General features: G+C 33.8%; 2 protein-coding genes and 1 long non-coding RNA gene across 9 annotated transcripts; 2 read left to right on the plus strand and 1 right to left on the minus strand.

The window, feature by feature from the left end:
- The first annotated feature begins 16,948 nt into the window (after nt 1-16,948).
- LOC142640846 (protein argonaute PNH1-like) lies at nt 16,949-31,886 on the plus strand. 5 transcript variants are annotated; one of them, XM_075815157.1, is made up of 24 exons: nt 16,949-17,318; nt 18,242-18,370; nt 24,657-24,985; nt 25,076-25,284; nt 25,429-25,575; nt 25,687-25,820; nt 25,936-26,045; nt 26,883-26,989; nt 27,098-27,236; nt 27,316-27,432; nt 27,784-27,891; nt 27,980-28,051; nt 28,162-28,284; nt 28,443-28,602; nt 28,897-29,018; nt 29,158-29,295; nt 29,383-29,525; nt 30,210-30,272; nt 30,369-30,432; nt 30,508-30,643; nt 30,874-30,947; nt 31,130-31,224; nt 31,309-31,340; nt 31,574-31,886. In XM_075815157.1, exons 3-24 carry the CDS (start codon nt 24,668-24,670, stop codon nt 31,741-31,743), a joined length of 2,781 nt encoding a protein of 926 aa, XP_075671272.1. In that variant the 5' UTR covers nt 16,949-17,318; nt 18,242-18,370; nt 24,657-24,667; the 3' UTR covers nt 31,744-31,886. The 5 variants fall into 5 exon arrangements, with proteins under 5 accessions (XP_075671272.1, XP_075671264.1, XP_075671280.1 ...); XM_075815149.1 differs by lacking the exon at nt 16,949-17,318 and adding an exon at nt 17,365-17,711; XM_075815165.1 differs by lacking the exon at nt 16,949-17,318 and adding an exon at nt 17,365-17,711 and having other exon boundaries at nt 18,247-18,370.
- Nucleotides 31,887-39,730: 7,844 nt separating this feature from the next.
- On the plus strand, nt 39,731-44,828 carry LOC142609459 (uncharacterized). 3 transcript variants are annotated; one of them, XR_012839613.1, is made up of 5 exons: nt 39,731-39,980; nt 42,112-42,177; nt 43,022-43,090; nt 43,783-43,941; nt 44,607-44,828. It is a non-coding gene; the product is annotated as an uncharacterized LOC142609459 (long non-coding RNA). The 3 variants fall into 3 exon arrangements; XR_012839614.1 differs by having other exon boundaries at nt 42,112-42,166; XR_012839612.1 differs by lacking the exon at nt 42,112-42,177.
- Nucleotides 44,829-61,471: 16,643 nt separating this feature from the next.
- On the minus strand, nt 61,472-63,416 carry LOC142622929 (protein SLENDER RICE1-LIKE 1-like). Its single transcript, XM_075796494.1, has one exon. The coding sequence runs from the start codon at nt 63,222-63,224 to the stop codon at nt 61,572-61,574; it is 1,653 nt and encodes a 550-aa protein (XP_075652609.1). The 5' UTR covers nt 63,225-63,416; the 3' UTR covers nt 61,472-61,571.
- Between the last annotated feature and the right edge of the window lie 8,673 nt (nt 63,417-72,089).

Genomic DNA, 72,089 nt, shown 5'->3' on the forward strand with positions numbered 1-72,089 from the left:
AGCCTTACCATAATACGGTTCAAGGATCTAATTTTATAATGAACTAGTTCTAGTTGAAGGCTTTGCGTTGCATGGTTTTATCATAAACTTATAGAATATATATTTTCTTATATAGGAATTGTGTTTCTTTTGTTTTTAGTTAAATGCTAATTTCTCAAGATTTGGGGGAAGGGGTAGCTAATATCTTTAGGGTAGGGTGCACTCGTTGGAACTTCAATCATAAAACACGGGGTCCTTGTAATATAAGTATGCAATCCGTAACAATTCTCAAAGCTAAAAAAAGTACAACTATTAAATTTAATGATATACAAAATAATATAAAATTTAATGATTGATAAAGAAAAAACATCAAATTTTTACAAACAACTTATCATCAAATTTATATCAAGACATGCTTAATAATAAGTGTAGGGATGAAGGACCCAGATAAGGATATTGGGCCGTGGGCCACGCCCAAGGACGTCAGATAACTCGATGACAGAAAAGTACTAGCGAAAATAGATTATTGAGCCAAGGAAAAGGTTGAGTCACAGTGAATAAGTGATGTTGTCCGAGGAGCGACCCCTCCTTAGATGGTAGAGTAGAGGCTTGAAATCTGACCACCCATCAAGCACTAGGCAGTAGGCAGCCGTGCTTGGGAGGATAACTGGATAAGCATTAGAAAGAGATGAGTCAACAGGGAATTGAGAAATATCTAGGAAGAAAGTTGCTACCACCGCATTGAATGCTCTGCATCTAACCTCTTGGCCGCATTAATGTGGAAGTGATACTTGAACAATAGTTTCCAGCCTTACAGCTACTCACAGAGATTTTTAGAATGTGCTGATGGGACAAGTATTAAGAAGATTAACAATCTGATCTACATGTGGAAGGCTGGGATGAAAGAAGAGAATGACATATAAAAGGGAAGGACTCCATGACAGAAAAGAGGGCATCTGAGATTGAGAGAGAGAAAAGCACTGTGTAACTAAGAGCTTGAACATTTGTATAAGTCCAAGAAAAATATATAAAAACATACCTTCCTCGGACTTGACCAAGGAGCATTTTTCTTTGTCCAAACTATTTATCTTGTTTATTCTAACACTAACTAGCCTATTACGTAACTTATTGAACGTTCAGTATCAGGCCCACTCTTTAATAAATTTATTTTTTGGGCTTATTGGATCATTGCCTAAATCGCTTGGGTTGTGGACTGAATCTGGTCCTTAAAATAAGCTTAAAAAAACATTGTTCTTTAAATCAAAATTGAGAGGATGAAAGTAATGTTTCACAGTTGAACCCATGTTATAACACAAAAAATAATAATTAAAAAAAATCATGTCTATTCAATTTGATGGAAAAAAAAAATTAAAGTAAACAAATACATATCTACAAGGTTGTAGGTAAAAGAAGAGAAGAATAGAGAAAAAGAACCATATATGAATTATTTGATATATACACATACACACACACACACACATTCCACATTAAAGAAGTTGATATGAACAAAAAGTCTAAAAAAAATAATGAAAATTAAAACTTCATGTATTTGTGTATTTGTGTGTGTGTGTGTGTGTGTTTATATATATATATATATATATATATATATATATATATATGTTAATATATTCAAGTTCTCTTTTTATTAAATTTTGTATAATTCAAGTTTTTTAATGACCATCCTAGAAATTTTTTTTCTAAAACTACCACTGAAAGGTCGAACATAAAATAGAATAAAAAATGTGCAACAGATAATTTGTATTCCAAAGAATATTTGGTTGGTCAAACCAAAAGATAGTAACAAAGAATACCTGGTTGGTCAAACCAAAAGATAGTAAAAAAAGCGTATTAAATATTTTTTAAAATAGATAATAAATGGATAAATCTTAATACAAAAAATAGAACCACTTGTTTACATGTTGCCAAGGTTTTTATTTTTTTGGCAATATCTGCTAGGTGTTTGATAAATCTTAAACTAAGCTTGATCTTGTTGTTCAATGTGTCATTAAGTTGTCTATTTCTGTTATGTAACTTCTATTCTATGAATATCTTAGGCATTATTACTTGGGGTGTGGATTTTTACTATATTCAAAATGGGGTATGTTGACTTGACTTTTTTGAATACTAAGGTTGTGTTTGGCATTAGCTTAAAATGTCAGCTTTTTTATTTATTATTTAGCTTATTTTTGCTACTATTCAGCTTATTTTTGTTACAATTCATAGGTCCTATTGCACTTTTTGGTACTATTCATGGGTCTCACTGTATTATTTCAATTACTTTTTAGTTTTTTCTACATTACTTTTAGCAAAAAATTTTCACCATGTTGATATTGGTTTTATCAAGTAAAAGTGAAAAAAAAAAGAGATAGAAAAAGAGAATATTCGACAAGCTTATTCAAATGATTATGCATGAAAAATTAATTTGATCCAACCCGCAATTAGTTTCAATCTATCCAAAGAAGTTTGGCCAAAGTAACATACAAAGTGTTGGTAAGTAAATGAAGTTTAGTTGATATTGCAATATACACGAAAATTAAGGGCCCGTTTGGTTTAGACATGACTCAGTTTTCACTTATTTTTTAGTTTTTTCTACATTACTTTTAGTAAAAAAAATTTCACCATGTTGATATTGGTTTTATCAAGTAATAGTGAAAAAAAAAAAAAAGAGATAGAAAAAGAGAATATTTGACAAGCTTATTCAAATGATTATGCATGAAAAATTAATTTGATCCAACCCACAATTAGTTTTCAATCTATCCAAAGAAGTTTGGCCAAAGTAACACACAAAGCATTGGTAAGTAAATGAAGTTTAGTTGATATTGCAATATACACAAAAATTAAGGGCTCGTTTGGTTTAGACATGACTCAGTTTTCATAACTCAATACTCATAACTCATAACTCATAACTTTAACTCAGATCTCATCACTCATAACCCAAACTCCACTATCACTCAAAAACTCCAAAATTGTTGTTTGGTTACAAAACTCAGTCACATATCTTAACTTTTAAATTCACTTTTTGCCAAAATGGTGGAGCCCACCACACTGACACTACATAGGGTTATGGTTGCTACCCGAGTCAATTTTCTTTTCCCCTCTTTCATATTCTCCTAAGTCCATCACCACCATGGCAAACTCGGAACCCACCACTGTCAACATCACCAACGGCCACAAAACCAAAAAAAAAAAAAAAAATCTCAACCAAAAGAAAATCCAACCATCAACTACAGCCACAAAAAGAAAAAAAATTCCAATTATCAATACCACCACCAACCACACAAACCCACCTCCATCACAGCCCAAGCTTCAAACCACAACTACAAACACAAAAAACCCAAAGACACCAACACAAAATCTTCAGATTAATGATCCAAAATTGCCATCTCAAACCCACAAACACAGAAAATCCAAATCCAAACTCAAGAATCCTTAGATTGAAGTCCAAAATCATGAAAGTGAGGAGTGGGTTTCTGTTTCTGGGTATATATGTATGCGTGGATGAACATGGTGAGTGGGTTTGAAAAAAAAAAAAAGAAAGAAAGACAAAATCAGGAAGAAGAGGAGGGGAAAAAAAAAAAAAAAAACTCAGTTGGTGGTGGAGTGGGTTTGATGAAGAAGAAGAAGAGAAAAATGTTGTTGGTGGTGGAGTGGGTATGAAGAAGAAAGAAAGAAGAAGTAGAGAAAAAGCAAAAAGAAAAAAAAAAAGAAAAAACAAGGAAGCCGTTGGAACTCAGTAGAAGAAGAAAGAAAGAAAGAAAAAGAAAAAATGGAGAAGAAGAAGACAAAAATGTTGTTGATGGTGTAGTGGGTTTGAAGAAGAAAGAAAGAAGTAGAGAAAAGCAACAAAAAAAAAAGAAAAAGAAAAAGAAAAGAGGAAGTCGGTAGATTTGACAACACACAAGCCACGGGTCCTACAGAGTCAGAAAATTTACATTGGTGTCACTAAGTTACGTATCTTAGTTTTTAAAAACACCAGTTTCTTGTTTTCTATTTCCATCACTCTAACTCAAATTTTTGAGTTTTGAGTGATGGAAACAAGGGTTGAAAATCAAGCCAAACAAAAAAAATTTTGTGGGTCCTACGTGTTTTGAGAACTCAGTTATGATTTTTGAGTGATATGATCCAAAAACACCCTCATCCAAACAGGCTCTAAATTACCAAGGGATTCTTGTCTCACACTTCAAGAGCGCTGCAACTTCTTGATAAAGGATCTCTCATACAACAATTTGAAGGTTTGTAAAAAAGGGCTGTGTTGACGGGCAATGTAAGGTATCCAGTAACACCCGATTTTAGGTCAGAATTTTTGTCAACCATCTAGCTTTATGTTAATATTTTGTCAGCTTTATAGACTTTAGGACTAGCTTTATATAATTGCTTCCATTTATTCAATTTTTTTATTAAATCGAACCTACATTATTTTAATCTTAACACGCACCATACGGTGGTTAACATTTGCCTCAAAAAAATATCAACAATTTGAAATTTTGAGATTTTTATTTTTATAGAAATAGTGGGTTTTATTTATTATAAAATAAAAAGCAACTGCATCAGTTGATACAAAAATTTTGTAAATTTTGCAAAAAAAACCTACTTTTTTTATTTTACACACCTATTTTTATAAAACACCCACATCAGTTTGTCTATTCTACATATTTTTTCAATAAAATATTCATTCGTTTACAATTTTTTATTATTTCCTTCACCCTTCACACTTCTCTCTTCTCTTGAAATCCTTTCACACACAAGCCAAGCAACCATCAACGATCAAGCCACCATCAACGATCAATCCACCATCATCAAGCACAACCACTGCAGACCGTGCACCATCATCAGCCACTAATCAAAACCCAAATCATCAAGCACCATCATCACCCACTGATCAAACAAAGAATAAAAACCATCAAAACTCCAAAAATCATCAAAACCTTCAAAAATCATCAAGCTTTCCCTTCACACTTCTCTCTTCTCTCGGAAATCCTCTCACACACAACCCAAGCCAACAATTTCAACGATCAATCCACCATCATCAAGTATGGCCACTCCGCCACAATTTTTTATTATTCCCTCCCTCACTGCCCCCTCTCTCATAGACCAAATCACATTCATCAACGATCACTCCACACCTATTCAATCCGAAACCCAGTCAATCCGATCACTCCACACCAACGATCACCAAATCACATTCCCTCCCTTAGTGGCAGCATGATTTGACTGGGTTTGATGATCGGCAACAGTGGTTTGATGATCAGTGGAGGCAGTGGTTTGATGATCGGTGGTAGTGGAGGCATGATTTGATCAAATGAGGAAAAGGGAGAGTAAGGTGAGAGTGAGAGTAACAGAGACAAGGAGAGAAAAAAAATTAAAATATTAAATGCAAGTGCTATAGTAACCGTGCATATATGCACGGTTACTGTAACAATTGTACATTTATACACAATTTTACACCCACTGATGTGGATGTTTTTTGAGTCAAAATGTATAAAATGAAGGGATTTTTATATTTTGGAAGACTTTGCATCCACTGATGTGGATGCTCTAAGACTAGTACAACATGGTTTGTTCATAGGCCATCTAGGATGGCTAGCCTCATAATGGGCCATATGGCACTCCTTAGGAGTACCTATTTGCAAAATCTGTCAAACATATTCACATTCTAAAAATTTGGATAATGGTCATGTTCTTCAAGTCGGTTCCCTTGCTCTCATCCCCTCTTGGCGAGTCCATTTGCAACTTCATTTACCATATCACATACATAACATAAATAGAGGACGAAATTGAGGATCAAATCACTGATAAAAAGTATAATTTGACCTCACGCATAGTTAGTTACTTTACGATGATTAAACTCCTAGTTCTCCTACACTTCATCACAAGTTGAAAAATACCATCATTTGACATTGCAGGTCTCCTAGGATAACTCTGTACTCTGTTATTTACCTCTGAGAGAGAGAGAGAAAGAGAGAGTGATTACTTCCACACCCAAACACACATGATCTCAAAGTTACCCATAAATAAATTCTCAATGCTATATCATAAATTTAGCTTGGAGAATCATCAATCATTGCAACGCATGAATACTTCCAAAGGATCGTAGTGTAGTACTCAAATGATTGACAAAAAGAGCAAATGAAGTGAATCAAAGTGATAGAAAGACAAAAATGCTTGTGGTAATGATCCCACTATGAGCACCAAAGACTGGGATGTTCCCTAAAAGCAGTATACAACATCATGAGGGGGACGACCTACAATTTTAAGAATAATAAGGAACTTTTACAGATGCATCATCAGCAAATTGGACCTAGTGTTTGAAATCTAATTTGTCTTCTTAGTTGAAAGGGACTTCTAGTGCACACTTTTTAAAGGTAAAACAATTAATTCACTTATCATTAACTACTTTTAAACTCGTCTTTCCCCTTTATTGACATTCTTTTTGCTATCAAAGATAAGTGGCTCCGTGCTGACTGATTAGGGTTTTCATCTTCGTAATCATTATCCAGTGGAGACAAGCAAGCCCACTAACCCAATCGAATATTCACAAGAAGTTGACCATCTACCTCAAAAAATTGACATGAGTGCTAGAAAAATCCTTTATCTATGAGACAAAGTAAACGGAACAAATTCACTGAATTTTTTTATTAATGAAATAACTTGATGTCCGGTGGACTATAGCCTCCAATTTATATAGAAAAACCTCAATTAGAGAGGTTAAGAAAACCTTAATTCGATTTAGGCATGAAATTTGACTAAAAAATGGAAATTTTGCGAAAAAATAAAAATTGAGAAAAACCCAAATAGTAATATTACGAACTTTGGGAAAATGCCTCATAAGTGATGGAACCTTATTTTAACTTATAAAAATTAAAAGTAGTAATAGATACAAAATTTTTCATAAATAGCAAATAAAGGCCTATATTAAGAATTGGTAAAAAACAACATAGTTCACGGCCAAAAGGTGTGACCATTGCTCACTCTCGATTATTTTTTTAGATCACCAAATCTCATACAATTATACCTTTGACACCATTGACATCAAAGATTTTTGGAACCTTTTATGTTGCTATTTATGACAATACAAAAGAAGGTTTGGTTGCCAAAAGTGTCTTGGTTCCGCGTAGGTGATTTGCTCGGGTCCTCTGAACTAATTTCAAACTTGGTTGATACTCCTCGGAAAGAACTCACCGAGCCTTGATTTGAACCCAGTTTGGATAGACAAATTTTGGTGGACTTGGGTGGAAAACACCTAATTACCCCCATTTTCTTTGCTCCTTGTTTTCTCTCAAACCAAGAAAAATGTGGTTTCTTTTCCCCATTTTTCTCTCTAGGTTTACGCTTTCTATCCACCCCCTTTTTCCACGATCCAAACAGAACACTGTGCTGAGATTCTACATGAGACCTTAATATAAACTCTCTCTCTCTCTGTATATATATATATATATATAAAAAAAAGGTAAACTACGGATTTAGTCTTGATCTTTTCGATGTATTTCAATTTAGCCTTTAACATTTCAAAAGTGTCAATTTAGTTTCTAACCTTTTGGTATTATATCAAATTAGTCTTAACCGTTAAGTGATGAATGAAAAATGCTGATGTGGCTAACGAGTAAAATAAAAAATGATTTTTATATCAACTCAGATTGCACGTGCACTTCTAACATGGATTAAACTTAAAAAATAAAACATACAGTAAAAACAAAAAACAAAACAAACAAAACCCAGCTTAAGGAAGACGGCAAACTATGATAAAATACTACATGGATCACGATCCCAAAATCTATGTGGGGGGTTTTTGTTGCTAAGGTCAAGTTGCTAAGTCAGATTTCCGATGGGCAAGGAGACATAGGGTTTGTAGTCATTGCCAAAGTGAGGTCCTTCATAGGAGCGAGTGGAGGAGTTGTATGGCTTGAGCCGCCATGAAGCAGCTCGTGTCCTCTGGCGATCTAGTCATGAGCCGCTGGATTTTCTAGTGGAATTGGAGGAATTCGAGACCGGTTTGTCAAGTTTAGGTTGGACAGGGCTGGATCTGACCCCACTTTCTAGGTTTGGCTTCATTGAGATTTCGGACTTGAGAGCTTCGATCTCTTGGAATTTAAATCAAACAATTCACTGATTAAAAACAGAACCAAATAATGTTTACCTCTTGCACGTGAGGATAATTTTTGGGATTTTTTTTAAAAAAATTTTATTATTATTATTATTTTTTTGGTTATAGAATTGATGAACAATTTGGGTTTGCAAGGTCTGGGACGAATGAATTCACCTTACAAGCAAGAGTAGATGTTAGCATGATTTGGTCAATTCGGTGTTGGGTTTTACTTTGTTTACCTTGTTGTTGATAAGGTGATTGTGACAACAAAGCACAATGATGATGAATAGTATATCTCCAAGCTGGTGGTTCATTCACTGTGATAAGGGATGTTCATGGAGAGCAACTTGGTAGGGGTAATATAAAACCAGTTATGATTTATGAGGCAGGGTAGGTGCTTCAACGACAGTAACATTGCTTCTAGTTCCAGATCCAAAGCTTACTTCTACCTAATTATAATATTTTCTTTACTTGATCGATTTGGTGTCTTCATTAAGCTAGGTTTTATTTTTATTTTTTAATTTTAATCCATGTCAACGATACACGTAGCATCAAAGTTGACATAAAAATTATTTTTTATTTTGGTCATTAGCCACATCAGCATTTTTAATCTATCATTTATCGATTGAGACTAATTTGACACGATACCAAAAGGTTAGGGACTAAATTGACACATTCAAAACGTTAAGGATTAAATTGAAAAACACTGAAAAGGTTAGGGACTAAATTTGTAATTTACCCTATATGTGTGTGTGTATCACTTAACCCAAGAGTGTAAAATCCATAGGTTTAGGCCTAATTATGTTATATTGATTTTTTCAACTTCTTTACCCGATTTTTTTTTTCATTAATGACTTTCACTCACACATGTATATCCAATAATCTCCTCTACACATGAGAGTCTTGTCTATCTTGTCACAAAAGCATAGTAGGAGCTATATCTTGTTCTAGCTAGATGCAAACCCTTAAAACCATAAGGGGCTTATTGAATCCACAAGGAAGAACTTTGAAATCCATAAAAAATAATAAAAACCTAAAATTTATTAAAGGAGGATTGACGCGAAATGAGAAGTGCGAAAGAGTTAGATGTCGTTCGAGCTAAACGCAAAGCCTTAAATCCATAAGGGGATTTCGTGAATTCACAAAATATAAACTCTGGAATTCACCTGAAAATAAATTGAGAAAACCTCTTTGAAAATATTATTGATAAAAATTATGAATAGAATTTTCATTAAAAAGCTAGAAGACAAAGCTAAAGGCTTCATAAAAACTTATTTTCAATTAAACATATTACTAAACATATTCCACTTGATACAGTACCAGAATAGGACTTTATTTTGACTAACAAACCTTTCAAAACACCAAAATCAAGGAAATAAAATCAGTTAACCTAAAATTACGAAATTGACATAAAATTCAAAAATTAACAAATGATAGAATTTATCCCCCATATTCTGTCCTGCATCATTTATTCATGTCACTTGTCTATTATTTTACTAAAGGACTCACACCTGTTTAAAATTGATAAGTTAGTTTAACAAGGAAGCCATTTTCTATTTATTTATTTTTATCATAAACTAACTTAGTAATTTTAAACAGATTAGAGTCTTTTAGTGGAATTGTGAACAAGTGACGCGGTCCACTATAAAGACGGTATAATTTCTCCTCTTTCTGGATCATGAATAAGTCCTAACCTTTTGCCTATGAGACTGTTGGCAATACTAATTTCTCCTTTGTTTTTTTGTTACATTGAACTTTAATTCCCTCGTGTGAATACTTAGAAAATAAGACGATGTATTTGAACTTAGTGGCAAACTATGATTTTTATCACAAGGGATCTGGCAGAGTTCAGAATAAAAAGTCTTATGATTAAGTATTTATTTTTCTTTGTATTTACTACATTCACACTATGTATAATATCACACTATGTATAATAAAAGATCTGGGGTTCAATCCTTGCCTACACCAAAATTCAATTGGTGTTTTAGTGTGATGATAAATAGCTATCATCAAGAGCGGACATTATAGATTGAAACTCTCAAAAAAAAAAAAAAAAAACTACATATAATAACATAAAGGGCAAAACTTAAATACAATACCTTATGTCATGTACCTTAGGTTCCTCTCTTAAAATTATGAAAAATGGCAACTTAACCAAATTCCTAAACGGCGTTAACTTAAAAACATTTATCTTTCTTGGTGAGAAAAGTAATCTCGATCTCTCTTTCATTTGCTAGAGAATGGAGATAAATTTTTTTTTTTTTTTAACTTTAAAAATTCAAATCAGATTGTCAGAACAAGAAAAAAAACGTAACAAGAAAAAAAAAAAAGTTTCTTTCAATTCTACAATGGCAGATAGCTTTGTAGAACCTCCAAATCCAAGACCTCCACAACACACACACACACCAAAAATCCGCATCAAACTTAGACCTAAACTTAGGCTTTGCAAAACCTCCAAATTCAATTCCTCCACCACACTCATTCCCTTTGTCTTCATCTTCTTCATTTCTTCATCTTCTCCTTCCCTTTTCTTAGGAAATCTGTTGAAATCCATCGCCCTCCATGTCCCTTTTGCAAAATTGACTCCCTCTCGGCCCAAATCAAAATCAAAGAGCTCCACTTCAATTTCGCAAAATTGATTATGGCATTACTTGGTCGTTAATCAGCATTGTTGATTTTAGTAATGATGATAGCTTAGGGTCCGTTTGGATAGAACTTATTGCTGAAAACTGAAAACTGAAAACACTGTAGCAAAATAATTTTAAAATGTGTGAATAGTACCGCGAGACCCATTTTTAATGAAAAAGTTGCTTAAAAGTAAAATTTGTGGGTCCGTGAACAGTGCACGAATGCACTGTTCACAGAAAATTGGGTCAACACTTGCGGCTGGAGGAAAAAAAAAAAAAAAAAAAACACAAAACACAAAACACAAAACGCGGACGCAGAAACGCCTATCCAAACTCCACCTTAATGTTGATGAGGTTTTAATGGGTGTATTGGGTGGTGGGAAGGTGCAGTACAACTCCAGCAAAGAGCAAAGAAGGGGGCTGAAGAGAAAGGTTCCTCACGCAAAGAAGGGGGATGAGAGGGATGGGTTTCTCACGTGATGAAATTGTTTTAAATTAACGCCGTTTAGGAATTTGGTTAAATAGTCACGTGTCAGAATTTTAAGAGGGGGAACCTGAGATATAAGACATAAGGTATTGTATCTAAGTTTTGCCTTAGTATAAAATAGAACTCTAATAATCAATTTAAACACAATTTAATCTTCTAATTAAGTATTTTGTAACCTAATTATATGTACTATATAAAATATACCTATTAAACGTCAACAAAATTCGCTTAAGATTGACAAAAATATTTGATATCTTTAACTCATCCTTAATCAACTATCATTTTATGAGCTGTGAGGAATAGTTTTTTTTTTTTTTTTTTCTTTTTAGCTTTCTCTTCAATTTTTGAGATAATTGTTAAGACAATTTTATGTTCATTATAATTTTTTTAATGATCAAATTGTTTAAGTATGTACAGTACAACTTATCATTATGAGAATATGTCTATTTAAATAAGAGTACTGCTACACTCACAAACTAATTTGCAACATTTTTACAAATCATTGATTTGGCAAATTCTTACTAGTTCTAATTTGGGCTCACCACTAATATCACATTTTTATTTACCAATAACTATTTGAAAACTTTCTCCAAAAAAAAAAAATATATATATATATATATATATATTTGAAAAGTGCTGAAGTCACATTAGTAATTTGAAAAAATGTTGTAAAATAGTTTGTGTTTATAGCATTACTCTTTAATTAAATGGAAGAAAAAAATACATTCCCCCTTCTATATTTGGAGTAGTTCATGATTCTCCAATTTATTTTTGAAACCAACCAATTTTCCCTTTTATGTTTAAAAATAAGCAAATACCTCCAATCCGTTATTTTTTCTATTAAATCTAATGAAATTACAATGATTTCAAATGCAATTTAAGAAACTAAAAATTCAATCATCAAATTTTTCTCTTGTGGTGCACTAACTAATAATTTCTTTGAATATATTTCCTTGAATTTAACTGAGAAAGTAACAAATTAGGAGTATTTGCCAATTTTCCAAACATAGAGAGAGAAATTGTTTCATTTAAGAGATAAATGGGAGAATTGTGAATTACTTCAAACATAAAAGAGAAATAAATATTGTAAGAGCACGAAATTTAGTGGCCCAAGCCCACTGAAAATAGTGATATTGAAATTCCTAAACTCAGTCCAAATCAATAGATACTTGTAAAGAGGGTGGGATGAACAAGTTTGGGCTTTACTTGAGAACACAGATAGAGAAGGAGGGACCAGAGGTCTAAGATTTATATGAATGAATGAATCTTTACAAGCTTGCCTGATGACAATATTCTTGGTTGTTACAAGTATTGTTCACTCTCTCTCTCTCTCTCAGTTACTGTCCTAGCTGTGATTCCCCCCCTTTTTTCCATTTCTTCCTTCCATTATATACTTCTCAGTGTGTCACATCTTGGCCCTTCATCTCCACCTACCCAAATTCTCATCACGACACTTGTCTCTTTAAACTTCTAATGAGGTGGTAGAAGGAGATGCTTAGCTGTGAACTCCAATGTTCAGGTCACTTCTTCATCAATACAGCTGATAATGCTATTACCAACTATTTTATGCGGAGGCAATAAGCTACTTCTCACTGGAAACTTCCCTTATTTTCCAGGACTCTCTCTCCACACTCTATCCTTCCAGACTGAATCTCCCAAAGATCCTTTGTCTTTTCCCCTCCTCTAGTGGATTCCCTCTTCAGGATTATGATGCCTTAAAAGTAATGATAACAACTCAATGATCCCTTCCTTGGTCCTCGGGCTCCCACAAATATATAGAACCTTATAATTTCTTATATAAATTATATATATTTTAAAATATTCTATTTATAGTTATGTTACAATTAAATTTGGATTTGGAAGTCAGAAGCCAACGCACTTAACTTTTTTTTTTTCTTCTTTTTTTAAATTCCGGGGTCTTACACCCAATGTAGGTCAAAAGCATGCTTAACATATTTTTATTTTGCCAAAATCTTATTTTATCATCTTAGTTATTAAAATTTAAATTTTTTTATCAAATTAGTCTTTTCATCTATTGTCGTATAGCAATTAAATATGATAAACCAATCATATCACATATGTAAAAAGTGTGGAATTTTATCAACACAATGGATAAATTGACCAATTTGATAGGGATGTTAAAGTTTCAGGACTAAAATGATAAAAACTAAACTTCAATTACAAAAATAGTAACTCACCCAAATTCAACGAATGTAAATTGAATTTCAACCTCTTCTCCTTTTATTTTTATTTTTATTTTTATTTTTTATGTCTTCAATGAAAATGTAGCTTAAGTTTAGATTCCCAAATGAAAAAAAAAAGTATTATCAAATGAATTAAATCATAATAAGATATACTTCAATAACATTGTCTAGTTCCCCATTAAAGTAGAACTTAAGTTTAGATTCCCTTCCCCATTAAAAATTATATATATATATAATTTTTATTTTGAAAATCTAATTTATAAGTGGATAAAACAATTTGAAAATCAACATGAGAGTGGTCTTATTTTTTAGGCAATATTTTAGTGGGAGTTAGAGTTGTATTTTTATCGAATTGTCCTGTAATTTTGTCTTTACTTAAACATAGGAGTGTAAGGGCATTTTTGAATTAAAAAATGAGAAATTCAAACAGGGGAACCTCTTAAATAATAGTATAGATAAATAAATAAAATTGTTAGAGCATTTATAGTAGTCTCGCGAAAATAAAAAACAGAGAAAATTTTGGGGAAACAGTACAAAAATCTCCACGTTAGTCTCACCATAATAGCATCAAAATCTAGCTTATAAACGTATCTCACCACAATTGATGATTACTGTTCATTGCTAACCAAATAGAGTTTTTTTTTTTTTAATTTTAATTTTAATTTTTGGGAGAATTACACTTTACCCACCTGTATTTTGCCTCAAATTTAACTTACCCACTCGTGATTTTATTTTTGACACTTAACCCACCTGTATTTTACTACATTACTATTCCATTACCCACCTCCCTATCAGACGTTAACACATTTTTTTTATCAAAAACAAAATCCAAATTAGATCAAACACTCCTCTCTCCCAAAACACACTCCCATTCATGCGTGCTCACCAAACTAAGATTCTAGATGCTACAAGGCAGAGAGCTTGAGATAATAGACCGAGAAACATCTGGGTTTTGATCATGCTAATAAACCGAGGAATAACGAGACACCGATTCTGGGTTCATCTGAGGCAAACTCATATTTTTGATGGCTCATGGCACGATGCTGTCTCCAATTGCAAACAAAATGGTCCATTTGGAAGAAGTTATTGAACTTTATAGTGACTTAATGAAGTTGGATTCACCACATTCTCAATACTACAAGGATGAACGCAACTTAGTTTTATTACAGCAGGTTATTTCTTCTTGTTTGTATTAACTGTCTAGTAAAGCATAGTTCCCTTATTCCTTAACCTTTCTTTTGGTAGTCATTCTGCTTGTACATGTAATTGTTGAATCTTTCTTTACTTGTTCAATGTTTGATATTCCAAATACTCATAATGATTGGTTTCAAAATAATATCTAGATTGATCATAAGATCCTTTCAATTTCTAGAACCCATTACCTGAAATTAATTAGATTATATTTATACTTTGCCCATTTGGACTCGGTCAATCAAAATATATTACTACTCTTGAGTCTTCAATAGGCAGGCTTATGCCAACAACTTTTATATTCTGAGATGGAGAAAAAATCTCTTTTGTAATTAGGTTACCCCTCTTTTTACTTATTCCTATTGTTTTGAGTGGACCTGTTATCAAGATCTTTTTTGGAATCACATCAATATCTTGATGTAAATACTTGGTAAGGGCTAGTGTTGCGTTGCACACCTTAATTTGATATGTTCAGTTTGTACGCACACTGTGTGCTCCTCCCAGTTCTTTGAATGCTAATGTGTAATCTCTTACTAATATATCAGAATAAATTTACATTTTGCTCTTGCTCTAACTAGAATTTTCTTTGAACTGAGAGATTCTGATATTGTGTTGGTTCTGCATATAACTTCCAATTGGGAGTCTTTGCTAAGGTACTGATTTGGTTCCACCTGTTTGAAAATTCTCTTATTGCGGTGAGTCCATAAACTCCAAATTCCAAATGCAAAGAATTGGTTCCATGGCAAACACACTTCATTAGTACTCTGTTCTGAACACAGGTTTCTCTTCAACCAGCAGCAAATATTAGAATTAAAAAACACACTATCACAACTAGTGTAACCAAAAATCTTTGGCAAAACTACAATCACGCAAAACGTGAATTGTGGTCTCACTCTCTCTACCACAAATTTCACAAATGCAATATTTAGAAATACCTCTACTCATAAGCATATCTTTGATAGGGAGACTATGTAAATAGCATTTCCACACAAAGATTTGAATTTTTGGAACTGTATCAAGTTTTCATATCCATTTCCCAGAAAAGTTGATAGGACACTCCAACCCAATAAAGAGAAAATGAACAAATCAAGACCCAATAATAAAAAATATGAGTTTGCCTTAGATAAACCCAGAATCGATGTCTTGTTCTTCCTCGGTTTACTTGCACGATCAAAACCCAAATGGTTTTTGGTTCATTATCTCAAGCTCTCTGCCTTGTAGCATCTAGGATCTTAGTTTGATTAGCACGCGTGGATGGAAGTGTGTTTTGGGAGAGATGAGTGTTTGATCTAATTTGGGTTTTTTTTTTTTTTTTTGATAAAAAATGTGTTTGCTTTATTATTTGATGAGAAAGAATGTTGTGTGTTTGCTCTATGAAGGAGAAGCAGAGAAGGTGGTGTTGGGTGGATGATAAATTAATAAAAAATATATATTTATTAGTTGTTGGAGAGAGAGAAAAATGTTATTTAAATAAAATAGAGAAATAAATATTGAGATTGATATATATGGCTATTTGTTAAAATAGCAAAAATTAAAAATTAAAAATTAGTTTAGTTAAAATTATGCTGAAACTGATGTCAATGCTCTTTATCCTATTATAAATAAAATGGTGGTTTAAAGCCCTAATTTTTAATACACATATATATAATCTCATGTCAAATTCATGCCTGTCATAAAATCAAGACATGTACTCCAAATAAGACAACTAAAGGTGGTGGTCTAGTGGGCGAGGAACCTACTCCCGTGTGGTTTAGGGGTAGGGGTCCTAATTAGATCAAACCTTGAAATGAGAAGCATTTGATAAAAACCCCATGGCCTGGCTTCTTGCCACTAGTGCCCTTGTTGGGGTGGGATATAGCCATGGCTCTATCCCAGCTTGCAAATTAACCCCATGTGGTCTAGAGGTAGAAATGCCAAAGTTGAATCCTAAAATGAGATGTATTTGAGTAAAACCCCCCACGTCCCCAACTTCTTGCCCACTAGTGCCCTGTGGGGGTAGGGTACAACTATGGTTCTATAAGTTCCCCAACTTACAAACTTAGTTATTAGTTATAACTGGTAAAGAATGATTCATTGATTATGTTTAAGTAAATAAGTCATTCTATTGTCCGTTTTTACCGTTCTAATTTCCATAAAAAAAGAAAAAAAGAAAACATATATTCTATGTAAGAATAAGAAACTCTAGGACTATAACTTGTTGTATTACAACTTTATTACAACTCTAATTTGACACACAGTGAATAGTGAGAAAAAAAAAAAAGGATCCATATTATTTTCTCAAAAAAAAAAAGTAACAGCCAACTCCACATAGGATAATGGTTGAAAAGAGTGTGACAAAAGCTATGGCCTAGGACTACAATCTCGGAGGCAGTGCTCGTCTCCCCCTTTCTATTTATTTTTTTTATAAAAGCTAGAGTGCACAGCTTCACATTTGCTTTACACCTATCACCTGGCCTCACTAGCCGGAATTCCTCTTCAGAATCCCAATTCCCGGCCACATTTTCGTCAAGAGCCTGACACAAACTATCTTCCTCCACTCAATTATTCAACTATATCTTTCTTATCATATATATGTGATAGATCTTGGTCTACAAAAAAGGAAGAAAAAAAGGAAAAAGGAAACCAGCTAGTTAGAAATGCACTGAATACTTTGCAGAGAGACACAGATATATGCCACAACATCGCGACCACCCACCACCACCACCACCACCACTACTCTCTCTCTCTCTTTCTCTCTCTCTTTCTGAGTATGGAATCTCACACCTTTATTGATTTCTTAATTTAATATATTCCCACTTCTCTCTCTTTTTTACAATTCATTCTTTGCAAAAACAAAAGCTATGTTGTTTTTTCAAATGCACGCCTTTCATCCTAAAGCTATCTCTCACACTCTTTCGTTTAAAGCACCTTTCTCAAAGGCTGAGTTTGTTTCTGGATATATAGAAAGCGGGTTTTGATTATTTTAGTCTTAGAAGGTAACATTTCCCAAAAATTCCCGACTACCAACATTATTTATACCTTCACAGGTTGCTTCCTTGTATATACATTTGTTCATTGATGCTTCAAATTAAGGTTTTCAAGGTTCACTCCTTCAGACACTCTATTCAGGAAATTTCCATGCACAAGTTGAAAACTTTAAGGTCCGTTTTGGAGCTTTGAAGGCTTTTTTTACTTGAGCTTTACCTTTATTAGTATCTCTTAAAACATGTTTTCTGTTTTTCAAAATAAAATCTTGTTCCACATGCAGTACCACTGTTTTGTTTCCATTCTGAATTACATTTGTATTTTTTTTTTTGGGGGGGGGGACGAAAATGTTGTGCTTTAAAATTCAACGTCTAGCAGTTTTGTCTTAATTACCAATAGATCTTTCAGATCTTCTGCATAAATCTCGTACATTATCTTTTTGGTATTTTCTAAATCTTTGTCAGCTAAATATACCCAAAAAAAAAAAACCTACTCACACTAGCAGTAGCAGATCAGATCTCTAAGACTTGTCAACATTGATATGCCATACCGTTTTAAGTTCATAATTCATATCCTTTAGTTTTCTGACTCTTTTTAGCTGTGACACAGTCTAAGATTTGGCCTGTAATTAAAATGTTCAGTAACCGAATTTCGTGCGGATATATCTAACCCTTTTTGTTTAATATATTGCCGCTGTTTTGTGCAGAGTAGGCAAGTTAGAGTGAGGCGGAGATTTAAGTCTTGGGGAAGCAGATAGAGAGCATTAAAGGCCGAACACAGCTAGAGCAGAGAGAGTTGTGCAGCAACAAACACAATACATAGCGTAAAGCAAAAGGTATGTGACTTTGTGCACATAACTGTAGTCGGCGTTTCTCAGACATCTTTCTTTTTGTGCATTTAATTTCCTTTCTCTCTCACACGCATACACAAAACACGTACACAAACAAGCTACACAAATTTTTCTCTTCCAAGGTCTTTGTCTCATGATTGCCATGGGTCTCGATTTGTTGGGGTTTGGTATGAACCATAATTCTTCTTTGTCTTTCTTTGTGAATTGTGAGTATGGACTATATTGATATTTTTGTATATTCTCTGTTACATGACCATCACACGTGATGGCTGTTAGAGAGAGACGAAAGGAAATGGACATAGTTAGAGGTTGAGGTCATACTTCTTGATAGTGATGTCTCATGCATACTTGTAGTAACAAAGAGTATTTTTCAATAATACCTATCAAAAAAAAAAAAAAAGAGTATTTTTCAATAACTCTATTTCTTAAAAAAATTTCCTAAAATTTGAATCTCTCTCTCTCTCTCTCTCTCTCTCTCTCTCATTTTAAATCAAAAGATTTTCCCTTACAATTTTCCCACCACTTTAAACATAAATAAAACATAAATAATTTGCACTTCTAGCCAAGAAAGACTTTTTAACTATTGTTATCAGACATGGATGCATGTTACCTAATGAAGCTATTGTTATTTTTAATGAGTTGGAGGAAATTTCTTTACACATATTTAGAGGAAAATGGGTTCTCTCTCTAAATTTAAATAGGTATAGGGTTTCAATTAAGTTTTTTATTTTTTGAAATAGTTTCCACTTAAGTTAAAGTTTAAGGAAACCAGCTATCATATTTGTTTTTTTTTTTTATTTTAAGAAACCACTCATATATCATATTTAAATAAAATTATTATCGTTTTTTCTTATTTAAAAAACAAAAAAGAAAACCAATCATCATATTTCACGGCTACATATTAAAAAAAATCTGGTAATTTTTATAGCATTTCATTATGTAACTCAATAATTTCAAATAGCATTTTTGAAATTTTCATTTTAAAAAAGATAGTATCTAGCATTTTATAATTATATATAGATTGAAAGAAAAAAAATTGATGACACTTTTTTGTCCTTTTTCTTAGAATCGAATACAATTACACATTTTCCTAAAAACACATTAATGCTCCCCAGACTTATACTAGAATACAAATTCTTGGTGGCTATATTCCACTTTTTGTTTTTACTTTATATTTTACTAATCATAATTTAATTAATTACCAGTATTCTTTTTATTTTTCTTATAATATAACCACAAATTAAAATAAGAAAAATAACACACAAAATATATCATTATTTGGCCGAGTATAGAATGGAACAGAAGAAAGGTAAATTTGAATATATATATATATATATATATATATATATATATATATATATATATATGCTATAAAGATATATTTAGGAAGAATAAGATTAACAACGGAAGTTGTTACATGACACAAATAGTACTATATCGTCACTTGATAGTAATGAAATGGATTTTTTTTTTTTTTTTTTTGTTGAGAAAGTGATGAAATGGGTGTGGTTTATAGGACCCAAAAAAAAAAAAACCATTTTTTTTATGTGATCATTGTTATCTTTATATTTCTTCTACAATTACATTTTTTTTTTTAATACAACATGATGAAATGGTCAACTATCGATGATGATGGATAATATTAACTTTTACATGGCCAATTACTTTTATCTACTACTATTTGAGGATTATGACAAAAATTGTTTCCTTAATTAACCTGTAGATCGAGTATGATAATATGAGCCCTGCAGTGCTTTGAGATTCTTACCCTGTTACCCTTTATTTTAGTCAATGCATCCAATGATCCACATTGGGTTAAGTCTAAAGTGTTAACTCTGAAAGGGTGCCTTCAGGACAGAATTGTACTGGGTGTACAGTATACAGACGAATCTGATTATCTGGCTACATTGCCATTTTGACCTGGCTCATTTATTTGCATTGTAAAACGTAAGTGTCGTATCTGGCGTCGCATTCCATCACATATAATGTAGGTTAACCATGGTTAAACAGTTTATCACAGAAAATGGAAGGAAAGAAAATAAAAATGAATTTTGCTAAGGGCACACAATAATTTATTAATTTTGGAAAAAAAAATTAGGGAATAGAAAAAATTTTGACAACTTTTTTTCAATTTTTAAGAAATTTTTTTTAAAAAAAGATGAATTAATGTGTGCTCTAAGGACACACGTAAACCGGAGCCAATAAAAATACACATCTGACCAAACGGTACACTTTAAAGGAGTGGAACAACAAAAGAAAGAAAGAAGATACTGACGGGTATATTTTTTTATGTAGAATAATTGAATTTTAGTGTTCTTTTTTATTTTTCTTTTTATTTTTTATAGTATTATCAAACCCGACTTTGTTGGAATACCCAAACTTCAATAGTAAGCATTCACATTCCGTTTGTAAAAAAGTATCTATTTTACTATAAAAAAAAATTATTTTATTTATTTTACTAATCAATTTTACAATTTACACATTATTCCAGTTTTTATTTTTACATATAACTTAATAAGATAATATAAATGACCCTATCAACTCATTTTCTCTCTTCTCTCCCATTTCTTCCATCTTTTTTGTACTTTTATGTTTAGCAGCCATGAATATTAGGTTGTATATATACAAACTTACTATTCATGGTTGCTAAAAATTTTAAATTTTTAGCGACCCACATTTGGGTAAAGCTCAATTTGAGTAGGTGTGTTGCTAAAATAGCAACTGGGAGGAGTTTAGTACCCCAATGTTAATACTTAAAGAGGATGAAATTTTTAAATAAGTTATGGGTGGATTTTATTTTATTTTATTTAGTTCAATATTTTAAATTGGTTAGACTTTACAGTTTAGCAAGTATTGCAGTTTACACCTTGAGTACTCCAATCTGAGCCAATTATGCATTGGAAAAAGTTTAGCACTAATTCAATTTGAAACTGTCTTCTTTTAACTCATTATATGATAATTGAAAAGATCATTCATATGTAGTTTTAGTCATATGACTTTTATATTGCACAATATGACTTGTTTATAAGAGATTCGTCTAAACTAGGTTAGAACTAAACTTTGTTCTTGGGGCTTTAAATTTTAAACTACTAAAATACATACCTTTATTAATAATTTTGTGCATCTCAAATCCCCCTCTCTTGGAATTTATGTGAAAATTAAGGTTTTTAAACATGTCTCCTGGCAAGATAAACGGAAAGGTTTAGATTTTTATTTTTATTTTTGTTTTTTAAGGGATTGAGATCAATTAGAGTATTGCACTTGATGCAATAGCATTGGATGGTTGAGATTGAGAGTTGAAAAAATCAACTTCCAATCTCAACCATTGAATAAAATAAAGTAAAAATAGTTAAAAAGTTAAAGTTAAAAGTGGGCGGTAAAAATTTTTGTGAGAGAAGAGAGGGGAAATCGCATCGGATTTCAATCCTTTTTTAAGATATAAACATAAAGTATTTTGGAATAAATTCCTAAAATTTGAGATGGGATGTTATTTTATTTTATTTTTTTTAGGAAAGAGACGAGATGTAATTTATTTAATGGGTATTGGGTTTTGTTTTTTCCTTGATTGGCTTGTCTTATTATGCCTTAAGGTCTTCTAGAAGAGTTTTAGGGGGGGGCTTAGCCTATGGCCAAAACTTCTCATCCGTGAGTAAATTTTTTAAATTACTAGGGATATACAAGTATATATAATATTTTTAAAATAATTTATTTCACATCTTTTTTAAATGCCAATATTGGGGAGATAACAAAAGACTCTCGTTAAGGAGTTAATATAATATAGAGAAAAGAAAATAGGTTTAAATCAAATTATATTATACTAATAAGTTATCCATGCAATGCATGAATAATGTTGTAAAGTTTTATGTAAAATGGTTTTAGAGAATGATGTGTGTGTGTGTGTGTGTATATATATATATTGTAGCATAATTGTTATGGAACTTTATTGGTAATGAGTTCATCATAAAAAGTAACAATTATAAATTGCACACGCATATTCATTATAATTATTCAATTGAAGTGATGAGAAATAAAATTTAAAAAAAAAAAACTTTGGATGAATATTATAGAATAAAAATTTATCTAGAATGTGTATTTCTATTTCTCCATAATTCTAAAACAAAATACACATCCCTAACATTTACAGTTAATGACATAATTTACAAAACTCGCAAATCCACGATGTCTGACTTTAATATCAAAATCGTAATTGTCGTTATCACTCAATATAAAATGCCGTTAGAGCTAGGTAGGGTCGTTGAAAGATTGAAGATAAATGACATTGTTTTTTGTCTGTGTATATTTGACATGAGATGGCATGAAAGACAATGTGTAGGTATATATAAAGGGTAGAAGTTCAAGAAGTGAAAATTGTGAATTAAAATACAAAAAGTTGTGTGTGTATGTATGAGGGATGAAAAGTCTTAAAACATTAAACCAAAGGATACAAAGAAAATTTATTTTTTAATTTGAAAACAAAAGGTCAATATCTTCTTGCATAGAATATGTCATTTGGCAAAATTTCGTGCTTTTCTCACATGAGGTCTTTAGTTTTATATATTGATTAACTACTTAGTACACTCTTATATTGTCAAGAAAAGAATCTCTTGTCATTATTATTTAATATAGTTTTTCACTATTTAACTAACTACACACTCATATATGAATATTCCAAAGTTATGAATGATGTATTTAAAAAAAAAAAAAAAAATACAGCACATCTTTGGTGCGGTGGTCACTTCATAAGTATAAATGCTTATGGGTGTGAGAGGTAAAGGCCGGAGTTTAAGTCTCCAGAAGAGAGTTTTATACACATATACACTTAGATTAGGTTATAGTAAAAATTTTATCTTGTAAAAAAAAAAAAAAATCGATAACTGAGTGACGAAGAATTTAAATAATGAACGTCCACGTGGTGGTGCGAACTCTTGGCCATTCCATTACTTCATCTTTATTCACTTTTTTTTTTTTTGGATTTATTTGAACATCTTTTACTTTTAATGTCTTGTTTATTTTTTATTTTATTTTTTCCAATTAATACTTTTTTCGATACATTTGTGGAGCAGTAGAGTTGAACTTTCAAAAACGGATGTAGGGCCACTGAATGGGACAAGACACATGATTATTCTTCATGTCTTCTAATAATCCTACGGATGATAGTTAATACCTTCATACAACACTTGTAAAAGCCATGTGTTTTTCCCTGAAAAAGGTCACCAGTATGCACAATTTGGTACAAACTGACATCTGAAGCCACTAGACAAAGTTCATGCACCGTGCCAGTTCAATAGAGAACAAGGAAAACAACTAAACAGACTGAAACGCTGCTTGATCATTTACGCATTGTGCTATTACTCGTGTCTTTTGGGGCCCTGCTTTCCCTATTTGTTCTAGTACTTCTATGTGTTGTCACTGTAGCGCAGCTTTGGGATGAGTTAAAGCTCCTTTATGTTCGCTGAAAAGGAATTTATTTGGTATCTTACAACTTATCCTCTACAAACCACTCGGAAAAATCCAGCTCTTCCCACAGGACCACAACCCAAATGGGTCTGTCACGTTCGAAGAAAAGTCTACAGATACAATATAAAAATAAATATATAAATAAATACACCGATGGTGGTTTAATGATGGGTCGAGATAAAAATCAGTAACACTTTGTCAACGTAACTGTTGCGGAATCTTTTATGCATGTAGCATTACTCATCCTGTTAACCTTCAACACATACACAATAAACTGTGAAGCATGGAGTTATGGTAGCTACATGAGACAAAAATCAGAAAACCTCTCTTATTTTTTTCTTTGGTTGGAGGTGACCACAGGATTTTTTTTTCCCCCTTCTATATAGTTATTGTGATTGGACAATTTGAGTCTTTGGGGCGTGGACTTTTACTTTTGCATGTAAGCACGTCTCTTTGTCCATCTTTATCAGAGAATATACAGAACTTGGACAAGAAAAACACTGTCAAGATTTGATGCTAATCTTGTTCTTTTTAATTTTTATTTAAAAAAATTGGCTGCTTTTCAGTTTGTTGCAGCCGTTACATTAAATACTCCTTGTCTTTCCTGTAGCATTTTCTTTAGTCTTTACTCTCACTTTTAAAACAATCCTAACGCTCAAAGTTTCTAGTGAAAACGTGCAAATTGTTGCTCCATTACATTTCACAGTAGCTAGTACTTGAAGCTATCATTTTGTCACATCTCTCGGTTTTTTGGTACTCTTTAAGAATCCAGTTTGTGCATATGTTTTGTTAATTGAAGGTTGTCTTTGTACAGAAGTGGCTCACATGCTAATGAAAGACCCTAAGGAGAACCCTGTGATATCCAGGGAACCTCTACTGAACTCAATGAAAGAGAACAATGAAGACTTCATGAAAGATACAAAGAAGATTATAGCAAGGAGAAGGGGAAGGAGAGGAGGTAAAGGACCAAAAGTGGAGAAATTGCAAGTAGAGAAGCTAAATACTGATGTGGGGTCCCCTGCTTCATGCAAAAGCCTTATGTTCCATCGTAGACCTGGCTATGGCCAACTGGGGACAAAGTGTTTAGTTAAAGCCAATCACTTCATTGCAAACATACCAGACTCGGATATATGTCACTATAGTGTAAGTGTTTCTTATATTCAAGAGTGAACTGAACTATGGAAAGTTATTGAAACTCAAATTCAAATTTTGTGGCTATGTTTCTGTGTGCAGGTTAAGATTGACCCTGAGGTTACTTCTCATAAATTGAACAAAGCTATCATGACCCAGTTGGTGAAACTTCATAGAGAGTCAGACTTGGGGATGAGGCTCCCTGTCTATGATGGAGCAAGAAACTTATACACAGCTGGATTTCTGCCTTTTACAACAAAAAACTTCATCATAATATTGAGTGATGATGAGGAGGGGGCATGCAATAGAAGGTTATTTGTCAATCATATTTGTTTGTATTAAGATTGTGCTCTCCATTGAATGATATCATGCTAGAATTTATGGTCTATTCATAGATTTTATTTATTTATTTAAGTTTGTGGGAGATTTGATCAAGCTTTGATTAATCATATCAGGGAACGAGAATTTAAAGTGACGATAAGTTTTATAACTTTAGCTAGCATGCAACAATTACGTGAGCTTCTTGCTGGGAAGCCAGTTGATACCCCTCACAAAGCACTTACCATTATTGATATTGTCTTAAGGCAACTAGCAGCCCAAAGGTGCATTGCAGATTTGCAGTTGTTCTATTTCTTTAGCTTTATGTTCTTGTTTTATTTTCAATTAAGGTTACTGATATTGGATTTCCAATTACTTGTTTGTGGGTGTCTTAGGTATGTATCAGTTGGAAGGTTTCTCTATTCTCCTGATATTAAGAAACCACAGCAATTGGGTGGTGGCTTAGAATCATGGCGAGGATTCTACCAGAGTATTAGGCCTATTCAGATGGGACTGTCCCTGAATATTGGTGGGTATTCTTCTAATCCTTTAGGTTGTTTTGTTCTTATTGAAATGCTTTTACACACTAACTTGTCCCCAGAAGTTAACATTCTGCATTTTTTCCCTTGTTGCTTATGATTCAGACATGTCATCGACTGCGTTCATTGAACCACTCCCTGTCATTGATTTTGTTGCTCAGATTTTAGATAAAGATGTGTATTCAAGGCCATTATCAGATGCTGATCGTATTAAGGTATTGTACTCTTTGGTGTGGAAACGAAGTGGCCATGCTCTTCACATGTGCAATTCTGTCGAGAATTATATACATATTTTGTCTATAGCCAACTTAAAAACTCATGTATTGGTTTTATGATATGCTTTGAAACCATACTAGACACCGGTAGGTTGAGAATCTGATAATTTGTGTAGCAATTGAAAGTTCTAACCCAATCATAGGCTTAAAACTTTCAAATGTTACTTTCAAAGCAAGAGTAAGTGCTGCATGTAACATTCTGGTTCGTGATTCTTCTGGCTGCTTAACTCCGTTCTATGATAGCTGTCAATTTTATACATCATCAAAACACTGCTAATGGGTTTAGATAGAACATTTGGTGAAATTAATTAGTGAATGGACATAGTAATGCTAGATTCGAACTCAAAATGGGATAGCTACAATTCTAACATCTCGTATAATTTATCATTTAGAGTAATTTTTGCATTATTCTGAACCTTTCAAGTTTAGCGCTCCTTCCTGGTCCTAGAGCTGTGAAATCATTTTGCTTGTTGAACAGTTATTGCTATGGCAATGCAGCAGCTGTCTTTGCTTGGTTTACATTTGATGTATCTTATTTCAATTTAGCCTTACTACTTGTAGGCATTTGCTTTCTCCAACACAATCAACCAAGATTGACTTTGAAGGTGTTTAGTTCACCATTAGAACGTTCAAGTGTCTACATATATTTTCTGATCTTAGGATCAATAAGTACTGCACATCTAGTCCAGATTATAGATCCATTACTTTTGCAGATAAAATTGAGAGGCAATCTATAAATGATGTCTAACCAGGTTACTTTTGTATCAATGATTGCAGGTTAAGAAAGCCCTTAGAGGTGTCAAAGTAGAAGTTACACATAGAGGAAATGTTCGAAGGAAATACCGCATTTCAGGGTTGACATCACAGCCTACAAGGGAGCTAATGTATTTAGATTCACCATCATTGTTCTTTGCTCTTGCTAGTTGTTTTTGTTTTTTCTTTTTGTACTCTTTTGGAATGATTATCTTCTTCTTCTTTTTCCCCTTAAACAGTTTCCCAGTAGATGAGCAAAAGAACATGAAATCAGTTGTTGAGTACTTTCAAGAGGTGTATGGATATACCATTCAATATTCTCATCTACCTTGTCTTCAAGTGGGAAATCAAAAGAAGGTGAACTATTTGCCATTGGAGGTAGGCTCTGCTCAAAGTTTGTAACCTTTGCATGTAGCAGTCTATTCTCTTTAGTCAATTCATATGAATCTTTTTACAGGCTTGCAAGATAGTTGGCGGACAGAGATACACTAAAGGGCTGAATGAGAAGCAGATAACTTCTCTGCTAAAAGTTTCATGCCAAAGACCCCATGAACAAGAAATGGACATTTTACAGGTCTAGATCATTAATTCCTTGAGCTTCTAGCGACTTTGTTGATAAACTAAGGAAAATATATCTAAATAAATTGTAAATACTGAGATTGCTCGAGTGCTACTAAAGGAAACTCCATAGTTTTTTGCTTGTATAATGTTCCAATTTTCTACCATACTGCAACACTTGCTTTATATATATATATATATGTGTGTGTGTGTGTGTGTGTAATCAAATGCAACACTTGCTTGTTCCAAAGAGTTACCCCTCAATATCTGTCAGAAAAAGACAAATTATTGGTCAATGCAAATAATAATGATAACATGAAGATGAACGGTACACCAAAGATCTGACATTTCTCCAATGTCTTTGCAGACAGTTCATCAAAATGACTATGAGAAAGATCCCTATGCAAAGGAATTTGGCATCAGTATAGACAACAAGCTTGCATCTGTTGAGGCTCGGGTTCTTCCAGCTCCATGGGTAAGTTCAAAGCCACTTTACTACTTCAGACATTAAGCCTCATACTACCAAGAAGTTGTTTATTGTATCCCATTTCTTTTCTTAATAGCTTAAGTATCATGATACTGGAAAGGAAAAAGAATACTTGCCTCAAGTTGGTCAGTGGAATATGATGAACAAGGTTAGTCAATGTATAACTTGAGAAACTTAAAAAATTTAACAGCATACTGATTTCTAAGTGTTAAAAGTCAGAGACTAACTATATCTGACAGAAGGTTTGTTTTAATACAGAAAGTAATAAATGGAAGCACTGTCAGACATTGGGCTTGCATCAACTTCTCAAAAACCGTCCAAGAGAGCACTGCTTGTAGTTTCTGTCAACAGTTGGTTCAGATGTGCCAAATTTCTGGCATGGTAAACTTTCCTGATTCAGTTCTGGGTAGTGGCAAATTTTAAGTAGAAATCAGTAACTTTGTGAAACCATCATTCTATCCAAATAATTATAACACTGCTTCCAGCATTCCTAGTGATATCTTGCGTTTATAATATGTTTTGGTTGACCTTAATCTCAGGAATTTAACCGGGACCCTGTAATTCCAATATATTCAGCCAGACCAGATCAGGTAAAGAAGGCCTTAAAATATGTGTATTATGCTGCTGCAAGCAAGCTAGAAGGAAAAGAGTTGGAGTTGCTTATTGCCATTCTTCCAGACAACAATGGCTCTTTATATGGTATGTAGTTAGCTTTTGCTACTAGCTGGCTATTTGGGGCTCACTTTACAATATCAACTTAGACTTTCCATATATATGGTTTCTATAAGCATTACCTATTAAGTAATGTAGAATGAAAAATATGTATATCGTTTCTCATACTTAAGGAATTTAAATGTCTCCAACATGTAAATTTTTGCACAAAGTCTTCCAACTTTTAAGTTTTCATTTGAAGGTGCTCAAAAATTTCATCCATAACTTTGTGAGCTTTATGTGGAATTCAAGCTCACTAAGGGCTGCATGCTCCACTTTCAGGTGATCTAAAACGAATTTGCGAAACAGAGCTGGGGTTGATTTCTCAGTGCTGCCTTACAAAATATGTCTTCAACTCTAGCAGACAGTATCTGGCAAATGTATCACTTAAAATCAATGTCAAGGTGTGTCGTAATTGAATGATCTTTCAGGGTTCTACTACCCAAAAACAAAGCTTACTATGGTTAATATTGTATTCATTTGACTTGCCGAAATCAGATTAGTGATTTCTTTATCTAAAAAAAGTCTTTCTCAATTTTTTAGATGGGAGGAAGAAATACCGTGCTTTTAGATGCTCTAAGTTGGAGGATTCCTTTGGTCAGTGACATTCCAACAATAATTTTTGGAGCTGATGTTACTCATCCAGAAACCGGAGATGATTCTTGTCCATCTATAGCTGCTGTAAGCATTTGAAAACCTTAAAACCTCTCTATTACTAGAAAAGTTTGGATGGCCCCAAGTTTGAGCATGCTGGTTATTGTAATACAGGTTGTAGCTTCCCAAGATTGGCCAGAAGTTACAAAGTATGCCGGCTTGGTATGTGCACAACCTCATCGAGAAGAACTTATCCAAGATTTGTTCAAAACCTGGAAAGATCCTCAACGGGGTATGGTTACTGGAGGCATGATCAGGTACGTATTTATGGACTCCTTCAGAACTGTGCATGACTTGGGTGTTCTTATGTTCACGTCTTGGTTTAGAGCTTTATAGTTATTAAAAAACATTTACAGCTTAAAAGACTATCCCAACACTCAAACCCCTTCCCTATGTCAAGAAAATTACTAAATTTTCTAGAAGACGGACTAGGCAGGCAACTCCATCTACAATACAGCATTTTTAAAGAAATGGAACAGCAAGACCAGTTTTGGGGGTGGGAGGACCTTGATGCCATTTATGCTAGAGCTATTTAAATTGGCCATAAAAAATTCATTTTGCAGCGATAATTACTATCAAATTGAGAAATATGATTTGCCTAACTGTTAAGAAACCAGCAGTTGACCAAATTGTTAATTTAAGTTTTTCTAATTTAGGAAATTCATGTGTGATCTAGAGAATTATATCTTTTACATTTTATTTGATTCCTTTAATTATTGACCTGGTTTAATTTTTAAGACCTCTGTATTTTATTGGCTGACCTCAAGTTCAAAAACTTCAAAGATAAGGTTTTATTGTAGTAGGCATTCATTGGGTGTTTGAGATTTACTTGGTGATGCATACATGGAGTCATACCTTCTAATTGCTTCCGTAGTTTTTATTAGAAGATAAAATGACGGTTTCTTTTTTTAATTAAAGTTTACTAATTTGAGTCACTGCAGAGAGCTTTTACTTTCATTTAAGAAGGCCACTGGACAAAAACCATTGAGAATAATATTTTACAGGTATTCTAATTTAATAACTATTTAGATAAAGAAATTGTTTCGATCTGCAGTTAGGTCCAAGAAATAGCTAAAGTATGCCTTTTACATTATCTGTAGGGATGGTGTTAGTGAAGGACAATTCTACCAGGTCTTACTATATGAACTTGATGCCATTCGTAAGGTTGGTGAAGATCTGGCATCCTTGTTTTTTATTAACTTGATGCTCTTCCTATTCTTACATTCCTATCATGTCTAGGCTTGTGCATCATTGGAACCTAGTTACCAACCCCCAGTAACATTTATTGTGGTTCAAAAGAGGCACCACACCAGGCTCCTCGCAAACAATCACAATGACAGAAGTAGCACTGACAAGAGTGGAAATATCTTACCTGGTAAATACTCTTTGTTTCAAATCACCTGGAAGAGCTAGCATACTCTCCCACTTATGATTTTATGCTTGGACTATGAAAGTTTCACATGAGGTAATTGAGTGATCGCATGCTTTGGGCCAAGGCGTCTGATCAGATTCTGCAAAAGAGTTAGCTAGCTCTCTCCACAAGTCATGCAGCTACCATTCTGAACTCATAAACTGAGATGTTATTGATTTGAATTTCAAATGTAGGTACTGTGGTGGATTCAAAGATTTGTCATCCTACTGAGTTCGACTTCTATTTATGTAGTCATGCAGGAATCCAGGTATGGTGTTGAAACATACTAAATACTTCGTAATTTGAGAATTGGACCTTAAGGTAGTTAAAGAGTTGCAATAAGCCTCAGACAGAGTTGAGCTTGCAAGATCAACTCCATGTAAAAGCCTATTAATATAAGAAGCTGAGACATACTCACACTTAAATTATATTGCACATGGCATTTGACAGGGGACCAGTCGACCAGCTCATTATCATGTTCTCTGGGATGAGAACAATTTTACTGCAGATGAAATTCAATCACTGACCAACAACCTGTGTTATACGTGAGTTATTTGGTTCCCTTGTTGCTTCTTCTACATAAGCTTGTTACTTATAGTGAATTAACCTCGTTAATGATTCGGTTGCAGGTATGCTCGATGCACTCGATCTGTTTCTGTAGGTAAATTTCTACTCATCGTTTATAATACACTGACATGCACGTAATGCCACCTACCTGCCTGTGAAAGTAATACATCAAATTTTCAAAGAAACTTACACCAACAATTCTTTGTTTAGATTGTCCTATGTCCTTGTTTGCATGATTTTATTATCATTCAACTGGCAAGATACAAATTTATCATACTGTACCGCATGTAATGGCAACTTAATAAACATCATTTCTTCTAAATGCAGTGCCTCCAGCATATTATGCTCACCTGGCAGCTTACAGAGCTCGATTCTACATGGAACCTGGTGTGCATGAGAATGCTAAAACGCGTTGCACACGGGCCACTAATGGGTCATGTGTCCGTCCTCTTCCAGCTTTGAAAGAGAAGGTGAAGAATGTGATGTTTTACTGCTAGAGGGAGGAAGTAGCAAGGGCAAGAACCAAATTGAAGCATAGGAAGGAGTTGTACATGCTGTACCTCGTGTTTATAATGTAGAGGAATTGTGCCTTGAATTAAAATTTGAAAATTTTGACAACACGTCTAATAACAAGGTTTTGATAGCGTTAGCTTTTTATATATGGATGATGATGTAAAGATAATAGGACGTTTGTGTGCACGCACGCATGTGAGTGTGTTTAATTGTTAGGATTCAAGGGTCTGATTGTCTGGGCGATTTAGGAGCCTGAAGCGCATTTTTAAAACCGGAATGTTGTTTCACAACAACAATTCTTGATAACTTTTTTACAATCGCTCATTTTAAACCCAAAACGTCGTTTCGCAACAACTTATACAAACACACCCTAAATTGGTAAATATAGTGACAATGTAATCTGAAATGGGATTGCATTCCTCGATCATTCTGTGAAACGAAAAACTCAGGAATTTGGAAACTAGAGGCTCTCATTCGAGCGAGAACAAGACTGCCCAGAGAGCTGGTTTAAGGTTTTAGTAGGCTGAACTGTCTTTGAGAGTAGGCCTTGAGTTTTGGTTGGTGAGCAAGGAGAAAAGAAACAGAGAGAGCTGAGCATTTTGAGAAATGGACACAGCCACTTTCGTTCAAGGTAAAGAGAGAAGCCCTTTTGGTTCGAAAGCTCCTAAGCTGTGGGAACAGAAAGATCCTCTGAAAATACCCATGCTAGTGCTTTTTAGAATACCACTCGATAGAGCTAAGTTTTTAAGCTGCAAAATATGCATAGAACTCAACATTAATAACGTTGAGTTTCAAAAATAAGGACATTTTGCTAAATACTTTAGAAATATGAGTATTTTGCTACATAGTTTTAAAATTAATAGTATTTACTCATTTTACCCAATTTCACATGTGATCAGAGTCAGATCATTTAAGAATTTTACACGATTTTTTTTTTAATAATGAGAAAGCTTACAAACACAAAAAATTTGATATTTGCTAATATGGCATATTGTTAGTAGCAGGTAAAAAGTGATGTTAATAGAGAGCTCAAATGAAAACTAGTGAAAACTTGCCAACTCGATGTGTGAAAAAGTTGTCAAAGTATTTTATGTATATGAGAAATGATATGTCTACAACATTTTTACAACATTTTTACAACAAATCCTAAGTGGCAGGATGTTAGTGGTTGTTATTGTTGGGGCAAAAAAGTAATCTTAGTGTTAGGTTCAAATTTGAACCAATAACAACTAACCACCTATGATTTGTTGTAAAAATGTTGTAAAAATGTTGTGTACGTTGCACCTCTCTTATGTATATAGCTTTACTCTTTAATATTTTCCTATTTTGTTCAAATTCAAATTTTGAATTAAGTATTTGACTTTTACTCTTTAATACTTTTTCTCTTTATTATACATTACCTCTCTTGATACTCAAATAATACCAAATTAATAATCTAAATACAAATTGAAATTCAAAGACATATTTTGACCTTGAAGACTTAGAGACCTAGTTATTTTGTGTGGAAATAATCAATTTACAAGTAATGATTAATTTAAGACCCCTCAAGTCAAAGTGTCAAATTGAATTTAAATTCAACGCATTCGAAAGTCTATCAATCATCTCATTAATACTAGGGGTGGCAATTCGTGTTCGCGTGTCGGGTTCGTGTCGTGTCAAGTCATGAATATTCGACTGCATAGGTCAACACTAACCCGACATGTTTATTAAACGGGTCAAGATTTCTCAACCCTAACACGACCCATTTATTAAACGGGTCAGTCATGTCGACCTGTTTATCAGATTTTATTAAAATGAAAAATAAAAATTAATGAAAAAACAAACAAATAAATATTTTTAATATAAAATTCAAAACTAACAAGTAACTGCATTAAAAATAATCATTCAAAACTAAAGCATATTCCAATATCACAAATAATCAATCACAATATGTCAAAGAAAATAAATCACAACAACTAATAAGTTTATATACCTAGAGTTTGAAGGGTATATTGGTAAAATGTCATTTAATTAAACGGGTCAGACGGGTCAAACGTGTTCTATGTGTTCAACACTAACCCAACCCGTTTATTAAACGGGTTAGTCGTGTCAACTCGAATATGACACGAACCCATTAAGCCTCAACCCATAACCTGCTAATTTCATGTCGTGTCGTGTCGGGTTCGCGGGTCGTGTCAAATTTTGCCACCCCTAATTAATACCCCCACTTTCTCCAAATTTACTTTCTAAATTCAAGTTTCAAACTTAAACACAAACTAGTGTGTAATGTAACTTATACTTACGCACGTGAATGGTCAATTATAGAGATCCTATTGATGTTAAGCATGGGTTATTAAACATCTAGGAAATTAATTTGACCAAGAGTTACATTATTTGCCCGTTTGGATCCGGATTATTAGAGCTACATTTTGCTTTTTGCGTTTTTTCCTTTTTTTTTTCTTTTTTTTTTTTTTTCGTTTGCTGCGGGGGACAAAACTCGTAGTGCACGTACTGTGCGTGTATTGTGCACGCACTGTTCACGCACTTTTTCAGCAACTTTTTTTTATTAAAAATGGGTTCCGCAGTACTATTCACACATTTAAAATTTATTTTTCTATAGTATTTTCAGTTTTCAGTAATAAGTTCTATCCAAACGGACCCTATATATTCTTAAAAAAAAAAAAAAAAAGAGTTTTGTGTTATAGGGTAATTATGTTCTATAATATATTGTCAAATAAATAATGAGAAATGTATGTTTGTGAAAATATAATAATTTTTTGAATTGTGGGTTCCAGCTAGCTCAACTGGTAAAGTCTTTGATGGTTGAATAAGAGATTTGGGGTTCAATTCCCACTTACACCAAAAATTGATTGATGTCTTGGTCTGATGATAAAGAATTATCTTCAAGAGCAGACGTCATAGGTCGAAAGTCTCTTTTTAAAAAAATAATTTTTTGAATATGTTATCCTAAACATTCATAATAATAACAAATTAACAATATTGATAATAAGACATTTGAATGTACTAAAATGGTTTTTCCTTGCAACTTTCACAATATTATTTTCGTCTAGTTTCTCATTATCATATATACTAATCTCATTCCAGCGCAATGCGCGAGAATATATCATTATTTTGTAATGAAATATAATATATAATTTATTTTCAAAAATATTTGTAAAATCATATATTAGGATTAGTCATTTGTAACAAAGTATTTTTCTCATAAGAGAATTTCATTTAGATGTATTAAAGTATTAATTAAGAAATGTACTTTTCTCATATAACCCTTTACCAAACCAACAAAGAGCAAGGATCTTCACTTATTTATTTTTTATTCTTTATAAAATAAACAATGTCATATTGTTTTTAAGGGAAACAAATGGAAATTTTAAGAAGAAAATAATTGGAAAAGATGAAAGATTGAACTAAGAAGACAATAGTTGAAGAAGATAAAAGGTTGAACAAAGTAAACTTGCAACAAATAAAAGATAACAAATAAAAAAATTAATGATGCTAATGACGTGACACAAAAAGAGCTTTTGTATAATTTATTGCAAAGCTTCCATTATTATATATGGTATAAATAGATATGTATAAACATTGTTTTTGGTTTTTTATTCTTCATTGATTTTAATGTTTAGTTATATATATCTAAATTTATATATATATATATATATATATATATATATATATATATATATATATATATAAAAAGATATATGTAAAGTTAAAACTGACCAAAGCGAAAGGAATGCTAGAAGTTTTGAAGGAGGTGAACACTCTATGTTACAGGTTAAGTCTTTTTTTTTTTTACACACTCTCCTCGATTGGAGTGTGGTCTTTTGTTATTTTTCTTATTCTTCCCTTCCTGTTTTACTTTATCGTTGTAATCTTGGTTATTGATTTATGCCCCCATAGTACATTCCCAATGTACTCGGGTTGGCTGTTTTTCGTTTTTTAATAAAATTTTCGTTACTTATCAACAAAAAAAAAAAAGTAAAGTCAATCTAGTTATATATTTAATATTGTCAAAATAATTAGGAAGAAAAAAAAAATGTCTAATGACGTGGCAGATGAGATAGTACAACAGGAGGCTAGAAACAATAAATATTATGCCTCAATATAAATATATATATCCCTTCTGTAGCCATACTTTTTTTTAATCATTTTATCACACGCATCATGTAATGCATATGCTATGTTACAAGCCACATATGTAGTTGGTCATTGTTATGTTGTTTGCCACAAATTAATAAATTTGATATAGTATTATTTCAGTAATTCAATTTTTTTTTTTTTACAAACACATAAACTTTCAATTTTTTTTATCATATGAAGGATAGCATTAGATGAATCAATAAAAAAGAAGAAGAAGAAAATATTGTATTTTATTATTTAAAATGTCTAATGTGAAGTCATTATAGTCTTCTATTTGACAAACTTAAAAAAAAAAAAAAAAAAAAAAAAAAAAAAAAAAAAAAAAATATTTGCCAACTTAAAAATTTTGAGTACAATCAAGTATCCCTTGCACATAACCACAAATTCTTCATAACCATAATAAGACTCATCATGGTTCCAATGTCCCATCCCCCTTTATTGGCAAACTTGTATGTTCCCATTTCGATACATGGTGGTTACAACGTGCAACAAGGTAAAATTCTATGCTTCCCACATTCAACCCATGCAAAAGCTTATCCATCCCTTTAGGATCTCATTCAAAATACAAAATGACTTCATGAGTATAAGTGGCAATCACATCACCACTTGTAACAATTTCTTCAATCAATTTTTTGTCTTCAATGGTTCTTTATTTAGAAAGTATTTGTATGTTCCCATAATGCGTAACATAAGTGGATTTTTTTGCTTCATAACATAAGAATATTACATTTTTTGCTTTGTCATCTAGGAACATCAAATAGATTTCCATCATTGGTTTCACTTTTACCAGGACCATATAAAATAGAGAGGTGCTACATCCACAACATTTTTACAACATTTTCACAACAAATCGTAGGTGGTTAGTTGTTATTGGTTCAAATTTGAAACTAACACTAAGATTACTTTTTTGCCTCAACAATAACAATCAGTAACATCCTACCACTTAAAATTTGTTGTAAAAATGTTGTGAAAATATTGTGGACATATCATTTTTCTATAAAATAGGAACATCAAATAGATTTTCAGCATCAATTTCACTTCCAGTGCACATCTCGACTTGAGCCCCACCAACCCTTTTTTACAGTATTTTTTTGATCTTCTAGATCATGCTTCATCCATAACTATCTCTAGAAATATATTCAAATTCGATATCGAATCATTAATGCAATATCACCACTAAATCCTCATCATATTCTTAATCACTTGAAAATTTATTGATTGAAAAAATACAAAGATCTAATAGAATTGTGAATAATGTAAAATAGATTTCTAGATACCCTTACATCAAAATTATTGGAAAATGAAAAAAAAAAAAAAAAAAGGGAAAGAAAAAACAAAGTATTGTGAAAATAAAACGATAAAAGCTCTAATAAAAGGTTACATTTGGCTGTCTATATCAGCATATCAACAACTAATCATATAATTTACCATTAATAATAAGAACATAAGTAGTTAAAATAGCTAACCTTCGTTAAGAAAAGAAGTAGTTTAAAATATCTGACTTTGTTGATAATAGAGTTTCGCAATTTTATGGCAATCCCTTCGTAACAAAAAATTACACCATACGCAAACACACGTGGTTATTTTCTTGTAACTAAACAAAAATTAAGCAAAGTCGGAGGAAAGAAAGGAATAAGAAAATCTTAGCAATGCTTGGAACGTGTTTTACAGAGCATAAGCCAAGACCATTAAAAAGTTGTAGAAAAATAAAATTGGAAGGTAAGGAGAACCTCTTCCTAAATAAGATACAGAAGTAACCCTCTGAATTCAAAACCATGCATCATAGATCTCGAGAGATCCCTTTCAAATTCCATAGTATTCATGAAAAAACTAAGAGTGTTTTATATGATGGAATCCCTAAACTGATGTGGTAATATGTACCACTAATTGTGTAAGACTCGAATTTCGGTGTTGCTAGAAGTTTCTGATCTGCACAAAAAATAAAAACTATCTGATTTAGGGAAGTGAATTTGGATTTGGTTGGGGTTCTTATCTGCTCTTCCAAAAGGAACATAAAAGTGATTTGCTAAGAATGGAGACCTAGAACTGGAAGGATAATTATGGTACGATCCTCACATTTGAAACTAAAATTAAGATTTTTTTTTTTTGGGAACAAATAGCACAAAATTGGACTCTGATTGTATATATTATTTACTTAAAAGGACATGTTAACGAGTGCCTTTAGAATAATTGTTAATAAATTATTTTAGAAAATTTTTAACACCACTTTTTGGGAAATATAAAAAAAGGAGTAAAAAATTTAACTTTTATCTTTGCCCATAAATTTTTTTATATATATAAATAGATTATAAACTAATGTCCGTAGGACTTCCATTAACTTTTCCCTTTACTTAATACTTTAGTTAATTTTATCTAGCATTTATTAAGTTATTTAAAGTTTGACCTTTCCCTCCAAAGTCTTGAACTTGATTTTAATTTCTTTGAGAATTTGATTTTTTGTTGGAATTTAAATTATCCTAAACTATTTAATTTGAATGGAATCCTATACTATCTTATTAAAATGAAATGAAATCCATGTTTTCATATTTTTCATGATTTATTTTATCAAAATTAATTGAAATCCTGAAGAGCTAAACATCAAAATAAAGGAAGTTGTACAAAAGAAGAAAGGAAAAAAAGATAAAACTTTCTTTCCAAAGTGGCATGGATCAACATACATTGCCTCTATTCAAGTACAAATCCAAAATGCAAGAACGCATATGAGCACATAGAAGAAAACTGAATTCTTCATTTGAAGGAATATGGTGTATGCCACTACATTATGGTGTACACTTGTTCAAAGTGGAGTACACCTCTCCATCTAGGTGTACATAACTTTGGGCATAAACTCCAAGGGACAAAGAAATTGCAATTCTAATCAGTTTGAACCTTTACATTACATGATTTGTGCAGAGTGGACATGTTCATGCTAAAAGTATATAATAGGAAAATAAAGTGAAGCAACCAACCAAACCATCCGAAGCATGTGATTTCATAAGAAATTATACAATGAAGGAGGAAAGTAAGGGTTATGGAATAGAGCCGTGAACATCCTTCATTAGCATTGTGTTGCGATCAACCGATTGGTCCCTTGGTCAACTGATTCCCCAACTTAATGTAGAAGGCACTACAAGAAATTTGTCCTTTAGCAATGATTTTACTTCTTTAAATATCATCAGTAATGTTATTAGGGATGATATTTGTCTTCTCTAATTGCTGTTGGAAATGCCTCATCAGAAAAGATTTCTAGCATTACCGTCGTCGCTAATATGTTACTATTAGCGACGATATTGTGGTAACTGTCGACGCAAATAACCTAGGAAACTATAAATGGACGAGTCATCATTAATATGAAATTATTACCAACGACAAAGGTCTTCTCCACTAATAGGTAGTATTAATGGCGACATTTTTGTCATCGCAAATAATACATATTAGTGATGATGCAAATGTCGTCACAAATAATAACGCATATTAGCACTACATTTGTGCCGTTGATAATGAGATATTACATTCACTACAAATAACTTGAGCTTTCTCAACATATTTTTATCTACGTTTACTAAATATGTTGATAAAAGCATTAACTTTCTATAGTTGTATGCAACTGTGAAGCTAAAGAAAGGAAATTAGTATACTTATTTCAACAATTGTGATAACTGTTGAGATAAATCTTAAAAATAATGTGGCTCCCTTTTTTTTTTTTATTCCTCACCGTAAAAAAAAAAAAAAAAAAGTAGATAAAAAAATTTAATTGACAAAATTTTATCCACGGGTGGATAAATGTTGATATTGCTAATTATGTTTTTTTTTTCACGGTTTGTAAATGTAGAAAATCAGGAACGTGCTTCCTCTATGAAATTATGTTTTTACTCCGATTCTCACAAACACATACAAAAGCAACTTGTTCTCCCTCTTTGAATTCCCATTTTTTTTCTCAGTAGCATTTGTTCTCCCTCTCTCTCTCTCTCTCTCTCTAATGCTCTCATCTCTCTCTCAAAAAAACCTAAGTCTATTTTCTTTGTAGATCGATTTCTTTTGGTTTCGTCTGCTTGAATTGGAAAATTTCAATTTCAAGGCTTCAGTAAGTGATTTTCTATATCTGTTTTAGTTTTGCAATTCTATTTATGGTTAGATCTTTGATTCCATGCGATTTTTCTTGCTTTCTCATCTATTTGACTATTTTTGGGCTTGTGATCCTGCTTTCTCTTCTATGTGATTGATTATTGGATCTCGATGCTGTTAATTTTTTTTTTTCAATTTTAGAATCTCTGTATTTAGAAGATTTTGAAAATTAGGGTTTACACATAATCAATCCATGGTTATGGTGATGAGGTAATTAGACTTGTTGAGACTAAGATAAACTTGGTGGAATTACTATTTTAACATTTTTTTTTTATATACTAGTAATATAATAGGCAAAAGTACACCATTGTTTTTAGCAGATTTGAGTCTTCTGAGTAGAACAATGATTAGAATTATGGCAAAAAGGAGCATAATAAAGATGATGGATTTGATGAGTATAAGAATGGAAGTGGAGGGGAAAATGCCATGGTGGTGACTATGGCTATGGATTTGGGAATGTAAGTGATGGTGCTTTTGCGTGTGGTTGTTTGTAGTACTAAGACCAGGTGGGCTTACTGGTGCAACTATTTTGTTGACTTCCATGAGCACAAAGAGCAATGCAAGATAGAAAAATGGCAAAGCCAGAGAGAGAGAGAGAGAGAGAGAGATGAGTTTTTCTAAAAGGTGGGTTTCAACTTTGTATTAGATAGATTCATAGATATTTTTATAATAGCTTCAATCACCAATAAGGGTGGACTAGAAAATCGTACCAATAAAATTGCTGCTTGACCCACAGGGAATAGAAAGGCAGTACAATTTTTGGTTGCCTAGTGCCTTTAAATAAAAAGAAATAAAAGAAGAGAGAGGAGGAAATAGATGGGACAAAGAAAAATGGAGTGACTAAACAAACTTGATAATTCTATCCTTGATAGAAATGGCAACGGGTCGGGTTCGGACTTTTTTCCATACTTGAGTCCGACCCGCGGGTTTGCCACCACAACCCGGACCCGGTCCGTTTAATAAACGGGTTTATTATGCGGGGCCCAGACCTGCCCCGCCAGCCCATGCCACTCCAGGCCCAATCTGTGGCCCAATCAAAAAAAAAAACCAAAAGGGCAAGATCATGATCATCAATTTAGATCAGAAACCCAAAATCAAAAACAAACCCTAGGATTATGCTCTTCAATCGGACCAGAGTAGCCACCAAAACTCCAAACACAAACACAAATATTTCAGATTTTTTATTTTCCCTTTCAAAATCACAAACACAAACACAGAAATCATAAAAAAAAAAGTGAAGAACATATCATTGAGAAATAGGAATGGCAACGAACCCAAACCCAACAGGAACCCAAACCAGATTCTTAAAAAAAAAAAAAAAAAAAAAAAAAAAGGGACCCAAACCCCTAACGATCCCAAATCCTAACGAACTCGAACCCAAATAGAAATGGGAAAAAAAAAGAAAAAAAAAAAAAGAGAAGAACGTATTGAAGGCACAGGGGGAGAATGGGAGCGATTAAGGGGGGCGACGGTGAGGCACTAAGGCCGTGAGTGTGGCTGTGCCGGTCTGTGAGAGTGACTGCTTGAGGAGTTAAGGGCTGCGACGGTGAGGCTGTGTTCGTGGTCATGGCCGTGAGAGTGCTGGAGATTTGAGAGAGGGAGGGTGGTGGCTGTGTGATGAGAGTGGGAGAATGAGGTGGGTTCGGGATAAGTTTATCCATATGTGTGTGTGTGTGTGCGCGCGCGCGCGTGTGTATATATATATATATATGAGAATATTTTAGTAATTAGGGTATAACCGGGTCGGGTCCAGATTCGGGCCGGGTTTTTACCAAAACCCGAACCCGATCCGGACTCGCTTCAGGTTTTTTTTTTTTTTTTTAATTTTTAATTTTTTAACTCAAACCCGGCCCTATTCTTTATCGAGCCGGGTAAAATCTAACCCATTAGGGTCGGGCCGGGTAAAATCCAATCCATTAGGGTCAGGTTGGGCCGGGTATTCGTGGGCCGAGTAAAAATTGTCATTCCTAATCCTTGACAATCTTTTGTCTTTGTTATTATGCTATGATGTGTTCAATTTTTGTTCATCATTGCCGTTTTATTTTATAGGCCTGATAAGATGCTTGATACTCCATTGTTTCTTCTAACAGTGTACTGCATTTCTTGGAGGGTGGATCTTTATTGCCAAAGGCACTTGCAAAAAGGGTCTCAACTTTGTGTGGATCTTAATTTGATTTATATTTGATTTTATTTTTTATCTATTTGGCTGTCAAGTGTCAGCATTGATATATCTCCCAATTTACAGTGTCCATGGGATTTGGTTGAGTTGATAAACACAAAGAAGTTGACTTATGAAAATTCATCCAAATCTAGTGCTAGTAATTTAAAAGAAGGGTCTTGAGAATAGTAGTCTGGATAGGTTTCAATTACAGGGGGTTCGGCAAAGGACTAAAACTTACTGCCATTTTGAAATTCTGTTAGTCGCCTAAAACTTACTACTAGTTGAAACCTCTAATAGCTAAAACTTATTTATTTTTTTAAAGTGCAATAATCATATGCATAGTGAATTAAATATTTCATTGTGAAGAGTATACCTGTATTTAATATTAGCCACTACATGGATTTCTATAAATTCCAAATTGTAGAAGCCATCATATTTATCTACAATCATTGCAGAGGTCACCAAGTTATGGATTTCTATAAACTCTAGGCTCCAGATGTTCACTTCCCACATAAAATCCTTTTCGGCAAACTTAATATATAGATTGGTTTTCTAATGTAAAATAGAGGGCTTTGGAGTAAGAAGTCTCCTTTTCTTCATGTCCATGATATGTCTTAGGAAATTTCTTAGCTCAATAGGCTCACAAGAACTTTAGGAGTATCATAACTGATATCAAGTTGTGTCAAAAGAGCTAAGCTCTTATATTATGTGGCTTCATTAAATAAGAATTATTTCCTGTTGTATCCCAAAGCATGTGCTCTAATTTAAAGTATGCTAGACTAGAATTTGGAATATCTGGATTTTGACAGTTAGTTTCTTATGTTTTATTTGTTTTGTAGATCAATGAGGAGGCTCCTAAAATCAATCCAGCATACGCTACTATCTATGTTGGCAACCTTTCCCATGAGGTAATAAGAAATGCATTGAATTTTGGTAATTTCTTAATTCTTGCACATATCGCATTAATGTAGGACAGACTTGTTGTCTTTGTACACTGTTTCTTGACTAATTTGTAACTGTCCCAAATATTGCAGGGACATTTTTTTTTACTTAAAGAAAATCCCAAATATACATGCGTGCTTGTTTACACACACATGAAATTTGAGATAGGCAATGGTACTCTAGGGAATAGTTTTGAAATTTAAGAAATTTCTATATTATTTTATTAAGATTTGGTTAAGTACCATAGTTAAAAGGGAATACAATGGGGTGGGGCCAATTTCTCCTCTCCCATTCCTGTGCCACCCATGTGAGACCCCTTCCAATACTGTTTTGTACTTGTGTTTGGACAAACTTTCTTCTCCATCTCTACTTCACCTAAAATTTGACAGCTCTAACCCCATTCAACCCCAACCCACTCAGAAACTGCAGAGAATGACAGAAACTCACTCTCACTTATATGTCAGATGTTCTGCTTAATTCTATTTGATCTAGGATTTAAGTTCTACCACTTGTTCGTATTGGCAACAAATAAGATCTGAATGTTAGAAAAATTGAATTTTTTGTTAAGATTAATAATCTTACTGAGGTTAACAAATAATAACTTTTTGGTGTATTTGTTTCCATTAACACACACTTATAGTTACTACCTACTTTGTAGGCGTGGACTAATGGGAGGCTAAAGAGTGTTGTACACAGAGCAGTGGTAAACAAAGAGAAGCAAAGGCTCTTCAGAAAGCCAGGTGATGTTCTAGCAACTACAGAAAATTATATTGAAGAACATGGAACAAAGAGAAGCAAAGGCTCTTTAGAAAGCCAGGTGATGTTCTAGCTGCAACAGAAAATTATATTAAAGAACATGGAACAAAAGCATTTGAAATGCTTATAGCCACTAGCAAGTTATGATCAATAACCATGGTGCATTGTTCATTTTGGTCATGTTGTATTTTAAATGTATAATTATTTTTTGGTAACTTACATTTTAAATAATTTATTAACTATGCTTGATTTTTTGTATGAATTTCGGCTTCTGAATGCTTGTAACCTAGGACAGATATTGAATATTGATAAAAGGAAATGATTAAAGGAATTGATTTTAGTAAAATAAAAAGAAAGAGAAGAGAGACATGTTAGGTTGGGGTTGTGGAGTGAACATAGTAAACATTGCCATAAGAGATTTAAGCACTAACATTCTAGTCTATGGGCTCATTGTTGGGTTGTACTTTCTTTGGGCTAGTTATTTAGGTGAAGGGCTTGTTAAAATAAATGGTCCATAGTTTAGTTAATAGGTCCACAAATTAGGCTTACCCATATGTTAAATCACATGCTCTTGCTTCATAATACGTAATTAAAGTTTCTCTAAAGTAAAGGTCTTATATACTAGTTATTGTTCTGTTTCTTTTTTTTTTCTTTTTTTTTTTCTATAATTATAGTGGTTTTTATACAAAATCTAAGTTGTTTTTGTATGCAATTTTCTTATTATAGGTAACTGGAGGTGGTGAGGAACAGCTAGAAAATGTTGGACAAACTTAAGTTATTTTTGTACATATTGCTACATTTGCTTTGGCTAAAACACATGCAAATTGTGTAAATTTGAGGCAATATGTCCAAGATATTTTTTATTTTGTAAATTATATTATAGTAGTAAAATTTTGTAAATTGGTCATTATTAATGTTTATATTTTGAATGTGTTTCTCCAAATTAAATTTTGATCAATGTGAAGGAGCATATCCAAATTTATTTATTTATTTTGAATGAAAAATACATATTTCAATGGTTACAAACCGTTGAAACTTGAAACTTATCTTAAGATACCCTTTATCAATGATTGAGTGCATGTTGATAAAGGTGTAAAACTTTTTTCGACAGCTTCATAGGTCGTAGAAAAATGTTCTCAACACGGTTTTTAATAACAATTCTCTACGGTCACTTCAACCGTCGAAAATACTTTTTTCAACAGTTTCTAGTACTTTTTTCAACAGTTTCAACCATTGAAAATAGCCAAATTTCTTGTAGTGATTAGAGACGACTTTGAGTCATCACTAATAATCTTTCACATTTTTATGACTTTTTAAAATATTTTTCAATTCTAATTTTCACAATGTGCCTAATGGGAAACATATATTAGAATGCTTTACAGTCATTCAATTAAGAAAATACTCACATGAGTATAAAGATAAAATACAATACTCGAGCATTCAACTCAATATTCTATTACAATGAAAAACATTCAACTACAAAATAACATATTGTCTATTCGATCGCAGTATGTAACGTTCAACATTCCACTGTGTATTCACAATCACATGAGCACACATTGTCTCATCAACTAATCAAAATAGTCTTCCTCATGAGGATATTAAAAATCTAATCAGGCTCAACCTTGTTGCAAATAATTTCCACTCAGCGTCATTTGTACCCATGACATGAAACATTTCTCTCCTAACTCAATGTAATAATCAATGACAATAAAATTTACTAAATATATTTATTCATCCTAGTAAAACTTTGACTTTTATAATTTCTAAAATACAATAATTAAGAATCAATAAAATATTTAACAATAAGCTAATACATAAGAAAACTTAATCTATATCAAAACTCATTTTCCAAGAGCATTTAGTTAAAATTTAAAAAATGTACGACCAAACATCATACTTAAAGTCTACCTCAAAATTCAACTAATATATGTCTAAGTGCAACAATATCCAATTAATTACCTAAAAATTAGCGCAAACTAGCAAGTAATCTAGCTAATTTAAGCTTTAATTGATTTTGTTGTATTTTAGCTTCATGTATCAATATCACTTGTTCCTTTGTTTTCGCCAATTCTCCCTTTGTTTCCACCAATTCTTCTTTTTGATTCTACCAATTGTTGCTTTGCTTCAGAAAATTCTTGCTTGCAACTTCTACCTCGATAACCATTAACCCCTGTATCATAACGCAAACGAGAAGGGGAGGATGTTGTAGGAATTAAAAAAATTTCCATCCTTCTAACATGCCCTGACCTTGTCCCTGTTGGGCTTTGTAGAGCCTAGTTGTGTTTGATCTGGATTATGACTTGACCTAAAATAATATTGTTACAGTTTTTAGTAGAAGATTTTCTGAGACTTAATCCATTGTGAATCTTGTGTGCAGGATATATATATATATATATATATATATATATATATATATATATATATATATATATATATATATAACTGTTGTTTTGGAGATTAGGGTTTGATGTTCTTTTGAGAGAGAAAACTGTACTGCTACACTCTATACTTTTCCCTGAATATAGTGAAATCTTTGCAACTCCGTAGACGTAGACAAATTGCCAAATCACGTAAATACTGTCTTGTGTGTGATTATTTTTCTTTAGTGTATATTTTTCTCTATTTTTTGCATCTCACAGATCTAGAAATTTCGTATATATTCCCATTAGTCCCTAGCATTAGTGTAACAATATCTTCCCCAATCATTTGAACATCTTCGTCAGTTAATTTTTCTTGCATTAGATTCTGCATGAGTAACATAAACTTGAATTAAATAATTTATAAACATAATTCAAAAATTTTACCACATTACCTAAATTATTCTTATCAAATAAAAGTGTAAAGATATTACTGACATAGTTTTCTTCACATGATGTAGTCACAAAAGACCCATCTTTCTTTGTGCGGAACTTCTTATAAAATTAAACCTACTCAATTTCTTCCCACTTTGTTTTCATTGCACATGATAGATCAATAATTAACATGCATACACTAGCATCATTATTTTAATAATCTAATATTCAATTGTAGCAACCTCCCCCAAAATAGCAAGAAATGATTTTGATCCACAAGTATGATCAGTTTTCAACTTTTCTCTATTCTTTTTACTTGGCCTAAAAAATATTAGTAAAACAAAATGTAGTAATTAACACTTAGAGAATTAACTAATCATGTCAAAGTATATTGTGTTCAAATGTATTGACAATTTAGTTTAAAGAATATTTACTATCCAGTCTTGCTTCTAAAGACTAAAATGAATCCATAGACCAAGCCATGTATCATGTGACAAATCCTTTGGAATATTGACCCTCGCCTCCTCCACTAGTCGTTTTTTGTTGAAGTGTTTCTTGAAGTGCGCATGATACTTAAATTGAACGTTATTATAGATACTGGACAATGACTTCTCCATACAGTGGTTATCAGTAGGGCTGTTCACGGGTCGGGCAGGTCGGGTTTGTGCCCAACTCGCTGGAGATTGGGTAGGCAGGTGCCCAACCTGCAACCGACTCGTATTAGGGTTAGGTTTTACAGGTCGGTTTTCCGTCGGGTGAGCATCAGTTTCGGGTGAAGCCGAAACCCACCGGAAACCACTGAAAAAAGGAGAAAATCGGCGAGATCTCTCCCGATCCGTCCAAGATCCGGTGAGATCTAGTCGGATCTGGTAGAAATTTCGCCAAATTTGATGATTTTTCCCCCAAATCATGCCCAGAATTGCCAAATCTAGTGTTTTGGTCATCGAAATATGTCAAATTGTGCTAGGAAACTTGTCGGAAAGCTTGAGATTCGTAGCTGGTCGTTCTCTCTTTGGGCGGGTCGGGTTGAACGGGTTTTGAAGGAGGGGACCAGAAACTGACCTGCCAGCGTCAGGTTTTGGAGCTCGTAACTCGCGTTCGACCGCCGGAGCAGTCGGATCGGGTTGTAGCGGGTTGGGTATGGGTAGGTTGGGCGGGTGAGATGGACAGCCCTAGTCATCAGAGCCTTAATGTGATTTGGGTCCAATGTGAAATCAAACTGAAACATAATAATTAAGAAAACAAAGGTCAAACATTGTTAAGATCATTAATGTAATAAAAAACGTAGTCTCTAGCAATAAAACTTACCAATAAAATTTGTTTTCGACATTTGTTGTTCTTTAAGGACTATAGACCAAGAGCCATAAGTAAGGTTAGCGTGATTATTGATGATGCAGCCCACCATTCCTAGGAGAACAGTCCTCAGTGGACTACGTCACTTATCTACAATTCCACTAAAAGATTTTCACTTATTTAAAATTGCTGAGTCAGTAATTAGTTTCTGTTTAAAAAAAAAAATTTATCTTAGCAATTTTAAATAGGTGAGAGTCTCTGAGTGGAATAGTGGACCACGTCACTTGTCTACTATGAAGACCTTATAATTTCTCTCATTCCTAGTAAACACCTTAACATGTGGCCCTACAACTCCTCGTGCCTTTGGAGAGATGGTTACAGTAGTTGGACCAATTGCTCTAAGTCATGCAAAATCGATGCATTTGTCCCTATCTCTCTGTAGTTAACAACAATTTAGCAAAATAATTTATTCACAGCATATATATATATACAATAAAAGAAATATGAAGTTCAATCGCCGCATACTTGAAACTAATTGGTGTATTAGTCTGATATAAAGTATCATCAAAAGCAGACGACATAGATTGAAACTCTTTATAAAAAAATACTAACACAAGAAAGATTATAGTTTCCCACGTTCTTGCTCTCGTCCTCGACCCCTATTCATTCGAATATAATTGTTTTCCACAATAATAACAATTGAGTAAGAATATTTAGAATATAAATAATTAAACTGAGGGAGAGAAACAATGTTTATAGCAAATGGTATCACACACATAACCAAGACCACTAAGAAACTAATCCCCATAGTTTCAATACGTACTAAGAATCTATTGATTCTGACTACCAATCCTTATTAGAAGCATGAAAACGCGTAAATAGTCATACACAGATATTCAATTTACAAGCATTAAAACCGAATAATGAAAACCTCTCTCTTACAAGACTATTCTTACCGCCTTAGCAAGAACAAGCTAAAAACTAAAAGAATGGAGATTTCGAGTGTATGGGTGCTTATGGATAGTTGTACATGATTGTGAATGGACTATAGAGCCTATCTTATTATAAGCAACGGGGTCAGAAAATGATCGGTGAACGTCCTGGCCAACTAACTACTTTGCGCAAGAAATCAGTGACTGTTGGGCCGCATGACATTGAGCTATATTCATTTTGGTAGGAATTGAGGTTTTTCTTCATTGGAATCACAGGTTCCAGATATTGGCCTGTACAAAATAAGGAGTTTACGACATACATTAGATATTTATTTATAAATTATGCGTGAGGTTTCCATCTATACAATGGGATGTGTTTTTTCTTTTTTTCTATCTTTTAACTCAAAATGGGAGCAGGGTTGATATTAAAAAGAAAAAAAAAAAAAAAAGTATCTTAGAGTGTTAATGGAGGGGATTAGCGGTGGATATTTTACTTGGATGTAACCATAGTGCTTGAGGGATCTAAATGAAGATAAAAGATGATAAACACTGGATCACATAAGTCGAGGAATAACCTGACTTCAATCCTAATCAGCAATGCTATTAGGATGGAGTATTTTTTTTTTTAGTAAGATTATTACTTGACAATAATAATCTTTTAAATGGATCAATATTAGGTTGAAAGTGAGAGGGTATCTCATGCACCGAGCTTATGAGATATATGCGCGGAGCGGATAAAAGATTTTTTGGTTGAAAATTCCAACCTAGAACCCACCTTATTCCAAGACCCTAGTCCCTAGCCACATGACTATATATATAATTTATTTTTTATTTTTTTTGAAAGGGACTATATAAATAATTATGGTGGTTGTGTAAATTCTTTGCATGTAATAAAGGGATGTAACATCATTCATGCATGTGGATGTATACAGATAGACTTTAGGCATTAAGTCTATGTGTTCTCCACCGTGATTGCCCCGATTAGCAACTCGTTGCCAACAGTCCACAATTGTGACTCAGAAGGTAGACTCAGACTCAGTCAGTCCTATCTAAACTGACTTATCAGTTATCAGCTCATAAATAAATAAAATAGACCACACAATTTACAGTAAGGGCCCGCACGTAGAGTCTAGACGGCTGATATTTATTTTTTATTTTATTTAATTTATAAGAAGAATAGTCTTTTCTCACAAAAGAAAGACCGGCCCAAGAGAGAAAGGTGAGATCGCTGTCGACACGTGGGGATGATTAACACGTTAAATATGCTGGTCGCAGCAAAGGTCAGTTAGCTAGGTGGTCCCCCCACCCCCCATATGCTTTTGTGTGTGGGCCCACTACACAAGTTGGGTTCAGGACTCAGGACTCAGGAGGTCCCCAAACGGGGATCACGTGCAACGGTGAGGAGCAAAAGTATTATGGGCCAAGCTTTTTTTTCTTTCTTTCTTTCTTTTACTGTTCCGTTTTAAAAATTGAGATTTATTAACCGGACCTAAATTATACATTAAAAATAAATTTTATGAAAAATAAAATTAAATAAGCATCTGCTTAGTGCTTACTTGTATACCCAATCGGGTGTAGCCTTACTCTTCTCTTTTTTTTTTTTTTTTAGTTTTAACAAAAACTATTTTATAACCTTTTTACAAATTGATATTATGGCTAACTGATTTTTATTTAAACCCACCATTAATATCACTTCTTCATTTATCAATAATTATTTACCACATCAGTAAGTTGTAAAAAAAAATTTTAAATAGTTTATATCTATAGCATTACTTTTTTTTTTCTTTTAAATTTCTCTCTTGTGTAATATGTATATGTACACAAAAAGCTTGACCCAAAATTATGATATTTTTACTCAAAATAAGCCCTACTTGTTTTCACACAAAAACTATCTCCAAGGATATATTAATTTTCTAAATGTCTAAATAGTCATTCTTTGTCAAGAAAATTGTAACTTAACTAGAAATATTTTTAACGAAAATATTCAAGGTTTAAATCTTCTCTTCAATACCGTAACTATTGAATCTTAAAAAAAATGAACAAGAAGAAGTTGTTCTCAATTTCATATTATGAGAAAGTTTAATGAAAAGAGTTGTGTTTATAATTTTTCTATTGATAATTGAGTTTTTGGACCTAAGAAGAGGGTGGATGATGAGTGATATTTTTTGCTTAGGGAAGAGAATATAGATATTCAACTAATGACTTCTGTTTCATTTAGATGTAGTTCTCAGTAAATTGTGATTTTTTTTCTTAACTAATATAAAAATATGTTACACCGGCAACCAAAAGCATCAAACCATATTGTACATAAAATAAAACAAATAAAAATTGGTACTCCTTGATAAAGGTAGGTAAGGTATGCTATCTACTAATTTAAATACTCACATTGAGTTTGTTAAAGTGTGTTTTGTGTAGGTTTAATAGGAGGGGGTAAAATGAGAATCTCTCTCTCTCTCTCTCTCTCTCTCTCTCTCTCTCTCTCTCTCTCTCTCTCTCTCTCTCTCTCTCTCTCTCTCTCTCTCTCTCTCTCTATATATATATATATATACACATATGGGTTCGGTTAATGCATGCTCTTAAGGCTTACATTAACTATCCATTTTAGAAAAAAATTTATGAAAAATTGAAAAAGTTGTCAAAACAGTTAATCACTTTTTTATTTTTCCTTTAAAAATTTCTTAAAATGGTTTACTAATGCGTGTCCTAATGGCACACATTAGTAAAAGCCTATATATATAGCTAGACATGGCAAACTTATCACTGAAGAAGAAGAAGAGACAGAATCTGGGTCTCCAACTGCTTCTGATTTTCAAGCTCCTACTGCCCCCGATTTTCAAACCCCCTATCATTCATAGCCAACTAAAAGTTTTAAACAGAGCTTTTGTTATTGATATGGTAGCCTTATTTGATGAGTTTAAATCTACAAAAAAAAAACAAAGAAAAAAGGAAATCTTATCATGCTACTTTTGAACAAAGAGAAAAAGACCGTGTAAAATGAAAATAGAAAGAAAAAATGCACCAACTACAAAAACATTTTTTTTTTTTCCATTTCATTGAAAACTACTATGTTCCAAAAAATACTTCAAAACATAGTGTGAATATGGTAAAAAAATCAAATTTTATTAATATATATCCTTTTGTGAATTTAATAGTGCTAAGGTGTATAGTCCAAAACTAGAAGGGTGGTCAGTGTAATTTGAGTAAAGCTTGTGAGAGAAGAGTGCAATTTTCTCTTCTTCTTTTTTTTTTATATGATATTTTGTTATTGTTTGATTTGACACGAGAGGGGTAATTATACAAACCTTTCTGAGAGTATATATCATAAATGTGTACTTCCTTTTTTCATATAATGGTAAGTTTTATTAATTAAATTCATAGTGGAACCCACAATTTATGCAAGATAGGGAGTTCACATATATGCTACTCTGTCAATATTTTTATTTTTATTTTTTTATACAAGATAGAATTTCTACTCTAGCCTAATATAAGTGTATATGCGTGTGAAGCTCTCTTTTGGAGACTTGAATTCCGGCCCTTGTCCCCCACACTCTATAAGCATTTATACTTATGGAGTGACCACCATACCAAGAGTGCACGGTGGTGTCAATATTTTTATAAATTTTCATGATTCGTTAATAGTTGATGGCCAGTATTAAGGTTACAATAATGTGATATCATTAAATTATTGTTTTTCCAAAGTGACAAAAATTAAATAAATTTTTTTTGAGTTACCATGTGATACCTACTAATGAATTTGACCTATGTCACTTCATAATGTGAAACATAAGTTAATAAGTTAATAAAGGATATAACCAGGGGCAAGCCAAGTTCAGCCCAAGGGTTGGTTATTCTAACTTGGCCAAAATATATAAGTGTGTGTGTGTCTATATATATATATATATATATATATATATATATATATATATATATATATATATATATATATATATATTTTTTTTTTTTTTTTTTAAGTTGACCCCTTAATATAAAAATTTGAACACTTTGACTAAATCCAACTGAAATAAACTTAAATATAATTATCTTAACAATATCTTAACCTTTAAAAAAATGCTAACAATAAACTAATTTGATCTTTAATCCAAGAAAAAATTAGTAAGTCCAATGACAAATGAAAAAATTTGTTGATCTTAAACTTAAAAAAAAAAAAAAAAAAGAGAACCCATTTAGATCTTAATAAATTTGAAATAAATCAATAAAAAAAAATCCCAATTGATAAGAGAAGAAGGCAATTGTAAAATTTCATATATTTGTTTTTTTTTTAATAATTTATATTTAAGTTTTTTTTTGTTTTAAATTTTGTATAATTTATGTTTCATACTAACTCCTATAAAAAAAAAAAAAAAAAAAAATTGGAACCGTGGCTTTGATATAACAAGATCATTGTTATATATCCTGTCACTGTTTGTCAAAGTGACCAAAAATAAAGAAAAAAAGGATTTGGTATAGGTACTGTCGTGAGTTGAGTATTAACAAATCTGATAAAATTACTATTATGTGATCTTATTTAGGTATCAATGTATAAAATACCTCTAAAACATCATAAAGGCATCAAAGAATTATTCCATGAAGGCATGAAACTTATATGTTTGAATCTCAAACTCACTGCAAGTTCAAGATAAATACTCTGAGTCTGCGTTCCAAAATAATTTAGATACTTATAAATCTATATCTTTTTCCGTCTTGATACCTAAACTAAGATACTATTGTAGTATGAAGCTAACTAAGGTGATTTATCAGGGTTCTACCATGGGGAACTTCAGACTTTTACATGATCTTGACTCAAACCATAGGCGGGACAGGTTTCAGAAATGCAACCATTAAGGGGGAGGGGGGGGGAATATATATATATATATATATATTTGTCCGGATAATATTTTACGTCAAAGTAGCGTGATTGACTTGTTATTTATTATTGCTTATTAAATAAAAATGTATCATATATAATTATTTTTCAATTTTCTCATGCGCATTGCATGAGTTCCTAACTAGTTTTAATATAATAAAAATTGTGTCATTATTGATGTAGTTGTGCCTAGTGTATGCATTTTCCTTTTTTTAATGAATTGTTTTTGTTATTATGTAATGTGACACTGTGTTATTTTCTGTGTTAGTATGTAATGAAATAATTAACATAGTTGGTCTAAGAGAAATTATGTTGTCAAAAATATAAAAATTCTACTTTGATTAAAATTCTTTTACCAAAAGTTTTTAGAAATGAAAAAATATATTATTATTTATTTTATATTATTTTAATTATTTATTATTATCCTATATTTTAATAAAGAATTTGGGTCCTACACATCATACTTATATTATGTGGTTTGATATAAGTATTATAAATTGAACAACCTAATTTAGCCATGTGACTAATTCGAAAAAAAAAGAAGAAGATTAACATAGTTTATTTTAAAATGGAAAAAATACTAACAAAATTTACACACACACACAAAAAAAAAAAACTACAATTAAGAATTAATGATCAAAAGCTTCAATATATTTTAAATGAATTTCATTATTTATTTTTAAATTATTTTACAATCTACTATCTATAATATTTGGTTTTCAATAAAAACTTGCAATTACACAATGTGCATTCAAGGTGTAGCTTACATTTTTTATTGCTAGATGTTTTATTATTAAATAATTATATTATGGAAATAATTTCTTAGCTTAGGTATGGTTCTTGATTAAGTTATGCATTACATAGGCTTGGTTAATGAAATTTCACATTACTAAAATGAAATTCTGACTAAGAAGGAAACTATTAAAGGTAATATCAAATATTTACTATAGAAAAATAACTTACAAATTGACACAGCAATTAATCAACAACACAATGAAGAAATATCTTTATACATTTTTTTTATAAAATTTTTTATAGGAATTAAAATTTTACATATTTATATATAATTTTTATATAATAAAATTTGTAGTACATTATTTAGGGCTAATTTTTTTTATAGCTGTCCTAATGCAATAGCCCTTTGTGGAAATATACCCATTTGGGGCCACAAAGATTGACAAAGGCCTAATCCCTGAGATTAGACAAAATGGGTTTTGTTGAATAAATAATTTGAGGCAAAGCTGGATGGAAGTGTAAATACCAAATAGATAAGGCCGAATCAAGGCCAGCCAGGCAGCCACTAGAAAAAGATTGAGACGTAATAGATAAAAAAAAATCTCGAAACTCTAACCTCTTATTCACAAGGCTGTGTATTCAAGCTTGAGCCCTAATCATTATTTTCATTATTATGTGGTCCAAACCCTCATGAAAAATGCCAATTGAGGAGTGTGGGATTTGAGGCTTAGAGGGCAATAAGGGTTTTTCCTTACATATTTTTGGGTCTAATGGGAAACATTGAAAGTGGAATTGTAGCGTTTGCAAAACTAATGATGCGGAAGAAAAGCGGCAAGTAGCAAAATAAGTTTACTATGAGCCGAACTTACTACTACGCCAATTAGGTAGTCGCCTATGCCCCAAGTAGAACAAGGCTCCTACATTTGTACCAATAGGAATATTATACAGATATTGTGGGGAGTAAAAATATCTTAATAGGGATATGGGCCATTGGGCCTTGCTAAGGAAGGCCGACCCACTCTTGGGTTTAGGGCTTGTTGATACTCTAGGTCGGCCCATACGCCGAGGATCCGAGGACCGAGCCGAGGATGCTTTTTCCCTCGGACTGACACCAAAGAACCCGGGACTTCATGGTACAAGTTAGGGAATGGCACGGTCAAGACCAATGGTTAAAGGGGGTGAACCCCAGAATGCCCCAGAAGCACCGGTGTTGAAGAAATGTCAAAGATAAAGGCTGCTACTTCCACATTAAAGACCCTGCACCTACCACCCTGGCTGCATTAATGGGGAGGTGACACTTGAACAGTGGAAGGGAAACTTCTAGTTACTGTTCAAAGGCACTAAGAAAAGAAATATCTAGGCTAAGGGAGGAATTGGGGCAACACGTGTATAAAGTATTAAAAAGATGAGTATTTAAGGAGGGACCTAAAACAGAAACGGACAGAACTTTTTGTAACCTAAAAAGAAAAAAAGACAAAGGGTGAGATATAATATAAGAACAGCTCTCGGCTTACGTCCGAGGAGGCCTAGTTACAATATTCCTTGTTGTTTTCAATTACTTGCGATCTTTAGTTTGTCATTTAATCCTCATATACTTCTAACCTGGGTTTCAAGCCCACACTCTACAAATTCTTATTGTTTAAGGCTCATTGAGCCTATAACTGTTTTCGGTGTGCGCACTTACATATATATATATATATATATATATATATATATATATATATATATATATATATTATATATAAAGTATTAATTAATTAGGTTCTAAATATTAACCAATAAATTAAAACAAATTAATAATGCAACGGATACAAAAAAAAAAAATACTATAATAATTTCACAACATTTCTAAATTAATATGCAAACTCACACATCGGCTCACCACAATCTTTAATTTAAATTTTTTGCTATGCTAATTTAGGAACGTTGTGAAAATTTTGTGTCCTTCGCATTATTCAAAAAAAATTGTTTGGAGTAATGCTACATTCACAACATTTTCACAACAAATCTATGTTGGCAATCTGTTATTGATGGGTAAAAAAGTGATATCAATGATGGGTCCAAATTAAAAACAATAATAGATTACAGCTTAGGGTTTGTTATGAAATTTTTGTGAAAAATATGGTAGATGTAACATTACTCAATTGACTATCGAAGACACAATTTTTCTTTTTTTGCAAAGTGTAGGTGTACCACTATCCATTCATTTCTTTGTTTTTAATTTTTTTTTTTAATCTTCATAGCTATATATATATATATATATATATATATATATATATATATAAATGAAATTTTATGAAAAATTAAATTAAGTCGCAAAAGCGTTTTCTAAATAATTTTTACTAGCAATAAGCACAATGTAATAATAATAATAATAATAATAATAATAATAAAAGGTGAAAATCTAAACAACAAGAAGAGATTTTGAACAAAAGTTAAAAAGAAAATTAGATGAACAATTCACATACAAACAAGAAATTCATTAAAAAAACTAAATATTTTTGCGTCTAAACAAATTAAAAGAATAGATCTAAAGTAATATATATATATATATATATGTATATTATTTAATTAAATTTAAATATATAAAATACTTCAATTTGGCCCCAAAATCCTTTGGGCGACCTTTGCGTCTATTTCAAGAAAATAAGAAATAAAACATGTTTACTTCTAAAAATATAACCTCAAATCTAACAAGGTTTCTCAAATCCATGAGCACCCTTGAATCCACAAAGCAAAAAAAAAAAAAAAAAAAAGTCACTAGAAAAATAATAGAAAAAAAAATCTTATTTTTATTAAAGTGAATCCAAAATGTTCCAAAAACGTTTTCAAACTTGGAGGCCTATTTAAAGGCTTTGTAAAACTTGATAGACAAAAAAAATTATTATAAAACAAATCCTAATTAATACTTAATCATAATAAGTCTCAAAGCATTAAGAATACCTAAAAATAAGGAAATAATTATCTTAAATCTAAAATAACAAAAATTACATAAAAAATTATAAAATTCTATCCTATATCAGTAATCAGCTCATGAAAGTTATGCTATGCAAAAATTTAATGTAGGGGCAAACACTTTATACCTATGAGAAATGTCATGTCCATGACATTTTTACAACAAATTATAAGTGACAGGTTGTTGTTGATTGTTATTATTAAGGTAAAAAAGTAATCTCAGTGGTATATTAAAATTTGAACCGATAACAACTAAGCACCTATGATTTTTTTGTGAAAATGTTGTTGATGTAGCACCTCTCTTATATTTATTAGAGATAAACCCACATTTGCAACCTCAAATTTGTATTTAATACTAGCCTAATCACAATTAAGGCTCATTGCTCTCAACAAGTAAATTTAGCAGCTCCAAAAGCAATCACTCCCCTTATATCAACAAGTCCAATTTGTAGGTTCCAATTAGCTCAACTAGTAAAGTATTTAAATGTTGAATAAGACATCTAGGGTTCAAACTTACGCTTACACCAAAAACTAATTAGTGTCTTGGTTTGATGATAAAAAGTACAACCATCAGAAGTGAACATCATAGGTTAAAACTCTATTAAAAAATTTAAAATTGAGTCTTTCTTTTAGAGGCACAAATGGAATGCTCTTTTTCCCCCTCCTCACAAAACTCCTACATTCTCTCATTTATCACTCATTAATGTGAGTTATTGTTCAGTTTCAATTTGTTCTTGCACTATTTTAGCATCATACTAACTTGGCAAGATATATAAACCGCACCGAAAGCCATCTTTATTTTCCTTGATGACGTGAGTAGCCTCATTTTCCTCACTAATGTGAATAACATACTCGACTTTCGAGTACAAATTTGGTCCAGTAAAGTGTAAGTCAGAATTCAATACATTATAAGACAACAATAAGGAAGAAAGATACCAAAATACCCCCAAGCATTCGCTCTACTAAAAAATGTAAACAAATGATAATTTTTATGTTAAGAGTCCTATAATTCAACTTGTATTTGCTGGTGTTTTCAACGAAAATATTTAAGGCCCTTTCTCTCCCCCTCCCCTAATTGTCGAATAATAATAAATAAAGAGATAAAGAGATAACCTTCTTATTTGGTCGCTGCCCATTATGGAATTAAGTATTAATATCAAAGCATGCATTATAGTTTAGGCTATTTGATTTTTAAACCAAATGGATGATTATTGTCGCATTGAAGCACTACGTAGAGCTTCTTCATTAGTGGATAAATTTGCAGCATCATGAGATGTATCCGACTCCAGCTAGCCCAGGGAAAATAAGGAAACGGTGCGTTTGACCAAACCTATTAGTCAAATTTATTTAGTAAGTTTGTACTTAAAAGTCCAATGATAATAATACTGAATGCCAGGTTCAACTGATGAAAGTCTCCCAGAATCTGATCCAAACTCATCTCTAAACAGTAAACACAAGTAGTCTTTCGTCTCATAAGTACTCGGCAATTAGTAAGATAAAAAAAAATCCCACTGATGAGACTACCAAAGAAACTAAGATAAGAATTGAACTTAATAAGAGCATTGCACTGCCATATGCCATATCTTGGCAAATTTTTCCATTTTCACACTAAAACCAGCTTCTTCCGGACTTGTAAAAGTAATTATTGTAAAAAAAATTGCAATAGTGCTACAGAGCAATTCTAAAGGTAGAATTGCACTGTAACTCAATTTAAAAAAAAAAAAACTAATATTTTATTCACTTACTTTATCAACCCTTTTTGTTCGAGTTTTGGGTTTTTGTTTTTATTTGGGTTTTGGGATATATTATTTTATTGTGTAAAAATATTATTTTAATGTGTTGTTTTGTAAAATAAAAATTAGAATGCTGAGAGTATTATAAAATGGTATTGTATAATTAATAAAATACCTATTTGAGATGATAAAATAGGATGTAATAGAATCTTGGGATGTGAATGCTCTAAGGCTGCGTTTGTTTCAGTGTAAAATATTTTTCGAGTGTAAAATAATTTCAGGTGAAAATATTTTCGGGAAAGGAAAATATTTTCTAGTGTTTGGTTGCATTTTAAAATTTATATTATAAAATAATTTCAAATGTTTGATAAAATTTTGAAAATGTAAATTTTCTACTAGTTTCTCACATTTTCTCAGCTTCCAAACAAATTTTATAATAGAAAATTGCAATATATAAACTTTTAAAGAAACAAAAATCAAAACAAAACCATTCGTTAAACTAAAAAATTCAATCAAATTGAGAGAGGGAGGAGGAAGAGAGAGTGATCTCAAATAGAGGGAAAGAGAGAGGTAGATCAAGAAAGAGATAGATCGGTCATGGGTGGGTCATGGGCAATGAGACCGGTCCAGCGGCGGCAGGCTTCAGGCGGCATCGAGATTGAGACGAAGAGAGTTCGATCTAGAGGGCGGTGGCGGCTCGATCTCGGCGATGCGATCTGGGGTGCGATCTCATGGCTCTATCTCGGCAAGACAGGACGATCTCAACGGCGCGATTTCGTGGCGCGATCTTGATGGCACATCTGGGGTTGGGGCGGTGGTTCGATGGCTTGTTTATGCTTCTAGCTAACTCTCTCTACTCTTTCTTCTCGCTCTCGCTCTCTCTCTCTCTCTCTCTTCGGGTGTCTGAGTTTGGAAATCATTTGAAGGTAAAATAGAAGTGTAAAATATTTTCCGGGTCAAAGGACTTATTGTACAGTTAAAGTTTATGATTTTTCGGTTGACTTTATTTTACAAGCCCTACCAAACACGCTACTGAGTGTAAAATATTTTCGAATTTCATTTACACCTAAAACAAATGCAGCCTAAGTGCTTTGCATTCAAATTTCAGACCATTGGTGAGCTTTGTTCTCTTCCCACATTAAAGTAAAAAAGATATAAACAATATAAAAAAATGATCTTGCTAATATATGCTTTAAGGGCACACAATAATTTTTATTTTTGAAAAAAAATTTCTTAAAAATTAAAAAAATATTAACAGTTTTTTAATACTCAAAAAAATATTTTCAAAAATAGATAATTACGGCACACATTAACCGGACTCAAAATAAAATACTACTCCTACAATTTAATTAGACTAAAATATAATAATAATCCCATTAAGCAGTAGCAAACAGGTTGTTGAAGTATCAAACATCTATAGGGGCAGTGAGGTAGGTGCAGGTCACAGTCCTAGTACATACATCGGCCGGAAATTATTGATGTTTGGTCACATGTAGCAGTCTAAAAAGCTCGAATAGACTTCTGTGTAAATTAGGCCTCCAAAACAATTCCTCTTATGGTAATTGTCAGATGCTTCTTTGCCTCCTCTCTTTACTACTCCCAACATTTTCATGGGCATCAACTCAGCTGACAGCCCCTTAAAACCCACTTTTTCCGTTGACCGCTCATGGATTTTCATTTTATGTATCGCTTTTTATTAACATGTTTTTCTCCTCCTTTTTCTATTTTTTTTTTCAAAATATTTACTTGAAATAATAGTAAATAACATTTTAGTTTCTAGGATTTAAAAAAAAAAAAAAATGGTTGTGATATTGAAAACCATTCGACTTCTACAAATTTCAATTGTAATTTATTATTAAGACCCGAAATGTTGAAAAACGCCGTTTTCTTGGGGCTTTTTCCAGCATACTCGTACAGTTTTTTTTTAAAAAAACTTTTTCCTTTTAAATGGCCTATTTCGAGAATCATTCAAACACGACTATCGTTTTACTATACTTGTCTAATCGATTACTACTTTATTGACTCAAACAGACCGTGTCTTTTCAACCAATAATCCTTTCTTCCTTTTTTTTTTTTTTTTTTGAAATGATAATCCTTTCTTCCTTTGATACTACTCTTTTTACTCTATAAATCTTTCTTTACCTAAATCAATTCTTTATTTTACCATACCCACCTATTCTTATTTTAAACCTCAATTGGGTCGCGTAGTACAAGTACAACACCAACACCTTGATAAGCTACGGACCTAAAATATAGGCATATATAGCCACAAGAAAAAAAATAATAATAAAAAAGGCATTTTACCTAAAGTAAAAATCTCATAGCGGCAAAAAAAGAAAAGAAACATGAAAAAGTGAAAGATTAGAAAGGAACGGAGTACAAATTTACAGCGTTACTATCCCGAGTGGCGAGTTGGCGTCTGGTACGGCTTGCCAAGCCGAAGCCGATATGAGAGGTCGGCTATGCCAGCCGAGAGTCAAGCAACCTTCGTTCTCTTCTACACAGTACCCTTCAGCTGAAAACAGAGTCAAAAGCATACTCGCTTGTTTAAACGCATTGGATCCCAGATGTAATGGTTTAAACCCGGCTTGTCCGAGCCGGCTTCTCCACTTCGCTAACGGCTCGTGCCGCTCAACTCGAGCTGAGCCTTCGCAGCTCACCACGTTGCATATTTCTCTCTGTATGTAGATTTCGGCTAGGGCTTTCTCTGGTTGGAGAGTACAGGCTTCGAGTGAATCGAACATGGTTGAGTAGTAGTATAGGGATTCCGTGAACCGGTCCATGAACCCGGGTTGGTTATGGTTCGCTTCGTGCTCAATTACTGTCATGATTTTCGGGTTCAATTGTCGGATCCACCCGAGGACGATGCCGATGGGCGGGCTTCTGTTCGGGTCGGATCCTAGAAGTCGATGGAGCTGCATGATTGAGTTTACAGCCACCGCTTCTTTGGAATTCACTTGTAGCATCCACGGCTTCACGTCTTCGAGCCGCTGAGCCGCCACGCCGCGAAAAGCGAACCGGACGTTGACCGAGCGAGCTAACTCGGCGAGTCGTAACCCGATTTCTCTGAGCGAGTCGCGGCCGTCCGGAGACGGAGGGCCAATGCCGGTTAGCCGCAGCAAAGGAGGCCCGCCGGGCCGTAACGCCAACGCTTGAATCAAAGCCGGCCATTGCAGACCGTGCATTAGGTTGAAATCGATGACGTGGACGGAATCGTGGCCGTCGAAAGCTTCTAAAATGGCTTGGTTGGCAGTGAAGTGAGCGAATTTCAGGTACGGACAGGCCTCGTAAAAATGATGGTAGAGAAGCTCGTTCTCGAAAGCCGAAGCCGAGCCGGATGAGGAGCCGCCGAATAAGCCGTTGGCTTGCGGCGTGAAGATGCGGCGGCTGAGTGCATCGATGAAGTAACCGGCGACCTTTCCAATGCCACAAGTGGTGTTGACACGTCTGAGCAAGGACTGCATGTCTTCGATCAGAGAACCAGCCAATGAGAACTCGCCACGTTGCACTGAATCCGCACACGTCATCAGCATATGCACCAGCCTTATCCCCGAATCTTCTTCCATCGCCGTTACAACCGTCAACTGATTCGGCGGGATGGTTAAACTCTGTACATTCTGCTGTTGCTGCTGCTGTTGTTGAGGCGCATCGTGGTCCGTCCACGTGGCATCCGCTTCGTTTATTACCGTTGGATTGATCCCTGGGCCCACGACGACGTCTGGAAGATCTGGAAGATCGGACGGTAGAGACGGGGTGTGGTTGAACTCGGAGAGGAGCGAGTCGACCCAGGAGGCGATATCGGAGGGGTTGTACAGAACGGTATCGGAAGAAGCGAGCTGGGAGAGCTCGACGGGAGAGTTGACCATGGCGGTTTCGAGGCGCTCGAGTCGTTGAGCCACGTGGCGGAGATCGGAGGAGCGGACCTTGTAGCCGGCGCCGGCGAGGAGGCCATCGATATCGGCGGGTTTGGTGGAGGAGGAGGCGGAGCTGCTGCCACTGCTACTGCCAGCTGACGTGGCGGAATCGTACGGAGACATATCTACGAGGGATTGGATTTCGAAGTGGTTGTTTCTTTATTTTGTTGTTGGTTCTTGTGATCAGATACAAGGTACGCTTTTGTGGATTTCGTTGATCATTCCTAGAGAGAGAGAGAGAGAGAGTGTGTATTGTTATGCAAGTGAATGAGTGAATGAGAGTGATATTGGGAGTGAAAACTGACAGGTGAAAAAGAGAGGAAGGGAGGGTTTTCAATCTTTTGATTTGATTTTTAGAGAGAGAAAGTGAAACTGACATGTAATATGTCTAATCATGAATTTTTTTTTTTTTACTTAAAAAAAAAAACTAATTTTATACTTGGTGCACATTAAAGGTGCTGGAGCCCATTTGTTAAATAGACTAATTTTTAAAAAAAAATTTAATATCAATTTTTTGAAAAATTAGTTTTTTTTTTTTTGTTTGATGAGAAAGATTAGTTTTGCTTTTCCTATCAAAAGTTTTTAAAAATATTTTTTAAACAAACACTATTAAAACATTCATTAACTTTTTCTCACATTAAACCCCAGATCTTTAAATGCGACATTCTAAATTCCAGATATGCATTAGTGTATATTTATTGTTGTGAAAAGGTTTTAATTTAAGGTTACGATCAGGCGTGTAATAATTTTATGTGACGCGAGAGAGCAGTAGTTTCGAAGTGTTGCTGAGTAATCAATTTTTGAGGAGACCCACGTACAAGATATTGATGAATAGTCACAATATGATTTTTAGTCAAACCCCAAGATCCAGTAAAATTTTTTTATTTCATTAATGTGTGCTTTGGCACACATTAATCTATTTATTTTTAAAAATATTTTTTAGATAATTAAAAAAATTATTAAAAAAAAAAGTTGGTAATTTTTTTTTTTCATAAATTTTTTTAAAAATAATTTACTGATATATATCTTAAGACGTGAAACTTTTATTTTTTTATAATTTTATTGATAGTAGAAAGTAGAACCGTGAGATATTGTAAATTGAAGTTAGGTTTTTGAATTGACAGCCTCGCATTTTTCTAGTGCTGTACTATTTGTGTCCCCCCTTTTCCTGGTTTCTTAAGCCAAACTCTGCTTCAATACGACTTTTCCGTGGAAGATTTTTGACTGGAGGATAAGTGAAAGTGGAATATGGATCCCAAGTTTGTTGAATTTAACATAAAATAACTTTCCACCAAACAATCATTGAGGTATAACGTTTTTCTTTAAACGTATTTATGTTCATTTGTGCTTTACTTTTTTCACTTTCCAGACATATAATAATGAAATTAATGTTCTTGTTGATTAAAAGGATGAATGACATATTCAATTGCCAATATTGACTTATAATAATAATAATAATAATAATAATAATAATACTTTGTAACTGGTTTTGAACTGAAAACAAGTTATATATATATATATATATATATATATATATATATATATATATATATTTGGTACTGGTCATCAATTCTAACTGGATAATTAAACTGAATTAAGTTTTGGAAATGGAACTCAATTTTCCAAAATTTTGACTGTCTCAACCAATTTTTAGGAAAAAGAAAGGGATTATAATAATGGTGGAAAGGCAGCACCAAATTTGTAGTTTTATAGATATCTTTTTCGTTGATTTGCAAGTTAAATCAGCTGACTTAAACAAATAAACATGGAGGATGTTTACAACACTACATAGCATAGATATTAACCTTCAAATGAGAGAGGGAGAGAGAGAAAGTATATGAGCCCTCTATAGTCTATACATGCAGAATTAATTATTTGGATGTAATGTCTAAATCTCATTAAACATTATGTTTGACATGTTTTTAAGAGGTGTGGAAACAAAGAAATTCTACGTCAACGGGGTTATTGTAAGATCATGACATTTCACCTAAAGAAAAAAAACCCTCCAGTCGTGATTCATGAGATTCGCTTGAAATTTTAAGAAAAACTCCCTTGTCAAAAAATGGTGCTTTATTTTTGAATCTTGATAAAGTTTGACAAACGTAATTTGTAAACAAGAACTACTTGTTAATTAAGTTGGAATGTCCATTTTTAAGTACATGCAAGATCAAGTTTAAAGATTAAGCTTAAGAGAGAAAATAGTTACTTGATTTTCAACTGACCTTTGATCGAGTCTCGATTGGTTAAGATAAGCCTCTCAACATACCCTTGACTGAGGCTCACTCAATCAAGATATGGGAAACCTAATTTTAAAATAAATAAATTAATTAAGTTGTCGAATTGGAAAACATGTCGTGGTACATGCATAACTATAAAAGGAGTAGTAGACTGAAAGAGAAGTATTTTAGAGGATTGTCATATGCCACATCAATGAAACCCTAAATCACTATTTTTACAAAAATTGAATTTGAAGAAGGTGTTTCTCATTGGTGATCAAGGCTAAAACCACAAAGCAATTTTTGTTTATTTTCAACGAAGAAGAAAATTTCAAGGTCTCCTTGGAGTTGCGAACACAATTTGTGGGAAAAATTTTATATTAAAAGAGTTCAAGCAACATGGAGCAAGTAGAAGAGTTACGTCTATGTCTCTTACTAGTTAGAAACTAGGATCATAGGTATGATTCAATTAGAAATTTCAATTCGAATAGTGAAATTCTTCTTGGTGTTAGAATTAACTCCCATAGTGATTTTTTTTTTCTTTAGATACGTCCTTAGGTTTTCCACTTCATCACTGATTTCTTGTGCTATGTGCTTTATTTGCTTTGTACTTTAATTGGTGACTTATTTAATCTGTAATACTTTACCAAGAATCAAATTGAATACATAATTAGTTAATGTGCAAAGTTGGTTACCTTCCACTTCAAATCAACCAGTGGTTCTTCTCTTAACCATCAGCGTGCCTTTCTTTTGCCTAAATAAATTGAAGTCTCCCCCTAGAGTGGCTTTTTTATATACCATGATTAACTTTTTAGTTAGATATTATGGGTCAATTGAAAATATCATAGAGAGAGTTATTTATAAAATAAATAAATAAAAAGGGATATATGAATATATCATCATGCGGAGCGAGATAGAGATGGAGTAAGAGTGTAAGACAAAGTTATTGGGCAAGGGCAAAAATCTCATCTTTCAGATCCACCTCATCCCATTGCCATTCCTACTAACTACTTATAATTTATTGTAAAAGTATTGTAGATATGATATCTTTCTTATTTTTAAATCTTGAACTTTTTGATACATCATCGGTTGAGATGAGAGAATTTAAATCTTGAATATTTTCTTAAAAATATGAGTTGCCAGTAGCGGGTAGCCACAAACCAACAAGGTTTTGGCTTCTAAGTGTTGCATTAATGGTTAATTGTTCTCAATTCTTCGTTAGATTTACAAGTGCATATAACTTCGCATATTCACGTAGTACCAGAAAGTTTCCTAGGTTCCCAAAGACATTCTATATTAATATGCTCCTTTTGGCAGAGGGTTGCAGAGAAAAAGGACATTTTATAATTTGAAGGGAATCGACCCAAACAATTCTTCCAACTAATTTTTTTGGTAGAGTTTAGATTGCGTCTTGCCTTTTACGTTAGCGCTTTTTTTTTTTTTTCAGCACCTTGGTATACTGTTTATGGGATATGAACAGTGTATAGTGTTTTGTGAATGTAAACAGTTATCAGAATTTTTTTTTTTTTTCAATTTTCAACAAAATAAGCGGTATCTAAATATACCCTTATTTTTTATTTTTTTTGGTATGCTCAAAATAAATTTTAAATTTACTTGAAAATGACCATTTAACAGCATATTCAAAGACCCAAAATTATGAAAAAAAAAAAATTAGTTTTTTTTTATAGTAATTTAATTGTTTTATTTGCATAATAAGATAATATTACTTGATGCTCTAAGCTAAGGGCATGATTGGAAGTTGAGCAATCACTCTTCACGCCCACAATGTGCAAGTGGGATTTCCGCCCTAGTAATTGAATGCAAAACTTTATCCTCTCTGAAATTAGGGGCCGACGCCAAAGTGTAGTTTTTGGTCATGTGACCTCCCTAGGATAAAAAACTTGACCACCCTAAACAAACTTGAACACTTTAAATAACAATTTGAGCCCATTAAAAATTAAATTCAACCTTTTCAAAATTTTGGTCTGTTGAATAAAAAAATTGCGAGAAATGTTATATTTACAATATTTTTCGCAATACTTTTGTAATAAACCTTAAATAGCAGGTTGTTACTTGTAAGCAAAAAAATAATTTCTGTGGTGGGTAAAAATGTTTGAACAAACATTTGGGCTTTGGGCCTGATTGGTTGATACAAGTCTGTTTGATCAGGGTCTTTAGGCCCACAGGTCAATCCGCACTATAGTGGTCCGAGGAGTTGTCCGAGGAGGAGTATCTTCTTGAACAAGCCCAGCAGTGACCCTGGGACTTGCTAAACGGGTTAGAGGCAGAATTCTAGAAGAACTGGTCGGTAAAAGTGTAATCCAAGCACCCTTTAGAAGTAGGAACTTGTGAGAAATATCTGAGGAAAAAGCTACTACCACCACATTAAAGACCCTGTATCTACCTCCCTGGCCGCATTAATGGAGAAATGACCTCTAAACAGTAGAATTCAGCCTTCCTGCTATTATTTGAAGACTTCAAGAAGGTGGTGGATGGGACAAGTATCTAAGAGGAAGATTTGTGTGACACGTAGATGAAACAGGGAAGAAGAAGAAGTATATAAGAAAACGAGAGAGGAAATAAGGAGGAGGACCTTCTTCTTAGCTAAAAAACTAAGAATTGTAATCTTTTGATTAGAAAATGAAATACTATATAAATTGTCCTTGGCTTACGTCCGAGGAGCTTCTTTCTTGTTTCGTCCATTTATTACTTGCACAGACAGCGGCATTCTAGCCTGTCGATCAACTTTCCAATATCCCAAACCTAGGTTTCAAACCCATACTCTACAAATTTCATTGTATAAGGCTCTTTAGGCCTGAGTCCATCACTTGTTTTTGGGTCCAGGTACAAATTGTGCACTTACAATTGGCGCCGTCTGTGGGAATCTAGTGTTGAAGGAATTGGAACATCATGGCAGGCTCAGGTTCGCATCATGAAGAATCTCAGGGATCCCAGCGCGAAGATCTTTTTGAGCGTCGGAGGGATCGAGATGGAAGTGTTCATACCGTATATCCTGACGCGAGCCATTCGCGTGGTGGAAGCAGTGCCACCCATGAGGATGATGCCAATGCCATGCAGAGGGAAATTGACCATCTCAAGAAAAAGTTACGCCGTGTCAGACGAAGGCGGGCTTCACCCCCATCCAATCCTTCCTCAGGGGGTCCTGGGGAAGCAGTTACAGTCCAAGGTCCAGGACTCCCCCTAGCGAGACCTTCTCTTACAAAGGGGATAACCTACCAGGTCGTAAGCATAGGAAGCTTCCCTCTAGGGGCTTGGGGAATGATGCTATGAGCCAAGCGTTACATCAACTCTCTAAATCACCCTTCTCACGCAGGATCGAGAATGGAAAGCTCCCTAGACGGTTCACCCAGCCCACCTTCACCATTTATAATGGCAGGACAGACTTGGTTGAACATGTGAGCCATTTTAATCAGAGGATGGCGGTGCATTCTCAGAGCGAAACCTTGATGTGCAAAGTCTTTCCTTCCAGCCTGGGACCTGTTGCCATGAGATGGTTTAACGGGCTAAAGTCGGGGTCTGTCAATTCTTTCATGGAACTTACCAGGGCATTCACGTCTTGATTCATCACATGCAGTAGAGTCCCTCGACCTTTGGACTCGCTATTATCTATGGCTATGAGGGAGGGTGAGACATTGAAAGCATACTCCGACTGGTACTAGGAGATGTTTAATGAGATCGATGGAGATTTTGACGAAGTGGCAATTAATACTTTTAAAGTGGGCCTCTCCACTGATCATGATTTAAAAAAAATCACTGACCAAAAAGCCCATACGGAATGTACGTCGCCTCATGGACCGCATCGACGAGTACAAAAGGGTCGAGGAAGATTAACAACAAGGTAAGGGTAAGGCGAAGGTTATCCCGCAGGAGAGAAGGAATTTCAGGTCGGACAGGTACCATAACAATAAGCTGAGGAGAGATTACTCTGGGCAATCTGGCTCAGCCACTCCTCAAGTAGTTAATACTGTATTCCGAGAACCAGTGCACCAATTGCTGGAGAAAGTCTGTAAGGAACCCTACTTCAAGTGGCCCAGTAAGATGGCGGGGGACCCTATGAAACGGAATCAGAACCTTTTTTGCCAGTACCATCAGGATGTGGGTCATACCACCGAGAATTGTCGGACCCTTTGAAACCACTTAGAGCAGCTCGTTAGCGAAGGAAAATTGAAACAGCACCTGTATCAACCCAACGGACAAGGAAATCGTTCAAGTTCAAATAATCAGAAGAACAACTCATCTCGGTCGCCCTTGGGGACGATTAACGTCATCTTCGCTGCACTTGGCAGGATCGGTTCCTGTCCTGCCAGGGTGATGGCAGTGTCACATTCCCAGACTGAGGAGTCAAGCTCGAGGCTAAAGAGGATCAAGGGAGTTTGCCTATTTTAGGATTCTCTGATGAAGATAAGGTTGGGACCATTTAGCCCCATGACGACACCCTGATGGTCACATTGAGGATAGGGAATTATGACGTCAAGAGGGTGATGATCGATCAAGGCAGCGGTGCGAATATTATGTACCCTGACTTATTCAAGGGGCTTAAGTTGGGGTTGGAGGATCTCACTCCTTAGGACTCGCCGTTAATAAATTTCAAAGGGAAGCCTGTTATATCGAAGGGACAGATCCGATTGCCCGTACAGTCTAGCTCGGAAACGGTCGAGGTGGATTTCATTATGGTTGACGCATATTCTCCATACACGGCCATCCTCGCCAGGCCTTGGCTGCATGCTTTGGGTGCTGTCTCCTCAACTTTGCATGTTAAAGTAAAATTCCCTTCGGGTGGAATCATCGAAGAAATTCATGGTAACCAAACAGTAGTAAGGCAATGCATATCGGCAGCAGTATTGCATCAGGCCAAGACAAAGTCCTCAGCCTTGGCTGTGGCGGACTTATAGCAATTAACGACTCTGGATGTGATCGGTGTGGTGACAATAGAGGATGCCATGTGTGAAGATTTGGAGAGATTTCTTATAACCGATGATCCCGAAAGGTTCTTCCAAGTTGGGATACGGTTACCACACCAAGAGAAGATGGAATTGGTGAAGTTTTTAAAAAACATTACCGATATCTTTGCTTGGGATCCCTATGAGGCTCCGGGGGTTGACCCAAGCTTCATTTGCCATCATTTGAACGTTAACCCTGCCGTTATTACTAGGAGGCAACCATCTCGGCATTCTTCGAAAGAGCATTCCGAGGCTGTCAAGGAAGAGGTGCTCAAGCTCAAAAGGGCTGGGGCTATTAAAGAAGTTTTCTACTTGGAATGGTTGGCGCACATAGTGGAGGACATTAGGCTCGGCACTTTGGCTCGTAGTCTTCTCAGCGCCATCGCCCTGTTCCTTCTCTTTGTTGGAACCCTCAGGTTCTATAGGAGTTGGAATGGGCTCTGGAATCATGGGTGGGAGCGTGGAAGATGCTGTCTCAGGGGCAAGTGCGACAGGAGGAAGTTCTTTGATCACTTGGATGTCTTGGGGGAGCCAGATGTTTTCGGGCTTCCTCAACTCGGAGGTTGTGGGAATCCCTACCATATTTAAGGCTTCCTCCCACACTTGTTGACAATATTCCCGGCACAGCTCGGCGAACTCCTCAATTAGTTGGTTTTCTGTCGCCTCCACCCCTTCCTTGTAAGCGACCTTCTTCGCGGCCTCCATGGAGTCTTTGAAGGTACGAGCCTCATCCCTTATCCTAGCAAACTCCTTCTTCAGGTCGGAGTTTTCTTGTTGAGTTTTGGATAAGTCTTCGTCCTTCTAACGAAGAAGCTTGCGTTGCCCCTCCACCTGGGTCCTCATTGTCTTCAGGCTGACCTCGGCACCGTCCTTTTCTCTTTTTAGCTCTGCCAGCTGTGTGGTTAGCTTCTCGTTCTGCGCAAGAGCTTGGCCTAGGGACTTCTCGGTCTCCTGCCTAAGCTCCAGTTCAACTGCAGCTTTCTTCCGAGAATCTTCCACCCACTTTTCGACAGCGAAGACTTCTTGAATGGCCTGTGGTGAAATATCAAAATAAATGCATTATTAGTAGCACGAATCTAAAGTACATAAGAATGTTTCTTTCATTAAGGTGTAATGAAAGTAATAAAGTGAGGATAAGACTTAGATACTCACCAAAGCCAAGTCCCTTTTTAGCGAAAGGAACAGATGCGGTTGGTTCATCTTGTCCAGGGCGTCCATGTCCTTGGGCAGAAGAAGAGGACATTCCAAGGCGTCGACCAGGTGGTGAGCGTGACCTTGTTGGAACGCCCTAATACTAGATTGGCAGGAGATTGGTGCCCCATCCAGTTTCAGCTTGGCAGACCAGTTAGCCGGTGTACGGCGTACCTCGGCAAGGTCCTTGTTCTCCCCGCTTTCCACTGAAGAGGCACGTCCCTTGCCTTTGCTAGGTTGTTGTTGTTGTTGTTGTTGTTGTTTCAGCTTCTTCTGCCTCTCCGCATCAACCAAATCACTGGCATTTAGATGTGATTGATTTCTGAAAGAATGAATGGAGATACGGGTTCCTAGGCGTTTTGACATGCGGAAGGCGGCCTCGAAATTAAAATTCTCCCGCTCAAATTTTTAGAGCAAATTTGGGCCGTTGGATGCGTATCCCACCGTTGAACGTGGGAAACAGGATGTAACTTGCGGTTATAAATGTGTGCGTTCCGGGTTTCGAAGCGTCAGAGAGGTTTTCAGGGAACGAAAGGACCCCTACAGGTGTGGCGGTTTGCAAAGTGTGTAGAGGGTGCGCAGTTTGGTTCAAAACTCTATTTCTCCCCTTGAATGGGAGG

Source organism: Castanea sativa, chromosome 1, assembly GCF_040712315.1.
Source record: "Castanea sativa cultivar Marrone di Chiusa Pesio chromosome 1, ASM4071231v1".
Classification (NCBI taxonomy): domain Eukaryota; kingdom Viridiplantae; phylum Streptophyta; class Magnoliopsida; order Fagales; family Fagaceae; genus Castanea; species Castanea sativa.

Excerpts from the sequence above, each read along its gene's own strand:
- LOC142622929 (XM_075796494.1), bottom strand. The coding sequence starts at position 63,224 with ATGTCTCCGTACGATTCCGCCACGTCAGCTGGCAGTAGCAGTGGCAGC.
- LOC142640846 (XM_075815157.1), top strand. The coding sequence starts at position 24,668 with ATGCTAATGAAAGACCCTAAGGAGAACCCTGTGATATCCAGGGAACCT. Across the intron at positions 30,433-30,507 it reads AACTTGATGCCATTCGTAAG|GCTTGTGCATCATTGGAACC; the intron begins GTTGGTGAAGAT and ends TATCATGTCTAG. Across the intron at positions 31,225-31,308 it reads ACCAACAACCTGTGTTATAC|GTATGCTCGATGCACTCGAT; the intron begins GTGAGTTATTTG and ends ATTCGGTTGCAG.